Source organism: Nicotiana sylvestris, chromosome 10 (assembly GCF_000393655.2).
Source record: "Nicotiana sylvestris chromosome 10, ASM39365v2, whole genome shotgun sequence".
Taxonomy (NCBI): Eukaryota; Viridiplantae; Streptophyta; class Magnoliopsida; order Solanales; family Solanaceae; genus Nicotiana; species Nicotiana sylvestris.
The window spans coordinates 150178051-150250139 of record NC_091066.1 but is presented as its reverse complement, the minus strand read 5'-3'; the positions used below and the strand labels follow the sequence as shown (position 1 = coordinate 150250139).

Genomic DNA, 72089 nt, shown 5'->3' with positions numbered 1-72089 from the left:
TAGAAAGTTTTATGTTATTGTTACAAAGATTTGGAAGCGCATCGTCATGACTTATATGTGGGTGTGTATGGTGATTTCTGGTTGTCTCGTGTTGTTTATTGTACTTCTTGTGGCAGTGAGCAGTGCTTTCTCTGTAATGGGGTTCCCTCCTGACTTGATTTTATACCCCGCGATGATAGTTGGGATGATTTTCTCTATAATTTTAGCAAATGCTATGATCATTTGCAATATTGCTATTGTGATATCTGTGTTGGAGGATGACTCTGGAGCGCAGGCATTGCTTCGGTCTAGTTCTCTCATCAAGGGGCAAACACAAGTTGGGCTATTGATATTTCTCGGATCGACTATTGGGATGGCATTTGTGGAGGGATTGTTTGAGCATAGAGTGAAGATACTAAGCTATGGAAATGAATCTTCAAGAATATGGGAAGGGCCACTTTTGGTAATAATGTATTCATTTGTGATGCTTGTTGACTCTATGATGAGTACTGTTTTCTACTTCCGTTGTAAATCATATAGAATGGAAGCATCAAATGAAGAAAGTTTGCCTGTATTAGAAGCCTTGACAATTTCTTCAGCATTAGAAGAAGTTCAATAACAACATGTTCGAAAGCTAATTTTATGGATTGTAAAGCTATTTGAAGTTCTTTATGAGAAGAAGGAATTGATATGTGAAAGTTTCTTTGTACTCGATTCGTGCCTCTCGTGGGAAAATGAGAAATTGTGTCGAAGTCCTGTTGGAGAAAGTACTTATTGATAGGGGATACATTGCGCGGTGTTAACATTTCCAGCTACTTGATCATCTATATATAGAGAGAGAGAGGATGTTGACACAGAATCATCAGGCAAAAAAGTTGTATCAAGATATCATAAGTTTAAACATGTACTATTCTTTTCATCATTCATAATGATAAAGGTACTCTGAATTTTATTTTATGAGTTACTTTTGTCTGTCCTAATCTGTATGATTTACAGAAGCTTTCACTTAGGTAACTTTTCTGTTTTTCCTCTGCTTCACTTGCATTTTATGTTTTGCTAAATGACACTAGTAACTGCTATCAATTTCTTGAAACAACATTGTTCATTCTGTCGTATAACATACAAAATGTATATATACATTTTTTTCGGTTGCTATTTTGAGAGCGACTATACAATGTCATTTTCCCAACAATTTTCTGAAGCAAATTGAGGGCTCAGGTTGAAGGTTCAAAAATAAGTGATGATTTCATTTTATAACTTGATAATTAGCAAGCAATTGTTCTCACTAATGTCAATAGTAGTCTGGCATTCAAGTGTTCAATTCAGATGTGACAAAAACTGGCAGCTTATTATCTATGAAGTTTCAGAAACAGAACTTGCTACTCATATTTAGTCTGGTTGTGGATCCACAAGTCTCTATAATAGTACAATTATATGGAATCCTACAGAAAGTGAGACAACTCATTAAAGATTGTGATGATTTCTTTGAGTTAGAAGCTGAACATTGGAGCAATGATAAAGTTGTCTCCGTATGACCTATAGGTCACGGACTCGAGAAGTAGCCACTAATGCTTGCATTAGGGCAGGCTGTTTAAATCACATCCCTTGAGGTGTGATCCATCCCCGAACCCTGCATGAACATGGGATGCTTTATACACTGGGCTGCTCTTTTTTTTTCTTGGAAACTAATGAATTCCAGTGTCATTGTGAGTTGCTATGTAGGAGTGTTGTTATCTCATGCTTAAAGAAGAGATTCACTCATTATGTGATTTCCCTCTATCTTTATGTGTCTATGAATTTCCCTTATAAATTGTTTCATAACGCGACTAAGAATGCCAGATATGTAAGTTAGCATTTGGCCATAAATTCCCAAATTGTTTTGAAAAATCTGATTTGGGTGAAGTTTGGTTTAAAGATGAAAATGTATTTAGACATCAGTTTTCAAAACATATTTCACTTTTTTTTTTTTTGAAAAAACATGAAACATGTCTTATACCCCACAAGTTCTAAAAACTATCACAAATACCCAACAGTACCTTCATCAATAACATTCGTTATATTATCGCAAACCATAGTCCTGAACATAAATAAATTTGTTCAAAATTATCATTTTTATAATGAACTACATAATACACTATCAGATGACCGAGAAGACGAAGCAGCATAGTTACAAAATAATAAAATGGTGGGCTCTTTTATAAAATACAAAAGTTTGGGGCAATTTTTAAAAAATATAATTGTAATATTTTAGGCCAAAATCAGCTCTTGAACTGATTTTGAGATTTGAGTTTTGGGAATTTATCAAAATATGAATAAAATTCATGAACAAACATGTATTTGCCAAAAAAAAAAACAAATATATTTTGCCAAAATCTATGGCCAAACGAATCCTAAATTGTCATTAACTCGGGAAAGAGTAGGTAAAGCTCTTTGCAATAGCCAAATCTCACTCAATTTGTACTTTTATTTGCATTTTGAGACAAGGGATCAATTATCTTCCGATCTAGTATCATAATTGAGCTTAGTTGAACAGGATAGCCGATAAACCAATTATTATTAATTAAGATCATGTGCAAAACAAATGGTAGCTTACCATGGTTAAATACATTAAGTTGTAGTCAAATAAAGGTAAAAATTGCACGGGGCACCTTATTTGATCGCCCTCATTTAACCTATACCTATTTTTTTTTTAAATTTTAATTTGTACCCAACTTTTAAGTTATAGTTAAATAAAGGTAAAAATTGCACGGGGCGACCAAATTAACCTATACCCATTTTTTAAAAAGTTTTAACTTGTAACCACTTTTTAAATAACTTCAGCCTCCTCCCCCCCCCCCCCCCCGTAGACAATGATAATTCTATTCTTTTCACGTGTATTGTTTCCAAAATTTATGATTTAGATATTGTTGGCAATCTGATTATTTATCTAGTATGTTAGAAAGTTTTTTCAAAAACTTCAGCTTATATAGTGCTGAAGTTTTTACAAATAAAGTAAATAACTTCAACATCTTCAGATCTTCTGCTGAAGTTTTTGAAAAAGCTTTATGACAAAACTAATGAATCCAGGACAAAAAAACTTCAACTTTTAGTTCTAAAGTTTTTAAAATTAACTAAATAACTTCAGCATCTTCTGATGAAGTTTTTGAAAAAGCTTATCCAGGACAAAAAAAACTTCAACTTATTTAGTGCTGAAGTTTTTATAAATGAACTAAATAACTTCAGCATCTTCTGCTGAAGTTTTTGAAAAAGCTTAATGACAAAACTAATGAATCCAGGACAAAAAAACTTCAGCTTATTTAGTGCAATTACAAACAAAAACTTCAGCAAATAGAGAACAAAACTTCAGCTACTATGTTTAAGTTCAGCAAATACAAACAAAAACTTCAGCACACTTACTACTCCAGGCTCGTCTACTAGAATGCTGAAGTTTTGCGTAATTGTCTTTGCTACTTCAGGCCCGTATGCTGAAGTTACGCGAAAAGTGGGTACGTTTGCAATTTTTTTTGCAAAACGGGCACAAGTTAAAACGTGACTCAAAAAGCGAGTATAAATGCAATTGCCCCTAAATAAAGTGACAAGTATCATTTATTTATTGGTGTGTGATGTAAACACTCGATACCGATAAAGATATAACAAAACATAAACGCGACATCTTTAACAAAAAATTAAGAGGCACAGTAAAATATTCATGTGCCTATAAAGATATAACTACATTGCGATTGACCATGACAACAGACCCAATGTAATCTCGTAAGTGGTTCTGGGGATGTAACAACATTGCGAATAAAAAGAATATTTCAAGCTTAATACTTGGGAGAGAAAAAGTCAACAAAGCACCAGGACAATTTCTTTAAAACATTTTCCAACAGCCATTAATCTAAGTACCTTTGGTACAAAATTCATACTATAAAATACACACAACTGACAATAGTAACCTTTTGGTGTTAGTTTGAAGCAAAGACTTACTCTGGAGTCTTCCTCTGATAAACAAAATCCACTTTTGCTTTCAGAATTCCTGGAATATCTGTTCCACAGCCTCCTGGATAAAGCATGAGAATGTGATCTTACTATAAATATGAATGCATTTGCATTTAAATGTGAAGCAGAGAAAAGAAATGCAAGAACTCAACCAGAATATTACGAATCGGTCCCTATCAAGTATGCCAAGACGGCAAGATCAATCCAGCACGAGTACTTCAAACAGAACATCTAAATGAAATACAAACTAAAGTATATTCCAAGCAAATTATTCAAAAACTGCTAGGTGAAGAACAATAAGAAAGTATGAATAAAGATAGCATATGCTGATTCAATAAAACTACTAATTTTCAAAGGGGGTGAATTTTCAGCCAAATAAAACTTTTATGATCTAATAGGCATCACACGAGTACCAAAAAGAAATTGTTCCTAATACAGAATTTTTTTTTTTGGTAAAAACAGCAAATATATTACTAATAACTAAGTAGCATCGTAACAAGTAGCGCTCCTAAGAGCGTAGATGTTCCCAAAGCGAGCTAAAAAAATTACAAACATCAGTCGAGGCTTTTCTAACAAAAACAGTCTTGCTTTTATCCCTTTCTAGTTACTTAAGGGTAGTAGGGGATGAGGTGGCTAGATAGCTAACATAAACAAAATATGCTCGCTTCTTTCCTTCCTTACCTAGATTATCTGCTACTGCATTAATCTCCCTGGAGCTGTGCCTGATTACCGGGTTCTCCATTTGCTCCATCAACCACCAGCAGTCATTTACAAGAGAATTATCCAGAATAATTATTTAACATAAGGAAGTTGATTCCCTCTCTTTTTAGCAAGAACGATTATCTTCTTCAACAAAGATTGTTCGCTATCAATCACATGATCGCACTGAAAAGATTCCTCTATCAAGGATAATTCACGTCATTCAGCAAGAAATCAGTGAACTAATTGACTTCTTCAGAGGTTAAAATTAAAAATAAAAAGAACACTTCGCTCCTACTTAAAATGCTTCCACCTCCAAAAGATATAAAACACATGCCTAAAACACAATGCTTATCAAAGTAGGATTAGAAAATCTTTAATAACTACACATAATTAGTCAAATGGACCACCTACCTAGTACAATGTTGATATAAATAAACCAAAGATACATTAGTTCATCACCCAGCACCTATTCTATTGCTGGAAACCAAAAAGGGAAACAAAACATCTAGTTCACTTAAGTTGTTAATTTATAAATTAAAAGGCACATATTCATATTCTATCTTCTGAGGAGTGAGGACAAAGCTCTTGGGTTCTCATATATTTTGAACTGGTCATAATTGAAAAATATTAGATCAGTGAAATCTCCAGTGAATTAATGCTTGATGGTCTCATTCTACTAATAAAGCGTATACTATAAAAGAATGTGTTTAGAGCAATATTAAGAAAGCAATAGGAGGATTTTCACAATAAAGATGATCCATCAGAATCCAGTAAAAAGAAAACTGGAATCAAATTTCAACAAGTTTCTGCATTGCTTTTAATCCCTGAGCTTCATACGAAACAAACAAGAAAAAAGGGGAGAAATGGACAGGCTTTCCCTGACTAAGCAGACAAAGAAATATACAAAGGCGAAAAGAAAAAGGTAATATCCATGACTATAATATTCCATCCCTGCACAAACCAACTTTTTTAGTTTTATCCCCAAGAATAAAGCAGAAAATAGAATCAATACTGAAAATTCCTAAACACTACCTTCATTAAGTTGGCCTCATTGACTTGCCTCATAGAACTGGCTTCACCAGCAGCCACCGGCAAAGAAGCGAGTCTAAAAGAAAATTTTCTCATGTATGGGATTGTTATTGTTGTATTCTTCATTCTTCTTTGGATCATAAGATGGCTAAAATCACTTATTTATTAAAAAATAAAAAACATAGAAAAAATCGGAATGTACAGATAAACTACAATCTACCTGATATCGCATATAAGGAGATCAAACTTCGTTCTTTCTCAAAACAATGGTTGCAACTCGTCTCTCAGCCAAATCTTTGGAAGATCCGAGGTACAAAACATACTTCTGTTGCAGTTACCAGACTAGATTTTCAACGTCTTCAGCCATGTACTCCCTTTATCCATTTCACATCCATATTCTTCAACAAATGCACTATGCTCAAAAAGATTGAACTAAATTAATATGTAGTAACAGATGAAATTCATCCTTCATTTCACCAATACCTCATTGTCTAAGCAATAAGGCACATTCATCTTGAAGTCTCTTTTCAGTTATTTTCTAATTTCTGCTGGTACTAAACATCAATTTATGAAATATACCAGGATCAAATACGATAAACGAACTCTTACATAAAATTTAAAGTCTCACATTCCAAATATCAAAAGTGAACTGACCACAATGGGTAAACGATGAATGCCGTCATTTTCCATGCAGTATACCAATAAATAAGCTACTGCATCTTCTTTCTACTTCTCTGTGCTATCAAAGAGGAAAAAAAAAGTTTATAAAATGACAACCTCTAAAAGTGTCACGATTTTCACTATCTTTTATTTTGTCTCTTACCTCTGACCTTGCGGAAGACCAGAAGGATGCATGTGGAATTTGGAGGGTGCACGGATAGATGTTCTCCATCACTCCATGTAGACAAAGCAGATGAATTACAGAAAACAAATAAAAGCCAAGAAAACCTGATCAATAAACAGCAGAAATTAAATAAACAAAGGCGAACAAGAAACTGAACAGGGTAGAAATTGGAGAAACTTAAAGAAAGACACAACTAACAGGGAAACCGAGGCAAAGAAGATTTTGGAGAAAAAAGAGGAAAATAAGGTATTTGGGGAGGTGGCTGTTTGTTGCAGCGTAAAAGGACACGCAAGTCCTTATATAAAGAGCTATGTAAGCTGTTCGAACAGAAACGAGAGGTATTAAGATTAGAGATATTTAGTTTTTTTTGGGGTCATATTGAGAACATTTTTAGACTGTCGGAGCAAAAAAGTACAACAGCTTTGAATTAATTCCAAGAAAAAGACATGTTGAAACTGATCTTGGCTATATCTTTCTATATATATCTCAAACTAGAGGGATGATGCCCATGCTATGCAGGGGCCCAACAATTTAGAATTTTTTTTTCAATTGTGGTGGTGATAGTAAACACAGTGCTCTGTATTGAAATCAAAATGGATAATTATATTCAAAAGAGGTTTCTATACAACATGGTTATAACATGAAACTTTTTCTTTTACAATATATGCGAAAAAGACACAAAGAACGGCGCCCTTCCAGAGCCCCAGTTACTGCATCTTTTTTCAGCTAGCTTTCTTGTTGTTGCAAGGCTGTCCAATTACTGATGTTTGATCTGAAACCTTCAAAGATAGAGAAGAATAGCTAATTATATGTTGCAGCTTGCATGATACCAAGAATTAACTGTTCTATGGCTGAGAGACTAAACAAACCAAGTTCACTATCTTTTACCTTCTTGTATGCGTCAAAATACTGATATATGATGGCGACTGCCAAGAAATTACAGTCCCTGAACCAACTGCTCCTATCAGATCACCCAACACAGTCTGGATGCCACACACTCTCCACCAAAGGCTGCAGCTGTCCATATCTAGAGGTTTAACTCTTTGTACATGTTTGATTTCTCATACCCAGCCATCACCATTCCTGGAAATCATAAAAAAGGGTACAAACCAGGAAAAGCATGGGAGACAAGTTCTTGTTCAGTTTATCAACTACAATACTTGCAGGTTGCAGTTCCATATCAAGATAGTAAAATCAGAAAATTCAGACAATAAACAAGTCAAACCCAAAAAAAAAATTGTACTTACTGCTTTTATTTTTTTGCTGTTGGATAAGTAAAAATCAAACCCAACTTTCAGCAGTTCTATGCATAAGCAGTCCACCTATATCTTTCAATCGACATAAACATGCTCAAACATGGAAGTTAAGTAGTTCTTTTCAAAGTCGACTTGCATCTATATCCGCTCAACTTGTTACACATCTTTTTCTTAACTAAATTTAACACCTGATAATAGTACACACGGACAGATATAACAGCGACAGAAGTTTTTTTTATCTTTCTTTTGACAAGTGAAATCATGTGCGGGGTGAGAGAGACTTTAGCTCTCAACCTCAGGATCGTCCTTATATTAACCAACGAAACTTGAGACTTTAGCTCTCAACTTCAGGATCGTCCTTATATTAACCAACAAAACATGTCTATATAAATTATAAAGACATGAAACAGAATGAAGATCATACCTTTAACGGCTTAGCTACAACATAGGCTGATGATCCTGAAACCTTGATCCAAGTTTTCAAGAACAAAGCACAAGCTGACAGCAGTGAATACAATATAGCATTGGAAGTATGTGCTATTGTATCCGCCAGGCTGCAGTTAGGAAGAGCAACTGTAAGCAAGCATTTGAGGAAGAAATTGACTTTGCTGGAGGTCAATAATGAGAATTGCACGAACGTAAGGCAACCATAATATAGTGGAACAGAGACACTGGTTACCTTCATGGTGCAGCAATATTATAGGCAAGACCACCAACAGGTATAGATTGACCAGAATCTTTCAAGTTGGTCTGATGCTTGGCACCCCAATCCCCGTTGTAATTTACTGGTGCATTTCCTGATAATCCTTGCATGAAGCTCGGCATTTCCATAATAGACAACTTACGCAGTGCAATAGAGCTCCAATAAATGTCACTCATCTATGAGGATCGAATCACCTGCATAAAATAAAAATGAGGAGATGCAAAATGTACACAGGGAAAAGAATCTTCAAAGCTGATGCACCAAGGATCAAATACCAAACATGCATGAGAAATTCAGACCAAATAACTAACATGCATGTAGAAATTCAAAATACACTACTGGAAACGTAAGGTGTTGAAAGTACCTCTGATTTTCCCGAGTTATTGTTATGCCTAAGGTGCACCTTTTTGGCCTTTATGATGCCATGATGTAATGCTGAGATTGTATGGCTATCTGGTTGTATTCCCTTACTCCACATCTCATTCACAAGGTCTTTAGCCATCTCAACCTGTCCTTGCTTACAATAGCCACATATCAGAGCTGTGTATGTAACACTATCAGGTTCTAAACCTCGATCAATCATTTCAGTGAAAAGGCGAATAGCATCATCAATGTTATCTGATTTACAGTGCCTGTCAATCAAAACAGTGTAGCAAATAACATCAGCTTTTAATTCCATCTCCTTCATTTCACTCCAAAAAGTTGAAGGGTCTGTCTTTTCCCCATTATTCCACCATGTATCCTTTCTTTCTCCGCCATTCCTCCCTGTATCTGATGACAATCGATCTCTTTTTACATTCTTAGAGTGACCATCAAGCATAACTGTGTAAGTGATCACATCAGGAGAAATGCCCCTTTCCTTCATATCATCAAAAAGATTAACAGCTTCCTGCAAGTGATTCACCTTGCAATAACCATTTAACATCATAGTATAAATAACCACGTCAGGCGTTAATCCTCTCCAAACCATATTATCGAACACCCACCTGGCCCTTTTCATATCTCCAGCACTAGATAAACAAGCAATTAGTTTGCTGTACATTATTTTACAAGTGTCATCATCTAAAGTCAACACTATCTCGAACAACTTTATGGCTTTCCCGTATTCACCTTCCAGACAGAGGCTAGTGAGAAGCTTCAAACGAGAGTTCCTTCTAATTAAAATGCCTTGTTTTGATAGCCTAACAAAAAGTTCATAGGCATCTTTAGTGTTGCCTAATTCACAATATCCATTCACCATGGCAGCATAATTTTCTACAGATTTATACTCCAAACTACTAAAAAATGCTTCAGCCTCCTCTGCATAACCTCCAACACATAAGCCCTCAATAATCACATTATGTGTGACAGTCGTTGGAGTCAAGCCTTGTCCCTTCATATGGTCCAAAAGGTGAAGTGCCTCTTTAACAAGGCCATTTCTAGAAAATCCACCAGCAAGCACATTATAAGTAATAACGTCAGGTTTCAAGCCTTTCTCTTTCATTTCTTCAAATAACTCCAACGCATCTAGTATTTTTCCATGGAGGCAATACCCATTTATAAAAGTAGTGTAATGCATAATGTCAAGTGTCATCTTCTTACCCTTCATCTCATCAAGCAACTTCACCGCCTCTCCAAACCTACCGAGTTTGCACAGGGCATCAATTACGACATTATAAGCCACCTCATCAAGAAAAATACCCTGCTTCATAAAACTACTGAACTGATCAACAACATAACATGCCTTGCCATTTTTGCACAAGCACTGAAGAATTGAGCTGACAATTACACAATTACTTTTGATACCCCTTGCTTCCATCTTGTCATGGAAATCCAGAGCTTTAGTAATATTCCCGGCATCACAGTAACCATGAATTATAGCCCCATAAGAAAAGGCATCAGGGATCAGTTCTTGCTCCTCCATGTCAAGCAGAACAATTTCTGCTTCTTGCAACCTCTTCTCATTAACAAACCCGCGAATTACAGCAGTATAGGCATAGACGTCAAGGGGTAGATTCGCTCCTTTCCATGCCCGCAATACATCATAAGCCAAGTCTGATCTACCATACGAGCAAAGCCCTTCAATATAAGTGGAATAAGTAAACTCATTAGGAGTTTCACCAGCTTTCTCCATCTCCTCAAATACATTAACCGCTTCTTCCAAACTACCTTTTCTACACAATGCCTTGATCACAATTCCATATGTATACACATTGGGTTTCACCGCAATCCTCTTCAACTGTTTATAAACCGCCACGGCCATATCTACTTTCCCGCACTCAACAAGCCGATTCATGAGATAATTACACGACAACACACTCAGCCCAAAACCACACCTTTTCGTCTTGAACAACACATCAATAGCTTCATCAAACATCCTTAAACTAGCATAAGCCTTAACCAATGCATCCAAAGCCCGAACCAACGAATTAGGGCCCTCAGCATTTAACCCCTCCACTAGTTCCTCAAACAAATCAGAAACCTCAAACCCCAAATCCTTTTTTCCACAATTTATAACCTCCAAAAACAAAGAATCCAATTTCATATCCATACCCCAATAACAAAATGTCCTAACCATAGCCATATAAGTTTGTACATCATGTTTAAACCCACTTTCTTTTAATTGACGAAAAAATAATAAAGCATTTTCAGGCTCTTCCTTTAAACTGTTGAGCATTTCAGTGACCCAATAAGAATTTACCTCAAGAATATTATTGGTACTATTTTTCATTTGGGTATTTCCATTTTGTTCATCAGAACTAGAATCCGAAAAATATGGGCTTAATTGAGCTACTGAAGAAACTGATTTAAGTCGAATTAAATGATAGCTGTTCTTGAATAGGTATCTATAAGAAGCTGACCTTATTGTTGAAACCCACATGGAAAAAATTTCAGACACGCATTTGATTTGATTGTACGAAGTTTCCTTTGACAGTTGTGTTCGTTCAAGTGACAGTGTAGCAAAAGTGAGTTATGCTACTCTTAAACCCTAAACCCAAATTATATACGAATAGTTCAAAACTATTTGGACGAGTTACAAAAGATATTTTACTGTAGGAAAAAATAAGCCGCTCCAGCCTCCAGTATATGCTTCTCCCGTTAACTTTTCAACTAATTATATTATTGGAGTAAGTAATATTCAATGTATTTGTTTAGTGTTTTTTGGTGTTAAAAGTTCAAAATACAATAATATTTAGTTTGATTTATACATTAACTGCAAAAAATAACGTCAGTTAAAATAGAATCAAATCGGCAATATGTAATTTTTTCATAATTTATATTTTTTGGAGTCATCCCTAATTAAAAATTATAAATACTTGCCGGAAGTGAATGAGAAAATAATTCAATATATATTTTATGTTTGCCAAACACTCAAACTAACCAAAATGTGCTTTGAAGTTTGTTTGACAGCTTTTAAGTCAATCCAAACACCCTCATAGTTATTTATAATTTGATAAAAAAAAAATATTGCAATGATCTATTGTGTTTAATTTCTATATATATTATGTGTAAACTAAGAATCTTTTAAGAGATTAGACATAAAAGTTTAAAAATATAATGGAGTATAACATTAATTGATGCGAAGTGAACAACAACACTACTATTATTAACTAGACTTACGCATGTTGACAGTGTTCCGGCGGAGCAAATAAAGAAGAAGAAGACTGACCCACTGATCGATACATCCAATACAAAGGGCATTACATAGTCTAATCTTTGAAGGATGTTATAACATTTTAGTCCTTATAGTTACACATACACTCTAGAAAGATCTAGGGATATTTATGTAATTAGTTATTCCACTAATGTGGTTAGACAGAAAGTTAGGGGGTTAGTCATTGATGTATATATATATACATTGCACTGTTTTTATTGAGATAGAAAAAAAAGCACCAAAATTCCAAAATGCATTTTGTTCATTCCAAATTCTTGAATCCAAACATGGTATCAGAGCACAGGTGCTCGATCTCCTAAATCTTCTATATTGTTCTACATTTTTTTTGTGAATTACGTTCACAATTCAGTCGATTCAGTTTGATCGATCTTCAATTTTATTTTCGTTTCATACAATTCATTTTTTTTATCCATTGGAATTGATTTTCTACTTCGAGTTATTGATAACAATGGCGGCAGAGAATCCTTTTGCTGAGAATCAAATTGTTGTTGAAAGCTCACATCCTCTCTACTTGAGTCCTTCGGATAATCCTGGAACAAATTTGGTGTTCACGTTATTTGACGGAACTGGGTATGCAGATTGGCGCAAATCAATGTTGATTTCTCTATCAGCTAAAAACAAAGTAGGATTGATCAATGGAAGACTTCTCAAACCTAGAGATGATTCCCCATATTTCGAGCTTTGGGCTCGATGTAATGATATGGTAATGGCTTGGTTAATAAACTTGTTGACAAAAGGAATTAGGTCAAGTGTTCTTCTTTCCAATTATGCAAGGGATCTTTGAAAACAACTTGAAGACAGGTATGGACAATCTGATGTAGCTCAATCATTTGGCCTACAAAAAAAATTATTAGAAACTGTACAAGGATCTAATGATATAGCAACCTATTTCAATAATATAAAAGCAATATGGGATGAGTTGAATGCATTGGATGCAAAAATTCCATGTACTTGTGTTGAATGCACATGTGAAGCAAAACATAAGAATAAGGCAATTGAGGAGAGACAAAAATTAGTTCAATTTCTTATGGGACTAAATGAAACATACACTGCTTGTAGAGGAAATATAATGATGATGACTCCTACACCAAATATTGATAAGGCATATTCTTTACTTCTTCAAGAAGAAAGACAAAGATATATTCAACCTACAATGAATTCTCCTATGGATTCGAGTTCATTTAATGCATCAACACAAAAGTTTGGACAGTATTCAGGATAGAGTAGGATGAATTTTAACCTAAATACTGGGGGAGGAAACAGAAACAATGCAGCAAAGGGAAGTGACAAGAGAAATATATTTTGTTCCTATTGTCAAAGAGCTGGACATACAATCGAAAAGTGTTTCAAAATCCATGGTTATCCAAACAGTTTTAAGACAAATGTGCAAGGGAATATGCAGGTGAATAGAACAAGAAAATTTCAAAACCCAAATATGATACAAGGAAATGTAGTATTTATAGAAGAAGAATTTGGTGATGTTCAGCAATATAATCAGAGAATTCAACAACATAATTCATCAAGCATCATGGGAATAAATCAGGAACAATATTCTCGGCTTGTGGAAATCCTACAACAACTCAAAATTGGACAACAAGCTGCTTCAAGTTCTGAGGTTAATGTTACTGTTAACTGTGTTGGTATAGCTCCTATGCTGCCTTCTTTACTCCCTAATAAATCCTTTATACATTCTTGGATCCTTGACTCAGGTGCTTCTGAGTACATGACTTTTGACAAATCTATCTTGTTTGACATCATAACCTTGACCCAACCTTTAATTGTTAACTTGTCAAATTCTTTCAAAATTAGAGTTACTTATGCTGGAAAAGTATCTTTGTTTCCAGACATAATTCTAGACAGAGTACTATATGTGCCCTCTTTCAAGTTCAACTTACTTTCTATTCACAAATTTTGCTATCAGTTTGGTTGTGAACTAATCTTTGGTGCCTTTCTCTGCTCTATGCCGGCCTTCCCTTGAAGAGGCCTTTGGACCTTGGTAAATTTAGTAATGGACTCTACATTCTGAGATTTACACACTACCCTTCTAGACATCTTACTTCTACAAATAATGTTTTCTTTCATCTACTTGACAATGTTATTGATTCTCCTGTTTATTTTATGTCTAATTCTGTTGTTTCTTGTCAAGATGTATGGCACATTAGACTAGGACATATGTCAATTACTAGTATGAAAAACATTAGTAGCCTACCACATTTTCACATCAATAAGGCTGCAACCCCCTGTGCAATTTGCCTCTTAGCTAGGCAACATAGGTTGCCTTTTCCCAATAGTCATATTTCTACCACCAGAGTATTTGAGCTTATTCATATTGACACTTGGGGTCCATATAAAACAGCCACTCATGATATATTCAAATACTTTCTTACAATTGTAGATGATTTTAGCAGGGGCACATGGACCTATCTTTTGAGCACAAAAGGTAGTGCCTTCACCATACTCAAATCCTTTATCTATATGGTAGAAACACAGTTTAACACAAAGATAAAGAAAGTTAGATCTGACAATGCATTAGAGTTTGGCTTTAGTATTTGTGCAACTGCCTATTTCCTTTCCAAAGGGATTATTCACCAAACAAGCTGTGTAGCAACACCCCAACAAAATGGAATAGTATAGTGCAAACATAGACATCTATTAGAGGTACGTAGAGCTCTTCTATTCCAATCTCATTTGCCTACTAGTTATTGGGGGGGAAATGCCTACTTACAACCACTTTTCTAATCAATAGATACCCTACAAGACTATTGAATTACAAAACACCTTTTGAAATCATTTTCCACAAATCACCAGACTATTCTTTCTTAAGATGTTTTGGTTGTCTCTGTTATGCTTTCACTCTCTCTCAAAATAGGGGCAAATTGGACCCAAGGGTAGTATCTTGTGCATTTATTGGATATCCTTTTGGTAAGAAGGGTTACAAACTTTTGAACCTATCCACTAGATACATCTTTGTTTTTAGGGATGTGGTCTTTCATAAATCTGTCTATCTTTTTGTCTATCTATCTAATTCTGCCACACCTATATTTCCCACAAGTCCTTTGACACATATCTCACACAATGATCTTCCTAACAATATCCATGTTTCTCCACTTAGTCCTCCTTTACATGTTCCCTCTGAATCTCCATCTGTTTCCTCACCTGTTCTTCCTGATTCTACTCCTACATCACCACATATTTCTTCCACATCCAATTCTCCATCTATTTATGTAACTGAACCATCTAATGACTTGCCTATGGAGACTACCCTTCGAAGATCTCTTAGGGAACATAAAACACCCTCATACCTACATCTGTGGTGTTGTGCATTCAGCTGGTGTATCTACTACATGTTTTCTCTCTCATGTTACTCCTAATCACTACTCTTTTTCTGCCCTATCTCCTTCTAATCAGCTTTTGCTCAATTTTATTCCCCATATTCAAGAACCTACCTCTTTTTTTCCAAGCAGCCATGCACCCTGGTTGGCAGGAAGCTATGACTAAAGAAATTGATGCCTTGTTAGCTAATGAGACTTGGGATGTAGTTCCTCTTCCCCCAGGAAAGAAAGCTCTCCCTTGTAAATGGGTTTACAAAGTAAAGATCAAATCTAATGGGTCTGTGGAAAAACTAGAGGCTAGACTGGTTATTCGTGGTGATACCCAAAGGGAAGGTATAGACTTTACTCAAACTTTCTCTCCCGTGGTTAAAATGACTACCATAAGGTGTATTTTAGTTATTGCTATCAAGAAGGACTGGGGTTTATATCAGTTGTATGTCAATAACACATTTTTACATGGGATCTGTTTGAAGAAGTCTATATGAAATTTCCTGCTGGACTTTCTCCTCCCTCTTCTAACATGGTCTGTCGTCTTAAGAAATATCTCTATGGTCTACGACAAGCATCTCGACAATGGTATGCTCGTCTTACTGTTGCTTTGAATTTCAAGGGTTTTTCTCACTCACTCAACGATTATTCTCTATTCTACAAGAAGACCGGGGGTTCTATTTCTTTGGTTATTGTTTATGTGGACGATATTCTACTTATCAAGAACAATTTCCAGGAACTACAAGATCTAAAACATTTCTTAGATGCTGAATTCAAGATTAAGGATTTAGGAAACTTATCTTTTTCTTAGGGATGGAAGTTCTACGGGAGCCTCATGGATTGATTCTGAGTCAACGAAAGTTCTTGCTTGAACTCTTGGCTGAGTTTGATTGTCTTGATCTCTCTCCTGTGAGTTCTCCTCTTGACCCTTCTTGCAAATTATTTTCTGGTGTTGGGGAGCCCTTGCCTGACCCAACTCTATATCGTCGTTTGCTGGGCAAACTCAATTTTTTGACTCACACCAATCATGACCTATCCTTTACAGTTCAGCATCTTAGTTAGTATATGCAGGATCCTCGTCTCCCTCATCTTTCTGCTGTTAAACATTGTCTTTATTATCTGCTCAATGATCCTAGTCTTGGTATTTTTCTTAATGTTTCTCCTTCTCTTGATCTCCTTGCTTTCTGTGATTCCGATTGGGGTACTTGTCCTGATTCTCGCTAGTCCGTCAGTGGTTTTTTCATCAGTCTCGGAGGTAGTCCTGTTTCTTGGAAGTCCAAGAAACAACCTTCCATCTCCCTTTCCTCTACTGAAGCCGAATACCGGTCTATGTAGCGTATTGTTGCTGGGATTACTTGGCTGGTTCGCCTCTTGGATGACCTTTCCATTTCTCCTTCTCTGCTTGTTCCTCTTCTTTCTGAAAGTCAGGGTGAGATCTATATCGCTAAAAACCCTGTTTTCACGAGCGTACCAAGCACGTTGAACTTGATTGCCATTTTTCCGGCAACAATTTTAGGCTGGTCTCATTTCTCTCTCTTTTCTTCCCATTCATTATCAGCTCGCCGATATTTTCACTAAATCTCTTTCTGGTCCTCACCATCGTGTTATTTTGGGCAAGTTGGGGGTGATTTCCTTCCCCTCCAACTTGAGGAGGGGTGTTGACAGTGTTCCGATGGAGCAAATGAAGAAGAAGAAGACTGACCCACTGATCGATACATCCAATACAAAGGGCATTACATAGTCTAACCTTTGAAGGATGTTATTACATTTTAGTCCTTATAGTTACACATACATTCTAGAAAGTTCTAGGGATATTTATGTAATTAGTCATTCCACTAAGTTGGTTAGACAGAAAGTTAGGCGGTTAGTCATTGATGTATATATATACATTGAACTATTTGTATTGAGATAGAAAAAAAAGAAGCATCAAAATTCCAAAATGCATTTTGTTCATTCCAAATTCTCGAATCCAAACAAAAAAATGTGTGAATTTTCTAACAAATAAAGTGATATGATCATGAATAACCCAACTAGCATAGAGTTTATAGCTAGGAGAACAAAATATCTCAATCCTATTTCTTGTTTCCTTCGAGAAAAAAAGAAGATGTTTTGTATTTCAAAAATAACTAATTAAGTGCATCTTGTTTCATTTTTATGGCATGTTTCGGTCAATTGTTCAAGGTGAAGGCTGGTCCAAGCTTAGCTTGTGCAGCCATAGAGGTCAATATAGGGAGAGGGAAAGAGAGAACAATATAGAAGAAAGAGAAACAGAAAATAGGAAATAAAACCTCAAAATATTATTGACATCTGTAAAGAGTATATATACACAGCCTAACTAATTAACTAAAATTAAATGTCTAACATAGGTACTTTACATCTAACTAGCCACTTTATATAATTAGACAATAATCTCAATACTCCCCCCCCAAGTTGGTAGTGTGGAAAACACTGCCAACTTGTGTAGAGCTGCTGAATGTTTGATTTCTGTCAGGGCCTTTGTTAGAACATCTGCAAGTTGGTCTGTAGTCCCTACATGGTGCAATGAAATCAATCATTCATGTAGCTTGATTCTCACAAAATGGCAATCAACTTCTATATGTTTGGTTCTCTCATGGAATACAGGATTCATGGCTATGTGCATAGCAAACTAACTATCACAGAACATTGCAATGGGCTTGGGAAAAGGTGTTGTGAGTTCTTCAAACAATCTACTGAGCCGCACCAATTCTCCCACTACCTTTCTTAAGGCTCTATATTCTGTTTCTGCAAAGGAGAGGGATATAGTATCCTGCTTCTTGGACTTCCAACTAACTGGACTGCTCCCCATCAACACAAGGTAGCCACTCACAGATTTTCTGGAATCTGGGCATGCTGCCCAATAGAGTCACAATATGCTTTGATTGTGTAATCTTGATCCTTAGACAAGAATATGCCCAAGGTGGAGTCCCCCTTCAAGTATCTGAGCAGATGGAAAGCTACTTTTAAGTGAGGTTCTCTGGGGTCATCCATGAACTGGCTTAAGTGCTGCACACTGTAAGCTATTCTAGTCTAGTATTGGTGAAGAAATTGAACTTCCCTATCAATTTTCTGTAGTAAGCGGGATCTGGTAATCTTTCTCCTTCCTTAGCTTTAAGTTTCACAGTGGTGTCCAATGGAGAGCTGTTGTGATCCATGCATTGGTATTCTTTCAACATGTCAAGAGTAAACTTTCTCTGGGAAATTATTACACCATCATCTTTGTAGAGAACTTTCCGTCCTAAGAAGTAATGCAGCCTCCCCAGATCCTTTATTTTAAAGTTATTGTTCAAGAATGCTTTTAACTCTATGATCTCCACAATGTTAGTTCCTGTAACTACAATATCATCATCATACATTGCCATGTAAATAGAAGAGTGTTTAGTTTTCTTGTAAAATAAAGAGTAGTCATACATTGAATGTTCATAACCTCTTGAGCATAAAGCTTCAGTTAGTTTAGCATACCATTGCCTGTTTGCCTGTTTCAGGCCATAGAGAGATTTGTTGAGTTTGCAAACCAAACCTGGATTGTCAACTACTAAGCCATGTGGTACCTCCATGTACAGCTCCTCATTTAGTTTCCCATGTAGGAATGCATTATTTACATCTAGTTGTGATATGTACCACCCTTTCTTCACATTTATAGCTATTAGGATTTCACAATTGTCATTTTAACTACTGGGGAGAAGGTTTCTGCATAATCAATTTAAGCTTGTTGAGTATATCCCTTTACAACCAACCTAGTTTTGAATCTTTCTACACTACCATCTGCCTTATGTTTTATTTTATACACCCATTTACATCCTATGGCTTTCTTCCCAGCAGGTAAGGGAACTAAGTCCCAAGTGTGGTTGGCATGTAATGCTTCAGACTCTTGGTTCATAGCTGTTTGCCAGGCAGGATTCATAGTTGTCTCCTCATAAGATGAGGGTTCACTGTCACTGCAGATATCCATCACAAGACTTTGACTCTCAGGATTCAAGACATCAGAGGTAATATGGTGGTTGTTAGAGAACAGTGCATTAAGAGAGAAATGTGCAGCAGAACTGCTGTGAGCAACAGATGGTAATGGTCTTAGTGTAGGGAGTAAGTGGAGGTAGTCTTGTAAATATGCAGGTGTCTTATATGGTCTTTGTGATTTCATTAAGACAACATGTGTGTTGACAAGCTGGTGGACTATTGGTGATGAAGTATGGCTTGAAGGTTGAGGTGTTTCAGATTGTGGCAAAGGGCTGGAGGGACTCTCAGAACTAGTATTAGACTCAAAGCATTGGGATTGGTCATATGTAACACTGGTGCCATTATCACTATCATAAGTAAACTCAGTGCCTTCTTGAATTTTATCAATGAATGGAACAGAGTTGAGAATAGAGGGAAATGAAAAATTGTCAGGAGATAGAGCAAAGGGAAACACATTCTCAATAAAGACAGCATCCCTAGAAACAGACATCTTCTTAGTGGCAAGACTTAAGACCTTGTACCATTTGACACCATAGGGAGAACCAATGAATATGTGTGGGGATGTTCTAAATTCAAATTTGTCTCTGTGCACTTTTGGTACAGAAGGATAACATAGGCATCCAAAGATTCTTATGTGATTATGTTGGATTTTTTCTGTGAAGTAGTTCAAATGGAGATTTAAGATAACTATGAGAAGATGGTAATCTATTTATGATGTAGGTTGCACACAAGATGTATTCACCCCAGTATCTTACAGGTAATTTTGATTGGAATATGAGTGCCCTAGCAGTTTTTAGGAGATATTTCTGTTTTCTTTCCACTATCCTATTTTGTTGAGGTGTGTAAGGGCAGGTCTTTTGGTGAATGACGCCTTTGGATTGGAAAAACATATTTGCCTTTATACTGGTGAACTTTGAGCCATCATCAGATCTGATTGTTTTGACTTTTTTATTAAATTGTGTTTCAACCATAGAAATAAATATTTTTATGACTTGTAATGCATTGCTTTTGCATGAGAGAAGGTTAGTCCAAGTGGACCTACTGTAATCATTCACCAGTATAAGAAAGTATTTATAGTTGTCATGGGTTGCCACATGGTAAGGTTCCCATATGTCTATGTGTAGTACTTGGGAGATTTTTGAGGAAAAATTTATTTTCTAGGGAAATGGCAGTCTTCCCTGTCTGGACATTGGACAAATAGAATAAAGAAAGGGTTTCTTTGGAGGAAAAGAGATAGGGATAGAGGTAATCCCTCTCATTTTGACAAAGGGTATATGCCTAAGTATATTATGCCACAAAATATTTACATCATTATTAGATGATACACATGAATTCAAAATAAGATTTTTATTATTCAAACATGGAACATTTGTGGATAATGAACTATGTACAGATTAATCAATATGGCAGTGTGAGTTGTCTGTGCAGTGAGCCTTATTATAAAGGCAAGAGAGTGAATTGCTAACAGCATAACCTGAATACTTGCTTCTCAGACATTTTGGGCAGAGAAGGTACAACCCATCACAAGCCTTACCAATCTCCAGAGGCCTTTTCATTGAACGGGCGTGCAGAATACAAAGGTTATTAGTAAAGGCTACTATACTTCTGGGATTAACACTGGTTAGACCATAAATGAAAATTAGATTGTATTTCAAAGAAGGTACAAACATTACTTTATGTAAAATGATAGCAGGCACAAGTGTTACACTACTAATTTCTGTTACTTTCACTTTATATCTACGTGGTAGTACAATTAGGAGTCGATAGGGTAGTATTATGACATTGGTTAGTAGGAACTTATTGAAGGTCATATAGTTTGACGCCCGTGAGTCTAAAATCCAGGAATCAGTCTTGTTTTTGAGATATTGACACGACAATTTACCAAAATCTATAAAGGAAGTATAGACTATTAGACCTGTAAAGTTTACAGCCCCCTTGATAAGATTGGTGGCAGTTGCATTCTCTCCTCCATTTCCAGCTTGAAAGTGTTGGAGCGGAGTCAGGATCTGTCCATAGTGCTTATTTGACAGGCTGATGTTATGGTCTTCATTCAAATCGTTTTGTTCTTCTCCCGTGTTGGGTGGCATGTCAGAAGACTGATTTCCATATACATTAGCCACTATTCTCTTTCCTTTGTTAAAATTTTGGTTACGATTGAATCCCTGATTCTGGTTGAAATTGAATCCATGTTTCTGGTTGAAATGTTGGTTTGGATTATGATTTTGATTGCGAGGGTATCCAAAATTCTCAGAGTAGCCATGTAGTTTGAAACATTTATCCTTAACGTGCCCTAGCTTTTTGCAGTAATCACATATAGGTCTTCCCCTTCCTTGTCCACCATAGTTATTGTTGTTAGGTGAGTAGTTAGTCCTATAAGTGTTGGGCCTAGAACTGGCAACATTCATAGAGGTTGATTCAATGAATAACTGAGTGTGTGGCTTGATTTCCCTCTACTTCTCATCTTGTATTAGGAGAGAAAAAACTTGATCTAAGTTTGGTAATGGATTCATCATGAGGATGCTTCCTCGAATCACAGTGTAGGTTTCATTCAACCCCATAAGAAATTGTATTAGTCGCCTGCCCTGCTCAGCTTTGTAGATATTTTCCTTCGCACCACAGGTATAGTTGCAAGTGCATTGAGACTTTTTACTCAAGGTGCTCAATTCTTCCCGGAGCTTCTTCAATTTGGTGCAGTAGTTGGTAATGTTAAGATTTTCCTGAGATATATCGTTTATTTCTTTTTGGATTTGGTACAATCGAGCTCCACTCGTTTGCTCATACCTATCTTCTAGTTTGATCCACAACTCCATAGCATCATTTACATATCCAACACTGTCTGCGATCTCCTTTGACAAGGAATTAAGAATCCACGAAGTCACCATATCATCACATCGTTCTTATTGGCGGAATGTGAGTGACTGAGGATCTGGGCGCTTACATTCGCCATTTATAAACCCTAGTTTGTTTTTCAGTGATAGACCTCGCAACACATTGCGCCTACATGAACGATAACCAACACCACTGAAGGGAACAGAAACAAGCGTACCACAGGGATTATCCGACGGGTGCAAATACAATGGATCACCTGGATCGATTCTGGAATTTTCTGGAACTATGACATGCACATCTGTGCTAGCCTCATCGCTCAAACCATCAACAACCATTAGTGATTGAGGTTAATTGTGTGAGTATTACACTTTGGGAGAAAACGCCGCTTCTCCGACACTGAATTAGGGCAAAAATGAAACTGCTTTCAGCGATCGATCGATTTGGGGAAAAACTCAAAATTGACGGACACAGAGAGAAAGGATGATAGAGAGATGATAGATCGGAACGACGAGCTCTGATACCATGTCAATTTCTCAAGGCGAAGGCTGGTCCAAGCTTAGGTTGTGCAGCCATGGAGGTCGATGTAGGGAGAGGGAAAGAGAGAACAATCTAGAAGAAGGAGAAACAGAAAATGGGAAATGAAACCTCAAAATATTATTGGCATCTGTAAAGAGTATATATACACAGCCTAACTAATTAACTAAAACTAAATTTCTAGCCTAGGCACTTTACATCTAACTAGCCACTTTACATAATTAGACAATAATCTCAATAGTTTCTAGTTTTTTTAAAAAAAAAAATTCCTTGCAAAATATGAGTTTTCGTTTCCTTTCCTTATTTTTATTATTTCTCTTTCCTTATTTTTAGTTTTTCCTCTCTTGATTAAAATAATTTTTTTAATAATAGACTTATTCTTAGGTAGAGTTTTTACATAGTGTGAGTTCACAAATATTATGGTGAGGTTAGGCAAAATATTTGTTCGACTCGAGCTTCAAAAGTATCTTCAAGTTGGATTGGTAATTTTTTCTTCTTTAATCTTTGCTTTTTGGGGGGTTGTTTTTGGGCATGTTGGCTTCACATACTAATGAGTAATTGCTTCAAATAAGGATTGTGATATTTTATGTTCTTCAATTTATATATTATTATTTTATCTAATTAGCTCCATTGATCAATTTCTTTTCAATTAGTCCGCTTGTGTGGAACTAATAGCGCATCATTTGGCATCAAAGCAATCCCCAATAACACCTACTAGTATACGTACCCACGCGATGCGCGGATCGTATAAAAGGGAAAAAAATGATATAATAAGTCTATATTGCAGACTAAATTTAGTAATCACATTGAAAAGAATTAAACTAAAAAATAAATATTTGAATTTCATCGGATTGTATCTATGCCATGGACCATCAATTTTATGCACTCATGCAAAGGTGAAGGATAAAACTTGTCTCAAATTCAAAATAAAACAAATATAGATAATCAAGAAAAGAGCAGCCGTACATTTTCCTTTGGAGTGATTGAAATATCGTTCCTTCACAAAATAAGGACAATAAAAGCTTCTGGGTCAACTTATTCAAAACCCTTCCCATCGTTCGAATCATAATCAGTCACCGTTTCTGCTCCTGCTGAAAAAATCTTATTCTCATTGAATTTTGTATAAAATGATGTGTCTTGCACAAGGTGTCATACTTGTGCAGCTCCCAGCTAGCAATTACTGGCTTTTTGTTCAATATTTCAGCTACTTTCCCTGAATATCCCATTCCATCTTTTCCTGTTTTCACTTTAACATCTTTAACTTTAGCATCTTTTTCCCCAACATACCTTGTTGCACTCTTGCTCTATTCTGGAATGCTCTATTTTACAATTATACTGGTCTTCTCCTTAATCTCCCATGTTTTTAGGGCAACAAAGAACGGAATGGAAAAATATAATGTCTGCTCTGTCCTGAGGAAAAATAATTATTTGAAGTTTGAAAGAAAACATAACTCTTATATAAAATTGATAACATATATGCCTGAAGGAATGGTGGTATCCTGTACCAATATCATAATTGTCCTCGAACACAAACCTGAATTCAGTTTTTATTGCTTGCTTCAGTTTGTCAATCCATCTCGCACTAAATCACCACTAAAAATCTATGTCTTCCACTTCTCATTAAACATCTCATCATGAACTTATAATAAGTAAAAGTGATGAAGATTACATATTACCATAGTATTTATATGTCAATAAATTATTGAAAGTGATCACCACTGAGAATCTATGTCTTCTACTTCCCATTAAACATCTCATCATGAACTTATAATAAGCAAAAGTGATGAAAATTGCACATTACAGTTAGCTATAGCGACAGATTAGCAACAAAATTCGTAACTAATTTTAGTTATAAATCTATTATGAGAGGCACATGGAAAAGTTCATGAGTCCTCTTATCGTTATGCCTAGCACCAAGCAAATTAAACTACGGAATTATGAAAGTTGAGCAGCTGGTTTAGAGATGTGTACTATTATATGCCATGAAAATTTAAATGTTAATTTACATATAGACATGGTATTACTATAAATGCACAAAGATATCTACATCAATGCATAATTTGCTTGATCTGGGGAACCATTTACATAGAGTCAGATTTCTTTATAACAGACATTCACTATAAAAGTCAAGTTTTTTAAATCAATTTTCATGTTATATTATAATATTTGTTCTAAATAACAGCACTTCGTCAAAAAAATTGGAACAAATGAGGCTGTTATAAAGAGGTTTTACTGTGTATTATATGGTCAATTTGCTTCTCTACAAGGGGTTCACTTTCTCATTTGTTCTTAACAATTTGTTGTTGCACCACCAATACTGAAACTGGTTTATTTATCTCTGCAGCAGCAAGCATATCACCAACTGGTCCAAGTTCTGGTAAATCATTCCATTTATTAAGTCCTAATAATTGTTGTAGATCGTCGCGATGGCTCCTTCCGACCATTATAAGATCAAAGGCTTCTTCCATAGCACATGAGAACATGAGAATCTATGTCTTCCACTTCCCATTAAACATCTCATCATGAACTTATAATAAGCAAAAGTGAGGAAGATTGCACATTACAGTAATTTTTATAATGTGGCAAAAGAGGTGTTTGATAATAATTAGGCACTTAAAAGTTAAAATTTAATGCCTTCAAACCTACTAAAAGCGTTATAATACTTTCGTGAGAACAATTTGTGTTCACACAAAAATTAACAATTGCTAATCAATGGTATAAATTAAATTGTACATTGCATTGTAAAAGCTTAAATCTATTCAAAAATTTGACAGACCATGGCAGTTAAACTTATTTTACTTGTCTGTCAATGCTACATTTGCTATTCGACAAAAATAAAAAATGGTGCAACAAAATTTGGCAAACAATATACCTTTAATATGAGAATGATACTGGTATTTCCTCCGTTTCAAAGAAAAGGCCGATTAGCCAGCATTCGAGGGCCATAAGGTAGTTTACTTCTCATTGTGATAGAAAGAGATTTCTGCATAAAATATATATAACTAAGAAATATCGCTTATTGATTAAACTATAAATTATCAATGTTCCTTTTAAGATATCTCATAAGTTGATGAGTACAAAAAATATATATGAAAAGCATGTTATTGAAATACTATGGCTCCACTATGTCCAGTCAAACATTGCATGTTACCAATAATATTCTTGGTAATCTTTCTGTTCCAGTTAGTTTAGTCTTCATACACTGCATCTTTTTGGAATACACTGCATGTACATAATAAATTGTTGAATATATATATATATAAATAAGAAAAGAGCATTCTTACATTCTCGTAAAAGGTCTCAATCCAAAAATAGAGGAATACATCAGCGTCAAAACAGAATGCCATGTTTCTCAACATAAGTTGTCAAGTCCACCTTCCATAATACGACTAAACATATGTTCCTCCGAAATATTTAAAGGTCAAATTAGATTTATCCCAAAAAAATCGATAAATGTCGAAGGAAGTCACTATGAGGTTATTGATACAGTTATCTTCTTAATATTAACATAATTTTTCTCTGTAATATTGAGGCTTCAAAATTAGACAGTAGTAGTTAAATCAATTAATAGGGATGAATTTTTAATATATACATATATATTTGTCAATATAGATTCTTCTTTTATTATAACAAAAGTGTGCAAAGATATAGTTATGCCGGATACTCTTCATCATCTTTGTATTCTATGTTATTTTGTAACTGCCATGTCATGTGTAAGATTTATGAGCGTATATTGATCTAAGACAATTACTACTGCTACCTCTATTCCCCGGGTCATCTATAGGCATTGCTAGAGAAGTTATCCCCTTATTGCACACTCCACTTGTAGTCTATACACACATACTAAGTTGTCCATTCAGTTAAGACTTCAATAGAACACTGCTGGTCTTTTCAATTTATTGAAGGGCAGCCCGGTGCACTGAGCTCCCACTATGTGCGAGGTACGAACCGTAAACATTAGAGGACGGGACGTGCAACTTGAATCCATAATTCAATTCTTGGGAAAGAGCACTAAACAGTCTTGATTATTACAACATGATGATACAGTTTGTTAAAAGAACATCCAATCACAGATAGTATTTTGACTTATAGCCCTAAACTTACTACGCAACTATAAATATATTAAATAGATAATATTGTCACTCACACCAGACATAGGAAGAACTCTTTCTTCACTTTCGAAAGAATAATTTGTATTTTTGGAGGGTCCAATATGCCATGTCCTCATGTCTATAAAATATATTTTATATGCGTCATTAGTTGTATAACTAATAATAAACTTAACCAAATATTTTAATAAGAATAAATTATGGTAAAATATAAAAACATAAAATGCAAATTTTTAAAGGGGAAGACTTCAAAAATGTTCTTATATATATAAAATTTTGTTTTAAAGTAGAGCCAATTATGCACAACTTTCCTAATGGTCAGTGAACTGAGAACTTACGAACTATTAGAATAATAAATAGTATACTTCTCATTATTTGCCATGAGCAATTTTCTATATTACTTGGCACCTTTCCTCAAATAGAATGAAGAATTTGGAAACGACTAATATAGGCATGTATAACGTTTTACTCATATATTAAAAAAACCAAACTCCAATTCCCACCTCCCCTGAGCCTCAATTTTGCGATATCCCAATAAATAAATGAACTAAATCGAAGAAATATATACAATTAAAAGGAGAATATCTTCTCTACTTCTCTCACCTCTTCACTATTTCAACATCTAAGTAGAAATATGCATGTTGGTTACTGAACCGTGTCACAAGCCCATAGATTAATTCATGGTTACATTTCACTTAGCGTTTCTAAAACATTGTACTTCCCAAAGGATTTGTTTAAACATATATGTAAATGATCAATACTTCCTTAAAGATCAGCAAAAATTGCTAGTGCATCCAGTACACGAGACCAAAGGAATTCATGATTTTGGCTGTAAATTCAAGAATAAATCAATCATCTTAGAAGTTAGTCTCAGCACTTGACTATCGACTGGAAATAATCTACTCTTATACACTTTTCAACTTTTGAATTGGAACGTAATGCTAAGAACTCGATTACTGTTGAACTTTTCCAAGCAACCTCATTTGATCAAGTCCTTTTAGAAGCTAATTTATACGATAATTTTTTTACTCTTTTACATTAGATATTTCACTATAAAGACTTCATAACTTATACCTGAATTTTATATATCATCAGTATCGCCAAAATTATCTTTTTACCCATTTATATACAAAGTAGATCCACGATTATTAAATTTTTTATTCTAATGGTCTTATTACTTATAGCTTGCAACTACAAATATATATAATAGGTATTTAAGAGATGTTAGTGTAATCAAAGAACATACCTTTGGTTACAAAATATTTTTTGTAGTGTTTTTGATTCTGTTTGTGATATACCTTTTGTGATATCAGTTTGATGTGGAAAGTGATTTTTTTTATATTTTCCATGGAAAAGGATCCAAAAAGTTAGATTTAATATGCCCTTTGAGAGACATTGTCACATGAAAAGTGAGATTGTGGGAGTTCCAAAAAAAGATGACTTATGTTGAGAATTGAAAACGGTTTCCAAAGTAGCCTCTATCGAGTTATGAATAAAGCAGTTTTAGTTTCTACGGTTTGTATATATATATATATATATATATATATATATATATATATATATATATATATATATTTTTTTTGAAATTCAAATTCAAATACCAATTTTACCTAACTTAACTAAAATTAGCCTAAAATTACCACATGACATTTTCTTAATGCAACACTTGGCAAATTCTCATGGCTGACTTCTTTCTTTTTAATTAATAATAGATAATAGATAGATAGATTAGAGTAATTCCAAATCATATCACAAAGGATAAAACAACAAAAAAATATGTATTTAATCTGAGATTACAACTTAAGAAAACAAAATTTACTGTCCAATCAAACCGAGGACCCGTTTGTCCATAAGAAATTTTTATTTCTTTTTGAAAAAAAATTCAAACAATTGGTTATACATTGAAATGATTTTCTGAAGATGAGTTGGAAATTTGAAAAAGTGGCTTTTATCATATTTTCATGTAAAAATTCATTTTTCTTCGTAAAACTATAACAAATTTTCAAGTGAATTGTATATTCAAACACAATTTTGAATTTCAACTTTTTTTTCAACTTAACTCAATTTTTTTTAAAATTATATTTTTTTCGTGTCCAAGTCAATTAGAAAAACTCATTAGTTTTTCAATTTAATAAAAATAAAATAAAAATAAACTCAAGATGAATAAATTGTGAAGGCGACGAGTGAATGTCCAAACCTCTCTTCTCGTCGGCATCGGTCTCTGACGAAGCAACAGACTTCATTCATTCCACAGAAACCCTAGGTGAATACTAAACAGTTGCCTCAATTTCTCTGGCTGACTTAAATACAGCTGTCTCATTATTCAACTTAATTTCTGCTTCCTTTTTTTTTAAATGTATAGTTCCTTCTTTTTGTTGTTGCTGTAGCTATGTTTCGCTCTGGGAATGGAAGGGACGGCTTTTGAACGAGTGAGAAGCCCAGAAATATAATTTTGTATGTTTTACTAAATTTGTTGTATTCTGATTCCATGATTTGAAAACATTTTATAAACTAACAAATTTAGGAAAAAGGAGAGAAAAGAGAGAAGCACCCATGGATGTAGCTTAGCAATGGAGTAATCGAGGTGGCCTGAACACCACTATTATTGGGAAAAAATTAAAGAAGTGGAAGAAAGAAAATAAACATTGGAGAACCATAGTTCAAATCCTAGCAGATGCAAAAAGAACAATAGGTGGATTTCTTCCCATCTACCTAAGGTCATAAGCTTTAGTGGCAGAGTTTCCCGGTACCTCTTGGTGGGAAGTAATATATACCAATAATCAAGGAGCCGTATACTGGTCCGGACACCGCCTGCTCTTAAAAAAAAAGAAAGAAAAAAAAAACAGAGGAATGGTTGAATGAAGGAGGGAAGAGAAATACCCTCCATTTTAAACTCTAATGAGTGAAATTAGGGTTCTAACTGTGACTATTTCACTGTCTCCGGATGTGTGAGTCTCATTTCTTAATTTGTTCTGCTCTATCTTTGATGCGTTGCTTAAGTTTTTTCTTGCACAATTTTATCTTGTATCAGGATTGCAATGGACACTATTAAACATGAGAAAGTAAGGAGATTTGAGGAGTTTGTTGATCGCCGTCTGAAACCAGATCTTGTTCATGCAATTGCTGAACGGTTGTAACAAATATCTCATTCTAGTTTCCTCGGTTTTCCTGAAATCATTTTCTGTGTCATATATCTCTAATTACTTTCTTTCACACCATTTACTGCATTTCTATTCGATCCCTATCCTTGAATGACAAAGAAGTTTTTCGGCTGAACATTTCACTTTTCATATTAACAGACAAGGATCTTTGATGACCTATATTTAAAGTATATTCTAGTAGATTCCTATTATGGTGATTTCCTTAAACTTATTTAGCTTGCTCCTCCATCAATCAGAGTATAAATTATGGCTGATTTTGTAAAAACTCATTTTCCAGATTAATGGTCAAATTGTGCAGTAGAACGAGGAAAAACTAGGTGTTATTCTAGTCATGGTTAAATTTTGTTCATCAATTTGAGGCTTAATCCTGCAATGTTGTGTTAAAAAGTTTTAGCATCTTAATGTATGAAGGCGATGTGTCGGAATAAACTCTGCAATTAGCGAACTGATCAGTAGACAAATTACGCCTTATGGGGAACAGTGATGTCCAAACTGTTGCATAGAAAGTAATTGAATGGTTTATATCCAAAATACTAAAGTTACCTGCATATGATAAAAGATCTATACGTATTTAAGTTTAATTATCGTAACCAGGAGCTTCAAGCCCTTGAGTCTTCATCATACGAATTTGGCTAGTTCTTGCTGGCAGATGTAGGAAATACATGTTACTTGAGGAAATACCCAGGGAATCTTATTTTCTTTCATGCAAATAATCTTACGATGGCATAACTTGGTTTATTTTGTTTCCTTTCACTTGTTGGCTGCAGGGACAAGGTCTTTGAACAGCAAAAGATTTTGTATCCTTCCCTTGTATATAACACAGTTATGGAAATTTAGTTGGATCATTATTTCAGTCGTTTGGACTTTTTGATGTATTTACTTGCATGAATTAAATTGTTTAATTGTTTATCTGAAGTTTGACGTTGGAATGAGGTCTGTGCAGTTTTCTTAACCACCTTCTTTTAGCTCAGATTTAAGAAGCAATATAGAGAATTTGGAGAAAAACAGTGTAACTAATATGAGGACGCTGGTTAATCTTGGCTCTGAAGTATATATACAAGCTGATGTGTAAGTCTTTGTTAGCTTTATTTTAATGTTGGAAGCAATTTTCTGAGAAAAATAAATCAAAAGCAAGTGATGTCTGCTATCATTTGAACATGCTCGACAGGCCAGATACAACGCGCATATTTGTCGATGTCGGACTTGGATTTCATGTAGAGTTCACTTGGTCGGAAGCTCTAAAGTATATATCAGCAAGGGAGGAGAAATTAGCCGGGTACTTCTAACTTGTGATTCCACCGTTAGTGTTTTATTTTAGTTTGAGGGCATAAATTTAGTTACAGTTTCTTTCAAAATCTAGATGATTGTGTAAAGTATAACTTGGTTACATGATAAATCCGTCTTCTGTTCTTAAGATTTGGAGAAGAATTGATGATGATAAAATACAAGAATTCAATGAATTGGTCATCTTAATAATAGATCAAATCCCTCATGGAGTTTCTCCTTATGATGTATAGTGAGGATCTCTTTTTTACTGATAAGAAATAGGTTGGATCTTTTTCCTAAAACCAATTACCGGTAAGTGAGTCACTTGAATAAATGGAGATGGGGAAGTTTGCAGAATTCTGAGATTTGTACAGTACAGTTAAAGCTACATTTCATGAATAACCAGCTTTAAAGTTTACTGACAGCATAATTCAACTAATAGCATATATCAAGGATAAAATAAAAGAAGTTCACTTGAGATGGTTCGGCCATGTCCTGCGTTGCTAGCCCCTAGTCCTATCAGTTGAATAGCCCAAGCTCCTTAAGAGCACCGGTTCATGGGTGCGAAATAATGTTGAGTGAAGGTGTTAAAATGGGACGAGATAAACCTAAAATCACAAGGAAGTTGTCTTGGAAGGCTTACTGTCTCTTGAAATACATGCAGACTTAGTGAAACACGGGTTCACTTTTTGCATCATTTCTTCCTTTGCGAGAGCGTCCCCGTGTAATTATTGCCTTCAGCCCAGCAATCCATACCTCAGCTTCATCCTTGTCTTTACAGATCTACACAGAATTATCATTAGAGTTGTAGAATTTTTTTTAAGACTATGTTGTAGAAATCAAAATGCTCATTTTTTCTACAGGAAAAAAAATATTTATTTTTGAGGAGACAAATCAGAAACCTACCAAGTCCAAAGATCTGTCATTACAGATGAGAGAAAATGATTGATACTCCTTTTCAGGTCGAGGATACGGCTGGAATATTGCCTAAGGAGGAGAAAAATTAAAGCTGTTTTGGTTAGCCACTTGAAACTAAAGCTCCAGAGCAAGAAGTAATATATAATCACACAGAATAAGGATCTAAATTTGGCAAGAAGTAAGAAAAGAAAAAGCCTCGTGAACTATAAATGAACAATCTTTACAAGTCAATCATAGAGCACATCATCTCCTTTAAGTTTTTGGTTGCTCCCTCTGTTCCTCCATCATCCTAGAGTTTGGTCCACTTTACTACACCAACCACCCTTTGAGAAAAACATGAAAAGCAAATAGAAAGAAAAGAGGAACAATAGACATTGCCATTTTCGGAAAGTTAACAAAACTACAGTCCTACTGTCTCTCCTTGGAAGCGCTCGTAGAAGGAAAATTGAGGGAGAAAATTTCCTTTATTAGGGAAGAAAGGTGGGAATAGTCAAACTCACAGTTCTCTGTCCAGGAATAATCCTTGAAACATGACACAGTTCAAGCTGTTTTTCTTCTTTGCCGTGATACCATACCAACGCAGATTCGTCCTGATACATATCCAAGAAAGCCCTTAGTGATGCGGTATAAATACAACTTGTAATCAAGTTTCCAAGCAAGTAAAGGAAAAAACTAGTACTTATTGAAATGCATATTCAACGGATAATCAAAAAATCCCCGAGGGCGAGCTTGTGCACTATTCAGAACTCTGTGGATAATACAAAAATCTATTTCTCTTCTCTCCCTCGCTTTCAACTCTTTGTGCACGGTGTACACAAAATGCTTGTATCTGTGCCTTTGCCCGATCTCACATCTGCTATGGTGCCAAAGCTATCCTAAATGTAAAAGGAGACTGCTTAATTGCATCATAAAGATCAATAAAATTAGATGGTCAATTTATTCTCTATGCAAATAAGGGAGTCCTGAACATCAAACAATTTCTATCCTTTGACAAAATGTTCATATAAGGATGAATGTCAGCAAAGACATAATGCCGAGCTTTTGAACTTCTGTAGTATCATACAAACGTTACTAATCACTTCCAATGAGATCACTAATTTCAATATGTCCTTTTGCAGACTGAAGACGTTAAGAACTTAAACGCCTAGATACTGTATTATGTCCTCCAGCATGCATTTTAACCCCATGAACCACAAAGGAAAATAATATATTGAAAATGAATAACTAAAGAACTCACATTAGAAAGACGAAAAGGACAGAACTTGGGTTTTCCTCTGCGCCCATACTTCAGCAGATTTACTCCTTTCTTAAGCGCTGCAATGGCCTTCAAATGAAACAAAGCCAAGAAGAAAAGATAACAAGCAGAAAACAGTTAAGCTTAATATCTACATGCAGGGCAATAAATACATTCATTTTGCATTCCCTAAATCTAGAACCTCATAATTACTCTCAGAGGCAGAGGGAGCCTCTATGCTATAGTCTTAACTGAACTCCATATTTTTGATGCAGAACTCCATATATATATATATATGTGTGTGTGTGTGTGTGTGTGTGTGTGTGTGTGTGTGTGTTAGGTGTGTATGCAGAGGCGGACCTTGGATGTGAAGGTGGCAGGGGCACATGAGCGAAATGCTCAACTAGTGCTCCCATTGGACTTTTGATCTTAAGTGTTCCAAGCAAAACATATGACCATTTTTTCAACATATATACAATTATATATTCAGAATTTTTGCCGAAGTTAATGGGGTCCAGTGACCCCTCTTCTACAAGCATAGGCCCGCCTCTGTACGTATGTATGTATATAGATGTGGGTGAAAGATAGGACACAATGAATAAAAAGATCTATATAGGCGATGCCAATCAGTTGGGAAATATTCATGTTCGTATGTTTTATTTTAGATCCTATGCTTCCTAGGTCTCCTTTAGCCTTGTCAGAGATCTATATGCTAGTAGAAATATATAGAGAACTTTTGGTACTTTTTATTTTGGCTGAATACATATGCTGCCCCTTAAACTTGTCAGTAAATTCCACATAGACACTTTAACTTAAGGTGTAACCTATTGAACACTTGAACTAAGCTAAAAATATGTCAATTGAACACCTTTTTCAACTCAGGAGAAACATCAGAATGCGTGAGATTCACAGCAGTTGTCATGGCAAAGTGACAAATAAAAAGAAGACACATCAGCAACAAGTAAAAATTAATGCCCGATGACTGGGGTTGGTCTCCTACTCCGGCAAGAGCACAATATGCACAAAAAACTGTCTTTGCGTTAACAAATTCAATTGAAATCACGATTGGCGGCAAAATCAAAACAGCTGGAAATTGACGCCTGTCCTAAAACAAGTATAGAGAAATCACTATCCTCGGCCGAGGGTCTACCGTAAATAGCCTTCTATTTTCATAAGGTAGGGGTAAGGTATGCGTAAACGCTACCCTTCCCAGACCACACTTGTGGGATTACACTGGGTTTGTTGTTGTTGTTACTATCCTCCGATGAGGACTTTTTTTCTTCAGCTTTGACAGACGCCCTTTTATGAATGATCAAAATAACACGTATTCCACCAAAAACACATACGAGGTTTGAGCTAGAAGAAAGAATGCCCACAGTGGGTTGACTTTGAGTTAAAGTTTGACATTGCGTTTCAGTTTTGTCCGCGACTGGCGTTACAACGAAGGAGACGGTTTCTTCCACCATTTCTCTGGCTGTGACGACCGTTACTTGCATCTTCTCTCCATGTTCCCTTCGTGCTATTTTTTGTTTTAGTATTCTCTGATTTTCTCTCTCTTTTGTGTCCGTATTTAAGGTTCTATAATTCATGAAGTGGGGTTTTTCATGACTTTCAACGTAGAGAGGTTTCTAGGTGAGAGTCATAGGGAAGACAAGTTTTGAGATACTGCAAGTTACAAGATACGTGGGCTGAAAATGAATTATACAATAATTTTAAAGGAAAATTCAACATTCAACATTCAACTTTTTCTCTTTTTCTTCTTTAGAATTTAAAATCATCCATAATTCACTTATGCACTTGTTATGGTTTGGTGGCTAGATTTTTATAGATTTTCCAAGTGATTTAGCGGTTGTAAAAGCGGGTTATATTACCGGAAAAAATGGCTTTCGTTGATGTTGGATTTTCCGGCCGAAGAATGAATTAGGGGGACAGGAAGAATGTAGTGAGAGAGGAAAACCTAGTACATCTCTGGATAAAAAAGTGAATTCAGGAAAATATGAAGCATACTCACTCTCTCAAAGGAGGTGAAAAACACTCACTGTGCCATAACAGCACATTATGTTCGATTGACACTTTTTTAGATTAGTTCAAGTGTTCAATAGGTCACACCTTTAGTTAAAGTGTCTTAGTGAAATTTTCTGCCAAGTTTAAGGGGCTGCATATGTATTCAGCCTTTTATTTTTATTTTGTATAACATTGGCTCGAGATGAGTTTAAATTGAGAATCATGATCCGTGAGAATTCATATAGCCGATTCCTACTTATTTGGGGCTGAGATGTAATTATTGTTTGTATCATTCAACTAACTGGCTGCAATTCATTTTGTTCAATCTATGTTTTTGTTTTCAAACTCGTCTAAGCTTTAACCAGACTGCTATGGATGAAAAAGATAAGAATACCGAATTTTCGGTTGTAAATTTCAGTGTCTAATTCTTACTGTTGCATTCAAAAATAACAAGTGTCTAATCAGGTCAGATGTTTGTTTTTCTTTTCCTATCCACATCCTCTCCATTTTACTTTTGAGCCTCTTGGTATTGGAGCCAGCTGGTTCAACTCTTGTTGGTTTGTTTTGGGGTCGAGGTGAGGTGAGGGGAGGAGTTATGTGTTTGAGCTTTTCACACTCAAGGAAGAGAATAACCTTCTCCGACATGTTTTATGACTTCATTTTTCCATGTTCAAGCGGAAATGCTCTGGCGAGCATTATTTTAAGTCATCTTTCTTGCCTTACACTGAATGTTGATTTTTTTTTCAATTAAATGTGCAGGCAAATAGAGGAATATACACGTCTAATTGCATCAATTAAGGCCCAGATCAAGATGGTATGTGGGTTAATTTTTCTCCTTTCCTTCTTCCTAATAAACATGTGCTTCGGAGCTCTCAAGGACGCACATAATATCAAGTTGTGAGAGATAAACCGGAGCTTTCTTTTATGTTCCTGATGAAATTACACTAACTGGTGCATATTTTGTGAAAAAACTTGAATGCAGGTTCATGAAGGGATACGTGAGCTGCTCCAGCTTCCGGCAGAGCCAGCTTACTAAGGTGTACATGTTATAAATTGGTTAAGGAGAGGGGATTTACAGAGACGAGGACCACCAAAAAGTGAAAAATGAAGTCTAAGCTAATTCTCTATCCATCAAAATGGTGGATGTGCAAATGTTCTATAAAGGACTTCTCTATCTGTTCCTTTAAAAAAGATCATCTGTGGAAGAGGAGGGGTGATTGATTAAAATTTCCATCAGTTTTTTTAGAAGTTTTGGATACTGCATTAGGTATCAGAACGACTGGAATTGGAACCATACAACCTATTTGACTAATATATTTGAGGTCAATGCTAATGCCTAACTGTGTGTCTCTATGAAGGTTTTATATTGTTGAGATACAATAACATGGACATTTTCAATTTGCATTTTTTTTCCAAATAAATTAGAGCAAAAAGTTTGGTCTTCCATGGAAAATTGTCGACAAGGCAGGATCAGTAATTTTTCTTCCTACATGTGAAAAGTTCCTTCCATCGGTACTCTATTTAATTGTCTACATGTGAAAAGTTCCTTCCTTCGGTACTCTATTTAATTGTTTTCATAGTTACTTGTTTAAACACTTTGTAATAAAAAATTCCCCCCTAAAAAGGAACTCCGGTATCCTATATTTATCAAATTGCCTTTAATAAAACGGTTAATAGAAGTAATACCAAAACTATGTTACAATCGAACTGCTGTTATATCACGAGATTAAGAGTCCGTTTGGACATAATAATTTTTTCACTAACTTTTTTTCCAAAACAACATTTGGATATAAAATTTTCAATTTTCATTTGAAGATAAATTTTAGAATTTTTCGAAAATTTGCACAAAAATTCAAAAGCAATTCAAAATTATATTCATGTCTAAACATAACTTTAATTTTCAAATATCATTTTTACTTTTTTTTGTGAATTTTACAATTCTTATGTCCAAACGCCCACTAACTATCGCGCTTGTGAGCACGTGATTTTTGTTTTTCACGAAAATTACTCCAAAAGAAAAATCAAAATAAAACAAAATGTCATCTGTGTACAATTTTGAGAATTTGCGTGACATTTTGGTAATTATTTTGTCCGTAAATGTTTACCTTATTTTAGTTATTTAAAAATACAAAAAATATAGGTCGCATGCATACTTAAGATTTAATTGTGCATTTAGGAATCAATTAAACCATAATTTTGGTTTTCAAGGGGGAAATCACAAAAAATATGCATTTTTATTCTAATTGTCGTCATCATGTGATTTTTTTTATTAAACGTTTTAATTTGTGTGTTAATTATTGTTGAATGTTAATTAATATTTGTGTAGTTTAATTTTGGTTTTAATTTAATTAGGAATTTTTATTTAAATTAAAAGAATGAAAGGGGAGGAAAATACCGGATTTGGACCAAAAAATCCATTTGAAAATCAGGCCCAATTCGTTACACTGACCCAGTCCATGACCTGGGTTTCCAAACGACGTCATTTAGATGTATTTGATCTGAGCCGTTCATCTCACTTCATCTAACGGCTCCAGGCTTTCCCAGTTACCCGACCCACTGGTACCCGGATCGACCCATTCCCAACACTAAACCAAACGACGCCGTCCCCCTAAGTGCAAAGATCAAGGCCGTTGATCACCAATGATCCAATGGCCGAAATTCAACTCCCCCATCCCGTATATAAACCCCCCTCTTTTACCCCACGCCCCCTAAACCGAACCCCCCCTTTTACCTTCGTCTCCAAACCTCGGAGACCAAACAAACCCTCCGCCTTCAACCACCATGCACCGCCCACCGGAAATCGCCTCACGACGGTTCCGGTGGTCCAAACAACCCCATCTTCACACCATAGAACCCTCTCACCCTCCTCTTTCTGAATCTATCTTTTATTGTCCTCGAATCCCAGTAGTATGTCTCGAATATCAGATCGAAAAATCAGCCAAGGACCTTAGTTCACCCGATGACCCCCAAATTAACATCCTTAGATCATCTAACCACCCCCAATCCAACACCAGTACCCGTTTGCATCGAATCATCTTCGAGCTTCTCGAATCCTTGTTTGAAGATTCGAGCAAAGCCCGGACATACCCCAATCCACCCTAAACTCACACCCTGGCATCCCCTGACCTCCCTCGTACCTGAAACACACTGGTTTCCTTTCAAACCTGGTTGGAACCGTTCGAACCCTAAAATCGAACCAAGAACCCTAGAAAACCAAAAGTTGGAATCAGTCTGAAGGGGAGAAATTTGGGTGTCCAATGGACCTTAGTCGAAGTGTTCTCAGTTGAGAACACTCGATTAAGGTCCCTTCGACCTCAAAAGATTCGAGTCAAGTGTTCAACCTGGGTTCGTCTAGTCTTGTATTTGTTTAAGGTACTTCTTTCCTCCTCTCTTGTTCTTTGTGTTACGTCTAATTGTTGTTTAGGTGGTTATAATTTAGCCTCGTTTGATTGATCCCATTTTGCCCCATCAGACCTTTTATTGGATCCAATTTTATTATCATTTCTGCTTATTGTCATTTGTTGTATGCTGTAATGTGTTGTCGATTAGTCTGATATGTTTGAATGATAGAGTAGCATGATAATTAGTCTAATGTTTAGTTCATTCTTGGTTGTGACCCCTCCTGCCTCGTTTGTGTTCTGAATGGTAATATTTGAGTTCAGATTTGAGCCTGTGGTTGTTTTCAGTTCATTGAGCTGAATTTATGGTTCGTTTGTTCAACCTGAATTAGTCAACCCCCTTTTTGAAACTCTGCTGGTTGTTCCCTACTTTTGCACTCCAAATCTGTTTAGGGCATATGCTGGTCAGGTTGATCTCAGTCCATCTTGTTTTGCTGAGTTTAAATATGATTGTTTCCCCATTTATAGTTAGTTCAATATATGCTGCCCTGAACTTTTAGGTTTCATTCTAAATGCCATCTGATTTAGTATCTTGAATTACTAGCTGATTTGAATTGGTTGTAGCTGTTGTAACTAGTTGGATTCAGTTTAGTTAATGAGTAGGTTTGAATAGGTTGTTGATCAAAGTCTGTATCCAGCACTTAAGGGGTTTGGGGTAGGACAGTGAATCACAGGGGTTTCAGGGGTAATTTGGGGATTTCAAAACTTGGAAAAAGAGGGTTAACTTGAGTGGACTGTCAGGAAGTACAAATGTACCATTAATCTAATGCATTTGTTTAAATAAAGTTGGGAACAAAAGATAATAGTATGGGGGAGGTTTTGTTGGGGAGTGATTAAATAAATGTTGCCCATAATCTTTGAATTAAAAATAGGATAGGATAAGTGTAGTGGGGAACAAAACATACAATAGTGGGCAAAAGAAGGAGGAAGGGGCAGAATATTTTTCTGATTTTAGTTTTTGAGTGCTCTTAAGAGCTGGAGTGTGGGATCTTTTGACATATATACAGAGCCACTGATAGGCAGCAAGGGGGGAGGAAGAGAAAAAAAAAGAAAAGAAAAAGAACATAGAGAGAGAACTTAGGAGAGAGTGGACATATTTTTTTCTAGATTTTGAGAGCTGTGAGCTGTATCTATCAGGCCTTCCTTTTAATGTCTTGAAACATCAGTAAACTACTGTTGTCTCGTACCTATCTCCCTTTTGCTTTGACTGTGAAGCCTGTGATTGCATTTTGGTTTTGCTGGGTTTTCAATTGTTCGCTCTTGAGTTTGCTGGGTTTATTTGCTACTGCTTCCATTGGTTATAGCTGAATCTTTTTCACTTGGATTTATTCTGCTTATTGTTACTGCTACTGTTGTTGTTGTTATTTGCGGAACACTACTGTTGCTTCACTGATCTTCCTCTTCTTTCCTTGCTTTCCAAATACCAGGTACACAAAACTGAATACACTGGTACATCTTGTAAGCTACTCGAAGCATGAACACAAAAAAATGGGAAAGATTTGAATCTGTAGTTTAATGTAGTTTTTTCTTTCTTTTATTGTCTGTATTTAGAACATTCTATGCACTGCCCATGTAAACTCTGGTTACATACTGAATCTCATTTGTATATATGTTAGCTAGTTGCCTTAACTAGAATCAGGTGGTTGTTGTTTATGTATAACATGGGCATTATCCTATAGCAGTTTAAGTTGTAAACTCCTTCCCCGTAGGCTTTTAGTTTAAATGGACTAACAGTTGTAGTTGTAACATTCTGCTAGTTCAATTTGTTCGATTAAACATCATGTTCCAAATACATATCAGGCCTTAGGTGATTACTCAATAGTTCAAACTATTTTAGTTAACAACTTGTTCATCTAAATTCGTAAAAAAAAAACGGGTTTCATTGGGAATCACTTTCATTTCGGGTTCTTAAAGTTTGAACATGTGTAGAATCATTTGGCTAAGCCCATCATCTGAATAAGGATGACACATGTCCAGTTTTACTCCTTATACATTGGACCTAGGCCCATAATTGTTAACCGACTGCCCTTATTGTATTGTCTTCAGATTTAACGACTCACTTTCGAAACTCAACTATAATAACTCGTGAGCATATAAATAAGCTAGAACTCTTTTCTTTCATTGTAGAGACGAACGAAATAGAAAACATAGTCACTATAGGTAGATCCTTTTAAAACAAAAATGAGGCGTGTCTCGCCAAATAAAAGTGCAAATTGCAGGGCCCTCAATAATTGGTCATAGTAAAATACTTAGAATTTGGGATGGATTGTTTAGTGAATTTCACTGCCTTCCCCAAAGATAATTACGCGTTAGACTCTTTAGGCGCGATTTAATTAAATTACATTCTTAAATTCGGGTGCGCATTTATGCGACCCAAATCCAAATCTCAACGGAGTCGGAATGTATTAACAACCACGGGCGCATTGATTGTGACGTGGTTCGAAATGCATTTTCACGACGTTGCAATTCCATAAAAAATAAATAATAATAAAAGCGGTTTAAACCTAATAAAAGCACACAAGTTATAACATGTATTAAAATCAGATATTTAGCCATTATAACAATTTAAGCGACCGTGCTAGAACCACGGGATCCGTGGGTGCCTAACACCTTCCCTCGGGTCAACAAAATTCTTTACTTAGAATTTCTGGTTCGCAGACTTCATTTGGAAAGTCGAAAATTTCCTCGATTTGGGATTCAAGATAAACCGGTGACTTGGGACACCAAAAACCAAACCTTTCCCAAGTGGCGACTCTGAAATAAATAAATAAATCCATTTCGAATATTGTCACTTAAATTGGAAAAACTCCCTCACGCATTTATCCTTCGGGGTAGGCACGCAAAAAAAAGGTGTGACAGCTCTGGCGACTCTGGTGGGGATACAACCCAGAATCTCTTGTTCAGGGTTTAGAATTCGAGCTTAGAATAATTGTTATATTTGGCTTCATTATCTGATCTTTATTACATGTTTGGGCATAACGTGCTCAAATGTTGCCTTTTACCGCTTTGATATTATCTGAATTGTATATAAACTGTGCCGAAACCCTTCTCTTCTTACCTCCGGGGAGGAGCTTGCTGGTCAAGACTCCCTATTCTGTTAGTGTCAATACCTGAAATAAGAAAGAGGCCGGACAAGTTACAAAGCCGGACGATCCCGTGGGTCCACGGTACGTAGCCCCTCCTCGACTCAAGTTGTCCGCTCGGGTACACAGTCTAGAACAAATACCCAGGTTACGAACCTAGAATAACTCAGCTTCATGCCGGATCCCTAGTAGGAACGTTTGTTTGCATCATGTGCATTTGACCTTGGAGACTCAACACAAGGGTTGGGTCTGTCTAGGACAGGTACCTAAATTAAAAAAGACCATCTCGCTGCATCTTGTTTGTTTTGCACATTTATTTGCTGCAGACTTGCATGTTGACCGGTTTCTGAAAATACTTATTGAAAAAAAAACAAAAAAACAAAAAAAAGTAGTTTTCAAACTCAAAAAAAAATGGTTTCCTCCTTTCTAATATCTTTCATACAAAAAAAAAATCAAAACAAAATAAGAAAAAGAGAATCAATATATATATATATATATATATATATATATATATATATATATATAAAGACTTTCCTTCTTTAAAAGTCTTTCTTTCGTAAATGTCATAGAATTAAAAAATTAAAGTCCAAAAATATTTTTATTTTTCTTTAGAAGTACTTTTGTAAATTTAAAAATAAAACAAAAAAAAAACTTTATTCTTTTTCCAAAAAAAAGGGAGTTAGTTTACTTACTTTATTCATGATCGTCCGAACTACGCCGGTTTGATTCTCACAGGGCGTGAGATACGTAGGCAACCCTCATCAGGGCCAACCTCCCCTTTTTCAGAAATAGCCAAAATGTCAGAATTTTAATTTCATCATAAATGAGTCGGGTGATGCCGCTTTTGTCAAATGTAGCCGAATATTCCCGAAAGGGACGCGCCAGAAGGCTGACTTTGCATAAACAACCGTTTTTGGTCATTTTTTTTGAATTGTGACCAATTTGCCCAACAACCTTAGAATCCTCGTCCCCGAGGCTCTGTGAGGCCGTGTTCCCAATGTCGGGCCACTATTTTGAAAAAAAAGAGTGATAAATAAATCAAGTGATGTTGTTTTGTCAAAACAGTCAAATGTTCCCGAAAGGGACGGCGGAAGGCTGACTTTGCATAAACGGCCACTTTCGATTATCCTTTAGAGTTTTTGATCGGTTGACCCTCACAGCCTTAAAATCTTCATCCCCGAAGTGCTGAAAGGCCGTGTTCGAAAAATCAGATCTTTTTTTTAAAATATAGTCAAATCATTTTTGAGTCAAATCATTTTTGCTTAAATCACCTTAATAAATGTGCAGGATGAGCACAATGCAAAATGAACACTTTTCGATAATGACTAAGGTCCCTATCAAGTTGCGGCTATGGTGGGATGATCTAGGTGTTAAAGGGCAAGATGAGGTCAAGAAATATCTGAAAGGTCTCACGGGTTTATTGGAAATCCAGTCTCGGGGAGATATCATAAGAGCTTTGGTCACCTACTGGGACCCGGCATACAACGTCTTCCACTTCTTCGATTTTGAACTCACCCCGACGCTGGAGGAAATAGCCGGGTACATCGGAAATGCTGAAGTTCCATTAAGGCAAAAATACCTGGTCGCCCCAAGAGTTGTCACTGTGCATCGGTTACTAGATTCATTAAAGATACCCAGGACGGTCCATAACCCAGATTTGGCCGCAGGCTTCTGTAATCCGCGCTTCATATACGACAGATATGGTCATGTAGGAGGATTCAACAATCTGGGTAACAAATTATGCAGCAAAGGTAACCGTCAAAAGTGGGATGAGCATAGACAAGTGGCTTTCATGATGACGTTTTTGGGCCTCTTGGTGTTCCCAAGGAAAGACGGAAACATTGATTTGAAAATATCCGGGGTCGTCAGTACTTTGCTCACTCAAAATGAAAGCACTCTCGCGCCTATGGTAGTATCTGATATCTTTCGAGCTCTCACAGCCTGCAAAGCCGGAGGGAATTTTTTCGAGGGAGTAATTAAATACTAGTTAAGTCAAAACAAAAAACAAAAAAGAAAAGAAATAAAGAAAGCAAGAGAAAAGTCACGTGCAACAAAGCCCATAAAGGGCTCTTGACAATTAGCACGCAAAAGGCGTAAGCCTTAGGAAAATTTAAAACAAAGCTCGACATTCTGTTGCCCAACAAAAAACAGAAGCGGCGTTAGCAAAATACTTACATAGGCAACGAAAATTCTAGGGTTCTTTACAAATCACTAATTCTTAAACTCAGGTATGTGAAATTCCCTACTATCAATTACCCCATAGTAGTAATAGGTAAGAATTGAATAGTTAATTCTTTTCTTTCTCTGTATCACCATCAAATTTAATGTTTGGATATGAAACTTTGGAATCAAATAAAACGCACTAGTTGTTGTAGAATCAATTGTTTGGCGGGTACAAATTGGACTGGGGTCTACGTATTGGCTCAAGGAGTATTGAGGTGAGTTGATACAATTCTTTACTAAAGTGGTTTAACTCACAAAAGCACGCATACAAAGTGTTTGATGAATTGCTTAAAAGAGTTTAAATTTACTTAATTGGAGCAAGTGAGTACCTATTAACTTAAAATTGTTCTAGCAAAAGTTTAGACGATTTATTATGATATACGTGCATAAATTTTCAGATTTTTGTGTTATTCTTATATGTTATTTTCAGGTTGAAAATTTATGAAGAAGCAAGAATCTTTAGGAATACTTTTACATGTTTATTTCATTCTTATATCATACTTTACATTTAAGGATACCAGCATGAGCATGTACATGATGTTCTATAAAGAAAAGATCTAGACTTGAAAAGTCACAAGAAGATGTTTTAGAAAGAATATTTTTGGGAGTATCCTTTATTTTGAGAAGGGATCATCGTCCAGGCCGAGGGTTCTGACCAAGGCGTTGACTTCCTGAAACTACTTGTGCCAAAGTAGGGAGCATACGAGCCGAGGGTCTTGTTGCTGAGAATTTACTTACCTATGCTAAACTATGATATATGGGCGTTGAGAACCATGAAGCGAGTGACACCTCGTGGATTGGGACTATTCGATCAGGTTGGGATCGAACCCGTGCCGATCACACGGTGACTGAGACAGAATTAAGTCAGGATAGTTGGAACTCCCAAGGTATAAAGAGAAGTAATTTTTTTTAGAAAGAGAAAAGAATTTCTTTTAGAATATTCATAAACTGCTATTATGCAATTATTTTAGAACTATTCTTATAAGCTTTATGTTTTACATGCATTTAGAACCTTTGCTCATAATGTATATGTTATTAAAGTTTCACCCCCGTTGTTGATACTCATGGAGTACAACGGATGGTACTGACATTCTCTTTTGGGAACCTACGTTGGTCTGCGGTACAACATAGGAACCGATTTTGCAGGCGAGCAGGCTACGGGTTAGGACTTCCTTCTCTTCCAGTGCTATTGGTGAGCTCCACTTTTGTTTGTGGAGTATTCCATAGAGTTATCTTTATTTAGTTATTTCTTTGTTTACTTAGAGAACTTGCTAACTTGACAAGAGGGGTTGCTCTGATGGTAAGCAACCCCTACTTCCAACCGAGAGGTTGTGAGTTCGAGTCTCCCCAAGAGCAAGGTGGGAAGTTCTTGGAGGGAAGGATGCCGGGGGTCTATTTGGAAACAGTCTCTCTACCCTAGGGTAGGGGTAAGGTCTGCGTACACACTACCCTCCCCAGACCCCACTAAGTGGGATTATACTGGGTTGTTGTTGTTGTTGTTGTTGTTGTTGTTGTTAGGAAATCTCATGTCCTGAGCATTGCGTCAGTTTATCAGTAGAGGCTTCATACTCATAGACACATGAAAGACAAGATGAACAGAAGACAACTCAATGGGTAGCGCTAGCTTATAAGCCACATTTCCGTTAATTTCTAGAATTTCATAAGGCCCGATAAATCTAGGACTAAGTTTCCCTTTCTTACCAAACCTCATAACTCCTTTTATTGGTAAAACTTTCAAAAACACCTTATCACCAACCATGAACTCTAACTCATGATGCCTCTTGTCAGAATAAGACTTTTGACGACTCTGAGTCGCTTTAAGTCTTTCTCTAATTAGCTGAACTTTCTCCAAAGCCTCACAAACAAACTCTGGACCAATCAACGACACCTCTGCTGGTTCAAACCAACCCACTGGATACCTACATCTCCGCCCATACAACGCTTCATAAGGAGCCATACCAATGTTGGCTTGATAGTTGTTATTGTAAGAAAATTCTATAAGTGGCAAGTGATCATCCCAATTACCTCCAAAATCTATAACACACGCACACAACATATCTTCGAGAGTCTGAATGGTCCTTTCTGCCTGGTCATCGGTCTGTAGATGGAAAGCGGTGCTTAAATTGACCTTAGTACCTAATCTTTTCTGAAATGCCTACCAAAAATGCGCCGTGAACTGAGGGCCTCTGTCAGATATGATTGAAACTGGAGTATCATGCAATCGGACTATTTCTTTGATGTACAACTACGCATACTGCTCTACAGAATCCGTCATCTTTACTGGTAGAAAATATGTGGACTTTGTCAATCGGTCTACAATAACTTGCTGCTACAAATATGGATGACTGAACATCTGTGCCACCGTTCCGAGCTTTTGAGTTATGTTTCCTCGAAGAAGACTTGCATAGAAGAGTTTTACACGAGAATCAAGGAGGTCAGTCTACCCGAGGGAGTTACGGCATGGACGTCATTCTTTCGAACCCTCACCGCCAGCCAAATACAATGGACACTGGGATGGTTGCCTGTTGATGAGGTCATATATATGCCAACCGCTAGGACCCACTTTCTATTGATGGGACTTAAGAGCATTCAGCCTTACGCGCCCTATCGAGTTTTGAGATAACTCGGAAGATTCCAGATAGTGCCACACGAGGAAGATCTTAGTGCTTAAGCAATTGAGATTAGCCCTGACGGACAATTTCCTGAAGCAAAAGTCCGCCAGATCTGGAATGAATGCCAATGTTTAAAAACAGATACTTGCGTGCAGGATCGGGCCAAAGGTGAAGTAGCACCAGGGTACCTTGTGTGGTACAGAAGAGAACTTGAGCACAAAAGGCCGGCTAAATGACCCCATATCCTGAATTTTGCCGAGTCATCACAGGAGCAATAGGATTGGTTAGCAAAAGAAAAAGGCTATCTGTTTGAAATTAGCCAGCTGAAATGACAAATTGAAGGTCTAAAATTTGAGCACAACGTGCAAGTTGCTACTGATTTGGGAGAAAAGAACAGGTTGGCCCAGGAAAACGAGACGCTTAGGGCCCAAATCCAGCAGATAAGGATAGCCGCTGATAACCAACAAAGGAGCCGGTCGGATGAACGACTGATAAAAGGTTTAAAAATGGAAATTTGTGAGTGCCAGAGTGAGTCGGAGAATTTTGAGAATACCATAACAGGACTCGAGACACACTGGGCAAAAAGAACAGAAGAGCGTAACCGGTACCTGCAGCAGTTGAAAAGGGACCACAAGCAAATCATTGCCAATTTGAAGAGAAAGGTGGCCACTCTTGAGAACAGAGCGTTTGAGCAAGCCCGAACCTTTGAAGCTGAAAATAGATGTTGCTATGATTTACTGGCCCAAATGGAAGTAGAAATTCAGCAGTGGCAAAATCAACATCTCCAGGATTCTCGGGTTTTGAAGGCCCGTAATGATCAAATAGAGTGCCTACTCATAGAAAAGAGGTAAACCAAATATAAGATTAAGACCATTGCCCATGCCATCATTAGGAGGTGTCTACGATGCGAAGATATGACCCGCACTACCTTCTTCTCGGCAGTGATGATTTATGTCAAGCAAACCATGTATGAGATGGAACAACTTGAAAGGGACCTCGCACCTAAGCCCGCGGCGAGGCCGAACGATGCCTCGCAGGTGCCAATTTTTAAGGCTTTAATGTATTTATAGGTCGAGTCTGTATTTTCCGTCTTGGTGTCTTTTGTCTGTCTTTTCGCATCAGGGTGTATCAGTAGTTGTTGAGTTTGTATTTATTTCAAGTCTGCTATTCTCCCTTTTTAAAAAAATGTTAGTTTGTAATAGATTGTTTTAGTAATAAAAAAAATGTTTCTTTATTTTTACACTTGTTTGTCTTGAACTACGTAATGATCTGATTCACGCGGCGTCGTGATACATAGGCAATCCTCATCGGATCCGGTTACGTTTTTTACTTCAAATAAAAAAAAAATATAATAATAAATAAATAAATAAATAAAGGGGAGCATAAAGAGAAGTCGGAATGACGCATGCCATCGATGCAAACATGTAGAAACTCACTTAACTATATAGGTGCATCACACCCCAACATGAGATTACCTGTCTGTTATTTGTTTCAAACTAACCATTTGCTTGCTGCTAAGTCCAGGTTTTTAGAAAGGTGGTTTGGTTTTGTGGAGGTCTGGCCTCACATTCATACTTTACGAGGTCGAAAGGAAGTGTTCAGCTGCCCGTCACTAAGTCGAGAGGAAGTATTCATACTTACTTCACGAGATCAAAGGGAAGTGTAGAGATGTCTTCAGAAATTCCTTTGCCAACAATTCCTGTCTCCGAAGAGAGTTCAATCTCGGCCATCCCAACTTCCGAATCAGCAACTGCTGAAGAAAACAGAGTCTTGCGGCTTCGCATGTTGGAAATGCTGGATGACTGGAACAATGGAAAAGAGCCGCCGAGTGTAATCCCTGGATTCCCCGAGCTGTTCTCTATGACAAGTGGGACTTCCAACGTCCCCATAAGTTATACAACTACCCCATTCGGGTACCCTACCATTTCAACCCACTCCGCTGGATCACCCTCTGATTCTTATCCCCGGATGTCAACGACAGATGTAGCTACAAATATATTCACTACACCGCCCTGTCCAATTGCGGAACAACCCGCTATACACAGGCCTAATTTTGACTCTTCCTCATTCACATTTCAAGCACGATCCTTCTCGCTGGAACCAACTCGGTTTACCACCAGCGCTTACCCTCAGCAGCCTCAATACGAGTTTACACCGGGGCAAGACCAAAATCCCAAAGCTCTTGAACAAGATGAAATGGCAAGAAGAATGAGGAGCCTCGAACAGAGTTTAAAAAATATGCAAGGTTTAAGCGGGCAGAAGAGTGTCTCCTATATTGATCTGTGCATGTTCCCTCACGTGCACCTGCCCGTAGGATTCAAAACACCGAAGTTCGAGAAATATGATGGGCATGGCGATCCCATTGCTCACCTCAAAAAGTATTTCAACCAATTGCGTGGGGCTGGAGGCAAAGAAGAATTGTTGATGGCATACTTCGGAGAAAGCTTGGTGGGCATAGCCTCAGAATGGTATATGGATCAGGACATATCTCGATGACACATTTGGGACGATCTTGCCAGAGATTTCGTAAGGCAGTTTCAGTATAATATTGACATCGCACCAGACAGGAATTCTTTGTCAAACTTGAAGAAGAAACCCTCAGAAAGCTTCAGAGAATACGCTATTAAATGGTGCGAGCAAACATCAAGGGTAAAACCTCCCATGGATGAAATAGAAATGGTCACTACTTTCCTCCAAGCTCAAGAATCAGATTACTTCCAAAACATGATGTCGGCCATGGGGAAACCTTTCGCAGAAGCAATTAAGATCGGAGAAATGGTAGAAAATAGGCTAAAAACGGGTCGAATTCTAAGCCAATCTGCTATCAGAGCTACCTCCCAAGCCATTCAGAGTGGGTCTGGAGGAATAGCAAAGGGAAAGAAAAGGGAAGAAACATTCATGGCAGCGTCGAGTACAAGGAGAAATTATACTCCCGAACCTCTTTTCTCAGAGAGGACCCCGCAACACTATTACACTCACCAATATTTGACCTATACTCCTCAGCCATACTCGGTCATGAATACTCAGTCTTATGTCCGGCCACCGCAACAAGCCAATCGGAGCCAAGCTCCACCTCCCAGAAATCAGCCTCCTTATCGAAACCACTATAATCCACAACTACCCCAAAATAACTTCCGTCCTCAAGAACCACCCAGAAGACAAATTTTCACATCCATTGGTGAACCGTATTCTACCCTATTCCCAAAACTAGTCCAGATGGGTTTTCCTGCAACCAGTCCCTCAGACAAGGCACAATCCAACATCACTTGCTTACAAAGCTGGTGTCAGGTGTGCTTATCATTCGGGAGCAGAAGGGCATGATACCAATGATTGTTGGACTTTAAGAAGGGTGGTAGAGAACTTAATAGAACAGGGAAAGATAGTATTAAGGGACGAAGAGGTCCCAAATGTGACCAACAATCCGTTGCCCTCTCTTAATAATGGGCCGTTGATTGGGATGATCTGTGATGACAAGGAGTTTGATCCTGCCCTGAAAGCTATAATCGCCACTGTCGATGCAGAGAGAAAGCCTAAAGCAGCCCCGAAGGAAGAGAAAGGGGAAATGAAGACTAATACTGTCAAGACTGAGCTCGAAAAGAAGGCTGAGACAAAGACAGAGACGATGTTGCCTTCAAAGAATGAAGTTCACTACATTCCACGAGGTCAATCAGAGAAGTTACAGATTTTTGAAATGAAAAGGGAAATACCGATGTACGTGGCGAAAGGGGCCTATGTGGTTCGGGGGACGATTAAACCGCCTCGGCTGAATGAGCCAGTGGTTATCGGACGCGTACCACAGAAGCTAATGATAGACCCGTCTACGGTACCGTGGAATTATCAACAAACATTGGTTATATACAAAGGCAAAGAAATCACGGGGGAACTTCCAGAAAATACTTCTGTTGGAAAATATTCAGACATTCAAGAAGTGAACAATGCCACACGGAAGCGCTTCCCACCCAAGAAGCCTGTAAGCACTGAAGAGGCAGAGGCTTTCTTCCAAAAGATGAATATGCCTGACTATGAAGTGGTGGATCAGTTGCGCAAATACCCTGAAAAAGTGTCTATGCTATCTTTGCTAATGAAGTCTGCCGAACATCAGAAGATCCTGCTCAAAACCTTGAATGAAGCGTATGTGCCAGCTGAGACTTCAGTTGAATAACTTGAAAGAATGACGAAAAGGTTCTTTGCGGTTAATCAAGTTTCTATTAGCAAGAACGATTTGCCTCCGGAGGGAGCAGCTCACAACAAGGCTTTACATCTGACAGTCAAGTGTGAAGACTACTACGTCAAGCGAGTAATGTTGGATGGGGGTTCGGGTATTGACATTTGCCCGCTCTCCACGCTGCAAAGAATGGAAATTGGGACCGGAAGGATTCACCCCAATAATGTCTGTGTAAGAGCTTTTTATGGCATCAAGAGGGACACCCTCAGGGAAATAGACCCGGTATTGACTATCAGGCCGGTGGAGTTCGAAATAACTTTCCAGGTACTGGATATGGACACATCTAACAATTTTCTCCTTGGAAGGCCTTGGATTCATACTGCAGGGGTTTTACCCTCCACTCTCCACCAAATGGTGAAGTTTGAATATGAAGATCGGGAAATTATGGTCCACGGAGAAGACGAACAATATATTTATCGGGACCCGTCCATCCCATGTCTTGAAGCAAGAGAAGGGAGTGAGCACACAGTTTATCAAGTTTTTGAAGTTGTGCTGGCGGAGCAGTATAAAGAAGGGAGCCTTTGTCCCCAACCTTTCTTGTCCAATGCTTCAATCATGGTTGCTAAAGAAATGATCCGACAGGGATTCAAACCGGGAAAAAGGCTTGGAAAATCGCTGCAAGGAATAACTGAACCTATCACCTTGCCTTTCACTAAGAAACTCTTTGGGATAGGCTTCCAACCTACTCCAAAAGATGAAGATTGGGCAAAGAATAGAAAAAAATGAGGGATGGAAATTGCTTCGACCATTGCCACATTTGTACGAAACTTTCGTCAGACCAAAGTACATTGAAGAAGAAGATGACGAGGCCTTTACGACTGAAGAGATTGAAGAAATATGTGGGGCAATGAGAGAAATGCTTTACGAAGCTCACATGGTTCAGCTGGGAGAAGGCACAAGCACCGCTGAGGTGCTATATATGGGGCCAAATGCTAAGCTTCAAAATTGGGAGGCCACACCGTTCCCAGTTAGGCATGAGTCCGGGTAGACTTGTCCTGCCACCTTTCCTGCATCATGAGTTATCCCAGGGTGTAACTCGGATGTTTTTCTTTAGTTTCCTATTTTAACTTCCTGAATTATAAACCCTGTTATCTTCTCAATTCTAAGGAATAAAATCAGTATTTCATCATTTTTCCTTTATTCTTTCTGATTTTTGCTATTTTTCTTTTTTCTTTTCAGTTATAATAATGCGGCTTTAAATAATATAGCATGCTTGCGGACTTCACGCCCAGATCCAAACGAGCTGTCTAATTGTGAAATAATGAACCAAGAACCAGAATATGACGAAGAAGAGGCTTTTAGGGAAATAAATAGAGAATTGGAACACTTTGAGAATAAACCTAAGCCGAATTTGAATGACATCGAACCGGTTAATTTGGGAACTCCTGAAGAAATCCGAGAAACCAAAATAAGCATTCAGACAGATGAAAAAACGCGAGATGCAATAATTCAGCTCCTCTTGAATTTAAAGATGTGTTTGTTTGGTCATACGATGACATGCCAGGATTAGGTGTTGATCTAGTGGTGCATAAATTGCCAATTTACCCTGATTGCCCTCCAGTTCAACAGAAGCAGAGGAAGTTCAAGACTGATATCAGTGATAAGATCAAAGAAGAAATCACAAAGCAATTGAAAACAGGAGTAATTCGGGTAGTCCAGTATACTACGTGGTTGGCTAATGTAGTTCCTGTACCGAAGAAAGATTGGAAAACTCGGGTGTGCATGGATTATCGAGATTTGAATAGGGAAAGTCCCAAAGACAATTTCCCGTTGCCCAACATCCACATCCTTGTTGATAACTGTGCCAAACATGAGATACAGTCTTTCGTAGATTGTTACGCTGGATATTGTAGACACCGGATTTTTGACCCTCCCCGAGAATTTTCACATTTTGTAGCGTGAATATGTGAAATGGATCTAATATAGCCATTTTAACTATTTTACTTTATTTCGTTACAAAAAGAAAAATACAAAAATATATATATATATATATATATAAATTTTAGTTTATGTATTTCTCATAAACTTGAACAAATACAAAAATTGTACTTTATTTTGGTACTTTATATAAATTCGAAAATTACAAAAAAATATAATTCTATTAATGTTTTGTAGTTATTTTAATTTCTTAAAATGCAAAAAATATTACTTTATATTTTTTACCTTTATATAAAAAAACGAAAATTAAAAAATAGTTTTATTGATATTTTGTAGCTATTTTAAATCTTGAAAAAATATTTAAAAAAAAATATAGTTTTGTTTTAAATATTAGTTTTATTTTTGTAGTTATTTTGCTTACATAGGATTAGTAAGCAACGTCGTGTTCTTATTCTCGGATCCGGGCAAAAGAATAATATTCGGGGTTCAAACTACCCGATTTTAGGCCTAATTTTCGGACCTAGCCCATAATAAACCGAGTCCATGACACATGGGGAACCCCACCACGCGTGGGGGACACAAACCTCGAACCCCACCACGCGTGGGGCTCATTTTTCTTGGCAAAAAGGTATCAAATACCCGGGCAAACACAAGGCACGGGAGGAGGATTTTTGAAATTTTGGACTGGGAAATTTCTTGGAAAAACTGGTGCACTGTTCACCATCTTCTTCAAATAAGACACCAATGAAACCCTACCACCAAGACTCCAAACGACCACCTCCATCGACGCGTCAACCACTGCTCGTCGCCACCACCAAACGACCACCCCGTCTCCTCCCAAACTCCCTCGCGACCACTCCGTCACCTTCCCCGGCACCCCTACTATCGCAGCCAAACCTACTCCAAAACCTTGACTCCCTCGTATCCAAATGACCCCTTCACGCTTCATCTTCCTCGCAGCTTCAACCAGTTCTTTCCGTCGTCGTCACTGCCCGTCGATCACTACCCAAAAACCAACTAGTCCGTCACCTTCTCCATCACCCTCCCATCGCGAAACCTCCACTCCCTCACGTCGGAAACCCCAGCTCTCGACCTCGACGACCATCCAAACTACCAGCCTCCGTCGACCCACTGTCGCAACCAAACAGGCCCGTCACCTTCCCCCAGCACCACGACCAACAGCAACAACCAGCTCCCTCCATCGTCTCACACAGCCCACGACCATCACTTCTCCTCCTAGCTCCATCGTTGCACCCCCCGTCGTCAAACACCACCGCCCTCACGTCCAAGAACCAAAAAAAACCTACCCGTCGCCACTGCCCAAACGACCCCTCCTTCATTGCCACGACTGACCAAAAAAAACACATGCACACGCCAGCTGAAACTTAACCGAAAACATTCGAAAAGTAGCCCAGAAGTTCTGTCCGGGGTGAGGTCGTTGAGGTCGTCTTTAGTTCGCCGAGGTCCGGTACGTCGAGGTCCGGTACATCGAGGTTGGTCGTTGAGGTCGCTGTAGAGGTTTGGTCCATGGCTCTATGCGTTTCTGTTTGTTCAGGTTAGTAAACCTCAATGTATTAGACAAAGAAACGCTATTTTAAATGTTCGAAGATGCAATATAGAAATTGGTATGATAATTTTCTGCTTATGTTTCACCGTATGCATTTTGGTTCATCTTTGTGTTATGTTATTCTTGTTTACTTGATGTCATTTGATTTAGTTGTATTAGGAGTTCTAGGACACAGTTTGACGTTGATTCGTTTTTCCCTTCGTTTTCTTAGTTTATTTGGACAAAATTAGTATTAGTACCTGTTGTTACTACGCCCGAAACACTCATTCGCTTAACTTCTTTTATTAAACTTTTGACAAGTTATGAGATTTTAGTTGTAAAGAAGCGGTAAGTTTTAGTATGGTTAAAGGCGTAAAAATGACATCCTTTTAAAATAAAAATAATAATAATAAAAAAAACGAGACTAGCTTCGCCAAAATAAAAATGTGCAGATTGCGGAGCCCTCACAAAATATATGTATTAAATGCTTAGATTCCGGGACGTGCCGTTTAGCAAAATTCACGGCCCTACCCAATATAATAATGCGCTAGTTGCTTTAGGCGCGCCTTTAATAATGTTATCTCCCTAAACTCGGGTGCACATTTATGTGACCCAAATCCAAATCTCAACGAAATCAAAATGTGTCTCTAATCACGGGTACATTGACTGTGACGTGGTCTGAGATGCATTTCCATGACGTTGCAAATTCATTTTAAAAAAATAAGAATGAGATGAGCCTCGCCAAATAAAAATACAAATTGCGGGGCCCTCAGTAAATATTGGCTTTAAAAATTGTTTAGACGTCGGGATGGACCGTTTAGTAAAATTCCACGGTCCTACCCAAAATAAATACGCTAGTTGCTTTAGGCGTGCCTTTAATAATTTAATTTCCTTAAACTCGGGTGCACATTGATGCGACCCAAATCCAAATCTCAACGAAATCGAAATGTGTCTCTAATCACGGGTACATTGACTGTGACGTGGTATGAGATGCATTTCCATGACGTTGTAAATCCTTTTAATAATGAAGGAGACGAGCCTCGACAAACAAAAAATGTACAAGTCGCGGGGCCCTCTAAATGTATATATATTAAAACACTTAGAATTCGGGACAGGCCGTTTAGCGAATTTTACGGCCTTCCCCAAAATAACAATACGCTAGTTGCGTTAGGCACGTCTTTAATAATTTATCTTCCGTAATTCGGGTGCACATTTATGTGACCCAAATCCAAATCTCAACCAAGTCGAGATATGTCAAACAACCATGGGTGCATTGATGTAACGTGGTTCGAGGTATGTTTCCACGACGTTGCAATTCTTGATAAAAATAACAGTAAATGATAAAAGCGGTTGAAAGATAAAATTTGCACATAAGTTCATATTGTATTTAAAATCAGATAAATAAGCCAAATATAACAGTTGAGCGACCGTGCTAGAACCACGGAACTCGGGAATGCCTAACACCTTCTCCCGGGTTAACAGAATTCCTTATCCGGATTTCTGGTACGCAGACTATAATATAGAGTCATTCTTTTCCTCGATTCGGGATTAAAATTGGTGACTTGGGACACCCTAAATCTCCCAAGTGGCGACTCTGAAATAAATAAACCAATCCTGTTTCGATTGTCCTTTAATTGGAAAAAACTCCCTTGTCCCCTCGCGGGGCAGAAAAAGGAGGTGTGATAGCTCTGGCGACTCTGCTGGGGAGATAAAACCCAGAACCGTTGGTTCAGGGTTAAGAATTCGAGCTTAAAATAATTGTTATTATTTGGCTTCATTTATTATCTGATTTTTACGTGTTTGAGCCTAATGTACTAAGTGCTGCTTTTACTGCTTTGATATTATTTGAACTGTACATATAAACTGTGTCGAAACCCCTCTCTTCTCTCTCTTGAGGAGTGCACGCTGGTCGTGGCTTCTTTCTGTTAGTGTCGTATATCAAAATAGAACGAGGATTCGGTGGAGTTGCAAAATCGGATGGCCTTTTGGTTACCGGTACACAGCTCCCATCCTCGGCTCGAGTTGTCCGCTCGGGTAAGCCAGGTCTAGAACAAATACCCAGGTTATGAACTTAGTATAACAAAGCCACATGCCGGATCCCTAGTAGGAACGTTTATTTGCATCATGTGCATTTGACTTAGGGGACTCAACACAGGGGTTGGGTCCGTCTAGGACAAACAACCTGAAAATAATAGACCATCTTTGGCATCCTATGTGCTACATGTTGTATTTATTCAAGGGTGAATGGGTCATTTGGCGGACCAATGATATTTGCGGACAAATGACACTCCTTATCATGCTGATCACGTTAAATAAGAAAGTTGCACGATTTGTTTAAGCATGCTATTATGATAATTAAGAACATGGGGAACATTGTGGAATTCAATAAGCCTTGGTATTCCATATGTCCCCCATGCTTCATTTTAGGGAAAAGCACATGGGGAACATTTGTGGAATCCAAGAATTCTTGGAATTCACTATGTCCCCCATGCTTCATTTTTGGGAAAAAGCACATGGGGAACATTTGTGGAATCCAAGAAGTCTTGGAATTCACTATGTCCCCATGCTTCATTTTTGGGAAAAATCACATGGGGAACATTTGCGGAATCCAAGAAGTCTTGGAATTCCCTATGTCCCCCATGCCACATTTTTGAAAAATTAATAAATATAAAAAAAATATACATATATTAAAAAAAAGCATGGAAATTCAAAAGATTTTGTAATGAAAATTCAAAAAGATTTTTTGTATGTTGTCATCATTTTTCACAAATTAGAAAATAGTTAAAAGATGAGAAAATAACAGTGTAGAGATCTAACTATTTATTTTTAAAAAAAACAAATGTCCAAGTAAGTGGTGAAACTCTGCCGAAATTTTGAGAAAAAAAAATATGTCTTAGTAGTTTGTTTTATTAAAGCAAAGGAAAAGCAGAAAAAACCATCATTGTTTTGCCTTGTTTTTTCTTAAAAAAAAATAAAAATTTAATAGAAAAGAAAATAGTTGGTCTTGCCATAAAAATGAAAAAAAGAGTCTTGTTTTTAAAATATGTTTTATTTATTTGTTTATGAAAATGACAAAATTAAAATAATCCCAAAATATTTTTTCCATTATTGACTTCTTTAGAAAGTCTTTCTAATTGTTTTTTTAAATAATATAATATAAAAAAAAAACAAATCCGAAAATATTTTGATTCTTTTTTCAAAATTGAAAAGAGAATTCAAAATTCAAAAAAATATATTTTGAGAAGCATTTCTTTTATTAAAAGTAAAATTCCGAAAATATATTTTCTTCTTCTTCTTTAGAATAAAAAAAAAGAGCAAATTAAAATTCAAAAAATATATCTTAGAAGTGTTTCTTTTAAAAAGAAAATCAATTAAAAAAAATGCTTCCTTTCTTCTATTAAAGTAGTTCTTTTGCCCGAACTACGCGGGTTTGATTCTCACCGGATGTGAGATACGTAGGCAACCCTCATCGGGTCCAACCCCACCTTTTGCTAAAAAGGGCCAAAAACAAACAAATAAAAAATGTCGGGTGACGCTGTTTTATCAAGACATAGCTGAATGTTCCCGAAAGGGACGCCGGAAGGCTGACTTTGCATAAACAGCCACCTTTGGGTCATATTTAAGACTTGGTCCAGTTGACCCACACAGCCTTAAAAATCTTCGTCCCCGAGACGTTGAAAGGCCGTGTTTGCAATATTGAGTTTTCTAAATTTGAAAAACGATAAAAAGAGTCATGAATAAATCAGGTGATGTTGTTTGTCATAAATAGCCGAATGTTCCCGAAAGGGACGCCGGAAGGCTGACTTTGCATAAACAGCCACCTTTTGGGGTCATGTTTAGGAGTTTGGTCCAGTTGACCCGCACAACCTTAAAAATCTTCGTCCCTGAGGCGCTGAAGGGCCGTGTTTGCAGCACCAGGTTTTATTATAATTTGAAAAGAAAAAATACCGTTTGAATTTTGTCATAATAAGTCGAGCCAGCTTCGGCCGCGTCTTAAACCGTTCTTGCCGAAATAGCCTTAGAGTATCTTTCAGTTGTCGAAAGGTTATTTTCGTAAAAGAACGGACAAGTTTGTAAAGTGTCATAAAATAATCCTCTCCGACCTCAAAATTCATTTGAGATTTGGAAGGGGCCACATTTGCAAAAATAGTCGTTTGAGGTTATAAATCGTTTGACTAGAATATGTGGGTTGCTTGAGTTTCAAGTTTGTAGGTCATCTTCAAACCTTTGAAACTCAGTTTGTTCTAATATGAAAATTGAAAAATGTTTACTATTGTTTATCTTTTATTGGTCCGAACTACGCAAGGTCTGATTTATGCGGGGTCATGATACGTAGGCAATCTCCATAAGATTCGACCACAACAAAAAAAAAGCAAAAAAGAGAGAATGAAAAAGAGAAAAAAAAACGAAATGAAAAAATGAAAAAATAGAAAAAAAGAAAAAAAAAACATCAAAAAAAAGAGAAAAGAAAAAAGATTCTGTCAATAATGAGGACCGACTAAGTCCATTCTAACCTGTTTTGTTTTGAAGCATAAACTTAAGGTGGATGGTTTGTGGTAATCCGGACAATGACGCCCAGAATCCTTTGCTTGCACCCCATGATATACAGTCTGCGAGGATCAGGCCTGATAACAGAAGCACTTGAATCCTATTGGAAACTTGTTGACGGAGGTTGCTGATATTGAAGCTGGCAATGGTCTTGACAATACCGATGCAGTGCTCAGTGGCTAAGATGCCAGTTTTGATAAAGTGGGAGGACGCTCCGTTCCTTGGTTAACAAGAAAGAAGCAGTTGGTGGCTTATTTTGTTGTCATTTCTGTTTGTTCGGATTATTAGGATTGTAATTCAGATTTTGTTTTGTGTCAATATCTTTCCGCTTATCTTTCCGTTTTGTCATAGCGGTTTGTTTAAATTTGTCCAGGTTATTTTAAGATTTCATTCTGGTTTGTTTGTTTGTTTTGTTATTCAAACCATTTTCACCGGTAGTCTAATGCAAATCCGGTCTTTTATTAATTCCAGTCCTCTTTTTGTTTAGTCCTTTTATCATTTTGTTCAATGCTGATTCTAGGGACATGACATGCGCACACAGTTTGGGCCTAATCTTTAAAGTTAATCATAAAACCCCGAAAAGGTGATCGGAACGTTTAAAGGAAATAAGAACGGTTTGAGATTATTCGGAGCTCGAGTCACGTGGAACTAGGGCAAGTTAAATACAAAGAAAAACCGTTAAAAGCAAGATTCGCCAAATTGGCATGAGGGTCGTTCATGATAATGAGAGTGTCGCCCAACGGTGCTTTAAAAAGTGACAAATGAACAAACAGAGGTTGAATATATTTGTCAAGTCCAACACCATCAGAAGTGGCTACAAATTTAAATTGTGTTGTTTGCACTTGGCATGTTTGAAGACTGGGATGACGAAGGCATTTTGTTCTGCTACCTAAACACTTTATCCTTCGTTACCCCTTTTGAGCCTTATTTATTTTCTTTCATACCCCTCGTTCGGAATCAGTAGCAATGACTAGAAGACACGAACATGGAAGATAAAAAAGAGAATAGACAAACAACAACAGAAAAAAAAAACAAGAAGAAAAAAAAAGCAAAAGAAAAAGAAAAGAAAGATAAGGAATGAGTGAAAAGAAAGTCACAAGAAAAAAGAGGAATTGGGAACTACGTTTGACCTGATTCCTCAAAGAGGATACGTAGGCGCTTCACGGCTCGGTCATAGTTTTGGAAAATGAAAAAAAATCAATCAATTAAGATATCCCCAAGCAATAAACTGGGGCAGAGGTTGCGTTTGTTGTAAATAATCTAGTTCCGAAGGTTGTAATTTTTAACCCAGAATTTATTTTGAATTTTTGAGCCTTTTATACCCTTTCTTTCTAACCCTATCCAAAACCCACATTACGGTCCAAAGAAAGACCTCCTGATCAGTCTTCAAAAGATGCCAAGTCAGACAAATGAAGAGTCTTACCGGCGAACATAACATTCTGTTTCATAGCAGAAAGGACTCTAATCTCCAACAGAGAGAGTCATACCGGCAACACTCCAAATCCCCAGCTGGAAAGTGATACAAATGAGAGAGTCTTATCGGTGAAAACCTTCACGGGCACCATAAGGCGATGAAAGCTGAGAGAAGAACAAAAAATGAGAGAGACTTGATAGTGAAAACCCTTCGGGCACTACAAGTCGAATAAGTTTGAGAATCAGATGGGGAATTGCCAATTGAAGATCTTGAAAGATGATTGACGGCGGAGGATAGCCCACATATGCATGTCATGACCATTAGAGTCGGTATCTGCGTTTGATAGGTTTTTATTTATAGTTTCTTTTGTTAAAAGGTCATCTTTTTCCTTTTGTCCTTTTATTCTGTTCCTTTTTATCTTTTTTCCTTTCATAGAAAAATCCCCAATAGAGTCTGTTTGGTCAGAACAAGTGTGAATTGACTTCAAAATAGGCCATCAGCTTTTCAAAATGAGATCTGACTAGTACATCCAAGTGGTACAGTCATCAGGGAACAAACGCGAGGCCAGTGTCAAAAAGATATCCCCAGCAAAAGGGAATTGACAGAAGGATTGACAAGTGTCAAGAGGGATACCATTGCCTTTATCAAAAGTTATAAACCTAAAGTCCAAGGCCCATGAACAAAGCAAGGAAAGTAGTGAGCATGATTTGGCGAAATCCACACTAGACTAAAAGGTCGGGGAAATGCCAGTTTCCAAGCTATGCCACAAAAGAAGAGGGGACCCAGCAGAAAGGGATTATCCCCAGCAAATAATGTCATCCCCAACAAGTTGTGGAACGCCGAGCAAGGAGGGAGAAAGGGAAAACCAACCACCGTGTTTTAAACTAATAGGTAAATGAAGTGGCATTGATGACAGAAATGCATGCCACAAGGGATTGTCAAACTGGGGCAGAAAATTTTCTTTTCATTTAGAAAATTTTCTGAAAGTCAGATACCCATTCGGGGAAGTATGAGATAACGTCTCAAGGGAAATGGTCTTAGAACCAGTGTTGCCCCCAACATAATAAGTTTCAAAGGGAGGAAGTTGTCCCCCAACAAATGGAGGAAACTTGAGCTCAGTGAAGCACCAGTTCTGAAGAAATCAGGATCCCCCAGCAGTATTATCCACGACAGCGTTATCCCCAACTGATAACATTTTACCCCCAACAGGTGAGTAAATAATTCCCCAACAGTGTTATCCCTAGTAGTTGGTCTTCAAAGGAAGAAGTTAATAATAATAATAATAATAAAAAAGAGAATAATAATAAGACATAATATATATATATATATATATATATATATATGGGGAAGGTAGAAAGGGAAATCCATCCCAATCCCCAGCAAGTATTCGAGGTAAGACATTTTCAAGTCTTAAGGATATTTCGGGTTCATCCGCCCGCAAAATAGGATATGTCGGGTTCATCCGCCCGCAGAATAGGATATGTCGGGTCCTTCCGCCCTTGAATAGGATATGTCGGGTTCATCCGCCCGCAAAATAGGATATTTCGGGTTCATCCGCCCTCGAATAGGATATGACGGGTTCATCCGCCCTCGAATAGGATATGACGGGTTCATCCGCCCTCAAATAGGATATTTCGGGTTCATCCGCCCGCAAAATAGGATATGTCGGGTTCATCCGCCCTCAAATAGGATATGACGGGTTCATCCGCCCTCGAATAGGATATTTCGGGTTCATCCGCCCGTAAAATAGGATATTTCGGGTTCATCTGCCCGCAAAATAGGATATGTCGGGTTCATCCGCCCTCGAATAGGATAGTCGGGTTCATCCGCCAGCAAAATAGAATATGTCGGGTTCATCCGCCCGCAAACAGGATATGTCGGGTTCATCCGCCCGCAAAATAGGATATGTCGGGTTCATCCGCCCTCGAATAGGATATGACGGGTTCATCCGCCCTCGAATAGGATATTTCGGGTTCATCCGCCCGCAAAATAGGATATGTCGGGTTCATCCGCCCTCAAATAGGATATGTCGGGTTCATCCGCCCGCAAAATAGGATATGTTGGGTTCATCCGCCCTCGAATAGGATAGTCGGGTTCATCCGCCAGCAAAATAGGATATGTCGGGTTCATCCGCCCGCAAACAGGATATGTCGGGTTCATCCGCCCGCAAAATAGGATATGTCGGGTTCATCCGCCCTCGAATAGGATATGACGGGTTCATCCGCCCTCGAATAGGATGTGACGGGTTCATTCGCCCTCGAATAGGATATTTCGGGTTCATCCGCCCGCAAAATAGGATATGTCGGGTTCATCCGCCCTCAAATAGGATATGTCGGGTTCATCCGCCCTCGAATAGGATATGACGGGTTCATTCACCCTCAAATAGGATATTTCGGGTTCATCCGCCCGCAAAATAGGATATGTCGGGTTCATCCGCCCTCAAATAGGATATGTCGGGTCCATCCGCCCTCGAATAGGATATGTCGGGTCCATCCGCCCTCGAATAGGATATGTCGGGTCCATCCGCCCTGGAATAGGATATGTCGGGTTCATCCGTCCGCAAACAGGATATTTCGGGTTCATCCGCCCGCAAAATGGGATATGTCGGGTTCATCCGCCCGCAAACAGGATAGTCCGGGTTCATTCGCCCTCAAATAGGATATGTCGGGTTCATCCGCCCTCAAATAGGATTTTATTTTCAAAGTTGTTGAAGACAGGCGCCCACTTGTATAACAAGGGAATACATTTCATGTCTTTTACCACTAGGCGCCACAAGGGAATATTTTTCATGTCTTTACCAATAGGCGCCCACCTGTATAACAAGGGAATACATTTCATGCCAGGCGCCCACCTGAATAACGAAAGGAATACTTTTCTTGTCTGTCCATTGCATATATTAGGCGCCCACCTGTATAATAAGGAAATACATTCCACGCCTTTACCCATAGGAGACGCATTTCCTCCTAAGTTCATTTTGCCCATAGGAGAGGCATTTCCTCCTTAGTTTACTTTTACCCATAGGCGACGCATTTCCTCGTAAAATTAGTTTTACCCATAGGAGAGGCATTTCCTCTAAGTTGTTGTTGGAATTGGGAGCCCACCCATATAATAGAGGCATACTTTTCAATCAATATACTTTAAGTTCTAGGTCGCCCACCAGTATAATGCGGGAATACATTTAAGTTCTAGGTCGCCCACCAGTATAATGCGGGAATACATTTAAGTTCTAGGTCGCCCACCAGTATAATGCGGGAATACATTTAAGTTCTAGGTCGCCCACCAGTATAATGCGGGAATACATTTAAGTTCTAGGTCGCCCTCCAGTATAATGCGGGAATACATTTAAGTTCTAGGTCGCCCACCAGTATAATGCGGGAATACATTTAAGTTCTAGGTCGCCCACCAGTAAAATGCGGGAATACATTTAAGTTCTAGGTCGCCCACCAGTAAAATGCGGGAATACATTTAAGTTCTAGGTCGCCCACCAGTATAATGCGGGAATACATTTAAGTTCTAGGTCGCCCACCAGTAAAATGCGGGAATACATTTAAGTTCTAGGTCGCCCACCAGTATAATGCGGGAATACATTTAAGTTCTAGGTCGCCCACCAGTAAAATGCGGGAATACTTTTAAGTTCTAGGTCGCCCACCAGTATAATGCGGGAATACATTTAAGTTCTAGGTCGCCCACCAGTATAATGCGGGAATACATTTAAGTTCTAGGTCGCCCACCAGTAAAATGCGGGAATACATTTAAGTTCTAGGTCGCCCACCAGTATAATGCGGGAATACATTTAAGTTCTAGGTCGCCCACCAGTATAATGCGGGAATACATTTAAGTTCTAGGTCGCCCACCAGTATAATGCGGGAATACTTTTAAGTTCTAGGTCGCCCACCAGTATAATGCGGGAATACATTTAAGTTCTAGGTCGCCCACCAGTAAAATGCGGGAATACATTTAAGTTCTAGGTCGCCCACCAGTAAAATGCGGGAATACATTTAAGTTCTAGGTCGCCCACCAGTATAATGCGGGAATACATTTAAGTTCTAGGTCGCCCACCAGTAAAATGCGGGAATACATTTAAGTTCTAGGTCGCCCACCAGTATAATGCGGGAATACATTTAAGTTCTAGGTCGCCCACCAGTATAATGCGGGAATACATTTAAGTTCTAGGTCGCCCACCAGTATAATGCGGGAATACATTTAAGTTCTAGGTCGCCCACCAGTAAAATGCGGGAATACTTTTAAGTTCTAGGTCGCCCACCAGTATAATGCGGGAATACATTTAAGTTCTAGGTCGCCCACCAGTATAATGCGGGAATACATTTAAGTTCTAGGTCGCCCACCAGTATAATGCGGGTATACATTTAAGTTCTAGGTCGCCCACCAGTATAATGCGGGAATACATTTAAGTTCTAGGTCGCCCACCAGTATAATGCGGGAATACTTTTAAGTTCTAGGTCGCCCACCAGTATAATGCGGGAATACATTTAAGTTCTAGGTCGCCCACCAGTAAAATGCGGGAATACATTTAAGTTCTAGGTCGCCCACCAGTATAATGCGGGAATACATTTAAGTTCTAGGTCGCCCACCAGTATAATGCGGGAATACTTTTAAGTTCTAGGTCACCCACCAGTATAATGCAGGAATACTTTTAAGTTCTAGGTCGCCCACCAGTATAATGCGAGAATACATTTAAGTTCTAGATCGCCCACCAGTATAATGCGGGAATACATTTAAGTTCTAGGTCGCCCACCAGTATAATGCGAGAATACATTTAAGTTCTAGGTCGCCCACCAGTAAAATGCGGGAATACTTTTAAGTTCTAGGTCGCCCACCAGTATAATGCGGGAATACATTTAAGTTCTAGGTCGCCCACCAGTATAATGCGGGAATACATTTAAGTTCTAGGTCGCCCACCAGTAAAATGCGGGAATACATTTAAGTTCTAGGTCGCCCACCAGTATAATGCGGGAATACATTTAAGTTCTAGGTCGCCCACCAGTATAATGCGGGAATACATTTAAGTTCTAGGTCGCCCACCAGTATAATGCGGGAATACATTTAAGTTCTAGGTCGCCCACCAGTATAATGCGGGAATACATTTAAGTTCTAGGTCGCCCACCAGTATAATGCGGGAATACATTTAAGTTCTAGGTCGCCCACCAGTATAATGCGGGAATACATTTAAGTTCTAGGTCGCCCACCAGTAAAATGCGGGAATACATTTAAGTTCTAGGTCGCCCACCAGTATAATGCGGGAATACATTTAAGTTCTAGGTCGCCCACCAGTATAATGCGGGAATACATTTAAGTTCTAGGTCGCCCACCAGTATAATGCGGGAATACATTTAAGTTCTAGGTCGCACACCAGTATAATGCGGGAATACATTTAAGTTCTAGGTCGCCCACCAGTATAATGCGGGAATACATTTAAGTTCTAGGTCGCCCACCAGTATAATGCGGGAATACATTTAAGTTCTAGGTCGCCCACCAGTAAAATGCGGGAATACATTTAAGTTCTAGGTCGCCCACCAGTATAATGCGGGAATACATTTCAGTTCTAGGTCGCCCACCAGTATAATGCGGGAATACTTTTAAGTTCTAGGTCGCCCACCAATAAAATGCGGGAATACTCTAAGTTCCAGGTCGCCACCAGTAAAATGCGGGAATACATTTCAGCTCTAGGTCGCCCACCAGTATAATGCGGGAATACATTTAAGTTCTAGGTCGCCCACCAGTATAATGCGGGAATACATTTAAGTTCTAGGTCACCCACCAGTAAAATGCGGGAATACTTTTAAGTTCTAGGTCGCCCACCAGTATAATGCGGGAATACATTTAAGTTCTAGGTCGCCCACCAGTATAATGCGGGAATACATTTAAGTTCTAGGTCGCCCACCAGTATAATGCGGGAATACATTTAAGTTCTAGGTCGCCCACCAGTATAATGCGGGAATACATTTAAGTTCTAGGTCGCCCACCAGTATAATGCGGGAATACATTTAAGTTCTAGGTCGCCCACCAGTATAATGCGGGAATACATTTAAGTTCTAGGTCGCCCACCAGTATAATGCGGGAATACATTTTAGCTCTAGGTCGCCCACCAGTATAATGCGGGAATACATTTAAGTTCTAGGTCACCCACCAGTATAATGCGGGAATACATTTCAGCTCTAGGTCGCCCACCAATATAATGCGGGAATACTTTTAAGTTCTAGGTCGTCCACCAATAAAATGCGGGAATACTCTAAGTTCTAGGTCGCCACCAGTAAAATGCGGGAATACATTTCAGCTCTAGGTCGCCCACCAGTATAATGCGGGAATACATTTTGTCTGTTCATTCCATATTCTAGGTCGCCCATAAGTATTGTGAGCACGTGATTTTTGCCTTATGAAAACTACTCCAAAATAAAATCCAAAAATAAAATAAATTTTCTTTTACTGTGCAATTTTTGAATTTGTGTGATGCTAAATACTTGTGTTATATCCGTAGGTGTTTACGTTGTCATAATAAAATGAAAAATAAAAATAAAATACATGTTGCATGCATATAAAATTTAATTATGCATTTAATAATTGATTCAAAAAAATAAAATCACAAAAAATATATGTCTATTCTAATATTTCACTGGGTGATTAATGTTTTGACTATGTGTTAAATAATTGTTATAAAGTAATTAATATTTTTTTGTAAGGTTAAAAATTGTTTTATAATTTTTATTAGGATTTTTTTTATAATTAAAAATAAAATTAGAAAATATATATAAATTGTGAAAGGAAATTCGGACCTGGATTAAAATCCAGGCCCAAATCAAGTTACCCCCCCCCCACAGCCCAATCCAAACAGCCCAGGTCCGGTCCAGTCCAAAGGAGTCAAAACGACAGCGTTTGGTAGTAGTTCATCATGGACCGTTGGATCAAATCCAATCAACGGATGAGATCTCATCACCCTAACCCACAATCCTTACCCGATCCAACACCCGGTTCAACCCGTCCCCCAAACTTAAGCCAAACGACGTCGTTTGGTTAAGTGAGTAAATCCTGGCCTTTCATTTTGATTGATCGGACGGACAATATCAATCCACCATTCCCCTATATAAACCCATAATCCTTACCCCGACCCCCTAACTAAACACCCCCCCTCCTCTCCTGTTCATCGTCTTCCCAAACAGACCCCTAACCCTAGCCGCCCCTATTCCCCTTCGCCTGAAACCCGGCGGCATCAACGCCGCCGGTCACCAACTTAACACCCCAGAACCCTCTGAACACCCTCTATTCGAATATGTTAACCTCTTGGCTCGAATCTTCCTGAAGGTTCTCGAATCTTCATTTGAAGATTCGAGCCAAACTCGGATCTAAACCTAACAGCCCCAAATCGACACCATAGCTTCCCCTAGCCACCCTAAGTATGGATCTGTTGTTTGTTTGGCTCGAATCACTTCAGAGTTTCTCGAATCTTCTTTTGAAGATTCGAGCCAAACAAGAACTTACCCAGATCTGTTTTAAAATGACACCGAATGACCCCTAGGCTACCCTCACCCTTGTGTCATGTTTGGTTCTCCTCGAATCTGACCAGAAATGGTTAAGTCCCAAATAGAACTTTCAAAACCCCTAAAAAATTTCCGATCTTGGAATTTTTCCGATTCGAGTAAAGGATTGAGGTCTAAGAGACTTTAATCGAGGTATTCTCAACTGAGAATACTTCGAATAAAGTCTTTTCAGCCTCAAAAAAATGTCCGAATCCAAGTTGAGTCTGTGTCTGAATAAATTTGAAGATTCAGAGGTATTTTTCTATTTCTTTTGTGTATTCTACGTGTATTGTTGTCTGTATTAATAGCTTGTTAATTTTTTATATTTTTGTTTTGATTAATTCTGTCATTTCTGTCTCCTACCTATCTACTTGATCCGAATGTGAATTATTTCTGTTGGTTGTGATTAATTACAATGTGTGTAATCGACTCGATTAAGTTCGTCGATTAGTTGTATTGTGAATCTTGCTTCTAAAAATGTTGAATGAAACAGCCTGTCTTGAATAGATTATTTTACTATAACCACTTAATTAGTTATTGTTAATCAGTTAGTTCTTGTTTAATAAACCAGTAAATTCAAATGTATGATGTGTATGTATTGTTTTCTGAACAGGGCATTGTCAGTATATTGACCATGACCCTGTGTGTGTTTGATCTTGGTTCAATGTTAAGTCCAGTCTGAATTGTTATGATAATTTCAGTAATATGTTGTTATGATGTTAGTTCTGAATTCAGTGTAATATTGCTGTAATGTCAAGTTTGAATTCAAGTTTACAAAAGTTGGTCAAATACAATTGTGTTAGGAGGTTAATAGGATTGGTTATAGCTGTAAATCAGAAAGATAATTAAGTTTATACAGATTTTAGAATCTGTTTTGCAGTAGGTTCTGATTTTTCAGTAATAACATCAGGATTTCAGGGGCATTTCTGGGAATGAAACAGTAAAAACAGGGTGTTAGTGCTAGTGTATTATAATGTAATGTTAGTGGCTATAGTTTAAGATACTAATGGGAAACAAGGGATAATGGGGCTGCTGAAAATCAGGTTAGGATCATATAAAGTATTAAAAAGTAGTTTTTAATGGAAACTTTCTAATTTTTAAAGGAGAAGAGGGTCCATCCAACACTAATTTGTATAGGACCAGCCCTGTATAAATACAGGGAGCTGGATAGACTTTGAGGAAGAAGGTTTTTCAGACACAGAGAAATATACAGAGGGAAAAGAAAAATTTTGATAGAGGAAAATCAAGCAGAAACAGAAATCTGAAAAAGGAAGATAGAAAGAAAGAAAAACAGATTTTAAGATCAGATTTTGAAGAAGGAATTTGGAGAGAAAGAGAAATCAATTTTCAGATAGAGATGTTAGGACTGAATATCAGTTTTCAGTGATAGTTTTTAAAAAGAGAGAAAAAGAAACAGAAAAGAAACAAAAGAGAACAGTCACACACACACACACGGATGCAGCAGCAGAAACAAAAAGTCAGAAAAATGGGAATTTGAAACTGAAAAGAAAACTGAAATCTGATATTATTTTTCAGTAAATCTGTTCGGACTTGTTCAATATCATTGTTCAGTTAAAAAATTCTAAAATTTCCTAAAGAGTGTTGTCACTGTGCATCTGGGTTCTTTGGGTCTTATTATTGTTTAAATCTGTGGGAATACTGGTATTTTGCTGAGTTTGTTACTGCTGCTACTGCTGAAATTTACTTCTTCTACCTTCATTTCCAGGTACTTATCTTTTGAATTTTATGTTGAAAAGAGATTCAACATGACAAATCCATGAAGCCTGAATTGCAATTCTGTTTCCAATTGTCCAAGTTCATTAGTTTAAATTTCATTTTTTTGTTTCATGTTAGTTAACTAGTAGTGAATTCAATTTGATAGCTATGAGTTAATTGTCTTATTTTGAAATTCATATAAAGCTTTGTAATAATGTTAGCCATTCCGAAATCTCATTGGTATAGGTATATGTGAATTGTCAAAACAGGGAGTAAGGCATAAAAATGGGCCATTGATTACATCCCATAATACCATTAGCTAAATGTAAAGATTAAGAAGTTACATTAGTAGAATATCTTGTAACAAATATGATTTTGTTTAGATTGGTATAAGTTATTATATGGTATGATGACAGGTATAATCATATGAGTAAAGTAAGTTGGTATAGCTCGTCATGATGTTAAGAATATTATGAATGTTTAGGCGTACAACTATGTTGTATGTAATACAATTCGAATTGAATCAATTTGAATAATAACTCTTTTCTCATCAATTTGATTATTTATCGTTATAAATAAACTGAGCAATTATAATTCTGGATAAAAAATAAGTAATATGAGAATAAGAGGAAATATACAAATTGCTATACTTTATATCAATGACAACTAGAAATAGGATTTGCACAAATTAAATAATGAAAATTGTTCAAAAAAAAAATATATACTTCTTTCCCTCCATAAATCATGTTTGTTAATTTCATATACTATTCATCCTTTGACATATATATATGTTATATTTGTCAAAAGTAGTATTAATCATTTTTTTTATTTCTGTTCTTTGAATTTGAATAGTTGGAACGAATATAAATTATACGCGGGAATTCTAATCGACGGGCAACATTTAATAAATTGTGGATTCTTTTTCAAGAATTAAAAGGTATCTTAAAAGGAGATTTCTCGTGATATAATAAACATCTTGTGGAAATTCCATAATACCATTACAGTATTTTGCGCAATCAGGGATGCGTTCGCGCACCCTGATTATATTTTAAAAGTAACTTCGGATTATGCGTACGCGCAATTTCGAGTGAATACTTAATAAAAAACGAATTTCTTAAAAATATATATATATATTAAATAATTTCATATAACCCGAGGTGTGTAGTTCATTGTCCAAATACAAGGGTAATGATGTTCCTGATTTTATTTTAAATTTCGAACATATGATAATAAAAACAATAATAATTTTATTGTGTACACGTATGCGTGACACGATCCTTGGTAATTATAAAAAGTATATAATACGAATATACGTACGCGTAATTCGTCCATATAATTGTAAACAATAAGTAAAGAGCGGTAGTAAAATCAGGCAATAAAAAACGTATTTAATAAAATCAAGATAATTAAACCAATAATAAAAACAGTTAAGCGACCGTGCTAGAACCACGAAATTCGGAAATGCCTAACACCTTCTTCCGGATTAACAGAATTCCTTACTCAGGATTTCTGGTTCGCAGAATAATAAACAGAGTCATATTCTCCTCGATTCAGGGATTAAAATTGGTGACTTGGGACGCCTTAAAATTCCCAGGTGGCGACTCTGAAATAATTAAATAAATCCCGTTTCGACTGTCCTTCAATTGGAGAAAACTCCCCCACGCGCCCCGCGGGCGCGGTAAAAAGGAGGTGCGACAGCTCTGGCGACTCTGCTGGGGACAAATAGTAAACTGTAACCCAGAACCATTGGTTCAGGGTTTAAAGAATTCGAGCTTAAAATATCTGTGTTAATTGGCTTTATTTACTATGAGATTTTCAACTGTTTATATGCTAATATGCTAAATGTTGCTGTTTACCGCTTTAATATTATTTGAATTGTGAATATATACAACTGCTACGAAACCCCCTTCTTTCTGAGTCTTCTGAATTTATGGTGTACACGTGCGCGTGACCCACCTTTCTGTTAGAGTCGTACCAAATAAGACGGAGTTGGGACAAGTAACTAGGCCGGGCAGACTTTCGTGCTCCCGGTACGTTGCCCCCGCTTCGGCTCAAACTGTCCGTTTGGGTAAGCCAGGTTTAGAACAATCAACCTAAGGTTTTACACTTAGAATAACTCAGCCATGTACCGGATCCCTAGTAGGAACGAATATTTGCATCATATGCATTTGGCCTTGGAGACTCAACACAGGGTTTGGGTCTGTCTAGGACAGGTGAACCCAAAATTAAAAGACCATCATGATGCATCCTATTTGTTACTTGTGCATTCATTTGCCTCGAACATGCTTGTTGACCAGCTTAAATAAAATCATGGTAAGAAGAAAGGAATAAAATGGGTTGTTTTAAAAATTTCGAAAAAATAGTTTTAAATTTTGCAATAAAGGTATTTAATAAATAAAAAAAAAATTCGAAAATGAT

At 37.3% G+C, this 72089-nt stretch overlaps 5 protein-coding genes across 8 annotated transcripts in view; 4 read left to right on the top strand and 1 right to left on the bottom strand.

The window, feature by feature from the left end:
- Positions 1-938, top strand: part of LOC104242365 (uncharacterized) — a 1962-nt gene extending 1024 nt beyond the window's left edge. The window contains exon 1 of the mRNA XM_009797408.2: positions 1-938. This exon is cut by the window's left edge and continues 1024 nt beyond it. Within this exon, the coding sequence (XP_009795710.1) occupies positions 1-598 (598 nt within the window). The 3' untranslated portion in view covers positions 599-938.
- Positions 939-7114: 6176 nt separating this feature from the next.
- On the bottom strand, positions 7115-11479 carry LOC104242364 (pentatricopeptide repeat-containing protein At2g26790, mitochondrial). 2 transcript variants are annotated; one of them, XM_009797402.2, is made up of 5 exons: positions 8856-11479; positions 8468-8685; positions 8213-8342; positions 7421-7615; positions 7115-7311 (listed from the first exon to the last, which is right to left on the bottom strand). In XM_009797402.2, exons 1-2 carry the CDS (start codon positions 11349-11351, stop codon positions 8668-8670), a joined length of 2514 nt encoding a protein of 837 aa, XP_009795704.1. In that variant the 5' UTR covers positions 11352-11479; the 3' UTR covers positions 7115-7311; positions 7421-7615; positions 8213-8342; positions 8468-8667. The 2 variants fall into 2 exon arrangements, with proteins under 2 accessions (XP_009795704.1, XP_070016303.1); XM_070160202.1 differs by having other exon boundaries at positions 7115-7304.
- A 1115-nt stretch (positions 11480-12594) lies between these two features.
- On the top strand, positions 12595-13368 carry LOC138880111 (uncharacterized). Its single transcript, XM_070159772.1, has 2 exons — positions 12595-12860; positions 12948-13368. The coding sequence occupies exons 1-2, from the start codon at positions 12595-12597 to the stop codon at positions 13366-13368; spliced, it is 687 nt and encodes a 228-aa protein (XP_070015873.1).
- Positions 13369-29052: 15684 nt separating this feature from the next.
- Positions 29053-36900, top strand: LOC104242363 (uncharacterized). 3 transcript variants are annotated; one of them, XM_009797398.2, is made up of 8 exons: positions 29053-29176; positions 29301-29367; positions 29945-30043; positions 30842-30871; positions 31041-31142; positions 31243-31350; positions 36256-36310; positions 36479-36900. In XM_009797398.2, the coding sequence occupies exons 3-8, from the start codon at positions 29952-29954 to the stop codon at positions 36530-36532; spliced, it is 441 nt and encodes a 146-aa protein (XP_009795700.1). In that variant the 5' UTR covers positions 29053-29176; positions 29301-29367; positions 29945-29951; the 3' UTR covers positions 36533-36900. The 3 variants fall into 3 exon arrangements, with proteins under 3 accessions (XP_009795700.1, XP_009795703.1, XP_009795702.1); XM_009797400.2 differs by having other exon boundaries at positions 29090-29176; positions 29301-29342; XM_009797401.2 differs by lacking the exon at positions 29301-29367 and having other exon boundaries at positions 29084-29176.
- Positions 36901-47318: 10418 nt separating this feature from the next.
- LOC138880110 (uncharacterized) lies at positions 47319-50974 on the top strand. Its single transcript, XM_070159771.1, has 3 exons — positions 47319-47659; positions 49332-49997; positions 50101-50974. The coding sequence occupies exons 1-3, from the start codon at positions 47319-47321 to the stop codon at positions 50972-50974; spliced, it is 1881 nt and encodes a 626-aa protein (XP_070015872.1).
- Positions 50975-72089: the final 21115 nt, after the last annotated feature.

Coding starts and splice junctions, on each gene's coding strand:
- LOC138880110 (XM_070159771.1), top strand. CDS start 47,319: ATGGAAATTTGTGAGTGCCAGAGTGAGTCGGAGAATTTTGAGAATACC. Junction 47,660..49,331: donor TGCCTACTCATAGAAAAGAG/GTAAACCAAATA, acceptor CGATCTTGCCAG/AGATTTCGTAAGGCAGTTTC. Junction 49,998..50,100: donor TTCACATCCATTGGTGAACC/GTATTCTACCCT, acceptor AGCTGGTGTCAG/GTGTGCTTATCATTCGGGAG.
- LOC104242363 (XM_009797398.2), top strand. CDS start 29,952: ATGGACACTATTAAACATGAGAAAGTAAGGAGATTTGAGGAGTTTGTT. Junction 30,872..31,040: donor TTTGAACAGCAAAAGATTTT/GTATCCTTCCCT, acceptor ACCTTCTTTTAG/CTCAGATTTAAGAAGCAATA. Junction 36,311..36,478: donor TTAAGGCCCAGATCAAGATG/GTATGTGGGTTA, acceptor ACTTGAATGCAG/GTTCATGAAGGGATACGTGA.
- LOC138880111 (XM_070159772.1), top strand. CDS start 12,595: ATGGCGGCAGAGAATCCTTTTGCTGAGAATCAAATTGTTGTTGAAAGC. Junction 12,861..12,947: donor AATGATATGGTAATGGCTTG/GTTAATAAACTT, acceptor ACTTGAAGACAG/GTATGGACAATCTGATGTAG.
- LOC104242364 (XM_009797402.2), bottom strand. CDS start 11,351: ATGTGGGTTTCAACAATAAGGTCAGCTTCTTATAGATACCTATTCAAG.